The sequence below is a fragment of the Peromyscus eremicus genome, chromosome 1, assembly GCF_949786415.1.
Source record: "Peromyscus eremicus chromosome 1, PerEre_H2_v1, whole genome shotgun sequence".
Classification (NCBI taxonomy): domain Eukaryota; kingdom Metazoa; phylum Chordata; class Mammalia; order Rodentia; family Cricetidae; genus Peromyscus; species Peromyscus eremicus.
In genome coordinates this window covers 188,805,436-188,877,524 of record NC_081416.1, presented here as the reverse complement: position 1 = coordinate 188,877,524, position 72,089 = coordinate 188,805,436, and the positions used below count along the sequence as shown (strand labels likewise).

General features: G+C 37.2%; 1 protein-coding gene and 1 pseudogene across 1 annotated transcript in view; both read left to right on the top strand.

Annotated features, from left to right (window-relative positions):
- The window catches only part of LOC131903605 (vomeronasal type-2 receptor 116-like), a 15,184-nt gene extending 6,978 nt beyond the window's left edge, over positions 1–8,206 (top strand). The window contains exons 4-8 of the mRNA XM_059254293.1: positions 619–944; positions 1,300–2,106; positions 2,771–2,989; positions 4,506–4,629; positions 7,278–8,206. Coding sequence (XP_059110276.1) covers positions 619–944; positions 1,300–2,106; positions 2,771–2,989; positions 4,506–4,629; positions 7,278–8,206 — 2,405 coding nt within the window. The remainder of the gene's footprint in view (positions 1–618; positions 945–1,299; positions 2,107–2,770; positions 2,990–4,505; positions 4,630–7,277) is intronic.
- Positions 8,207–14,403: 6,197 nt separating this feature from the next.
- Positions 14,404–63,315, top strand: LOC131903600 (vomeronasal type-2 receptor 116-like; annotated as a pseudogene).
- Positions 63,316–72,089: the final 8,774 nt, after the last annotated feature.

The following is a 72,089-nucleotide window of genomic DNA, read 5'->3' as shown; positions in this document are numbered from 1 at the left end:
TTTTTTCCTCAGTAGAAGACCTCATTTTTCCCAAATACTAGGAGTATCAGATCTTAACACATTTAACTTGATTGCATTATTTTATTAAGCTAGCAGTACTCTCCACACATATTTGACAGACAGGCCATCCTATGGCTACAGGGTCCAATCATTTGGACTGGTGTATCACAGGGAATTTCCATGGTCCCAACATTTGGGTAAAGCCCCCTTTGTCTTTGGCAATGAAAAGGTTTTGAGGCATCTGGAAGTTCAGGGGTGGAGGCAAATTCAAAGAATTTTTTTTAAATTTTTCGAGACAGAGTTCCTCTGTGTAGCTTTGTGCCTTTCCTGGAACTCGCTTTGGAGACCATGCTGGCCTCAAACTCACGGAAATCCACCTGAATCTGCCTACCAAGTGCTGGGATTAAAGGCGAGTATCACCATTTTAAAGGCTTGGATGTCATTCATTTACTCTCAGTCAAGATTAGGGACTTAGTTCTCCTACTTTGTGCTTCTGTATAGAGGCATTGCAGTTTCCACAAACACTGAAATACCCAGCTGCACCCAGGATTTCCGGAATCTGTCCCTTAGTCTTTGTAGTTGGAATCTGCAGTTCTGTGTGGTCTGTAATTTCCTCAGGTATGTTTTTATTCAATCTCTGCAGGTATAATTTTAAAATACACCAGTTGGTTCTGGCTCTGATATTTGCCATTAAGGAGATCAACAGGAACCCTCATCTTTTACCAAACATATCTCTGGGATATGACTTCTATAATGTCCCATACAGTGAGAGAAACATTCTTACGAATGTTCTTTTTTGGCTCACAGGCCTGATTAGATTTCAAAAATTTCACTGTAATTATAACTGTGTAAACGAGAGAAAGTCAGCTGCTGCAATAACAGGGCTATCGTGGGCAAAATCTGCCCATATTGGGACACTGCTTGAGCTCTACAATTTTCCACAGGTGAGGAGTTGTATGGGATAAAAATGCAGATCTCCTTTGCTGACATTTCAGGTGTGTCCATAGGTAAAAAGGTGTATTTGGATTAGTTAGATATCAATGACAATTGTCCAGACAATTGGAGATGGACCTCTATTTAAGGAACTGGGAAAAGAAAGGGGAGGTTGGAGTAGACAAGGAGGATTAATAAAAATAGAAAATAGGCCAGACATTTACTGAAAACATCTCTCACAGAAATTTGTCTTTAAAATCTGGGTGAATCCATCATTGTGCTAACCATTTCCATCTGTTTCTGCAGAACAAGGATTGTGCTTAATACCATTGTTCTTTCTCTTGTTTCCAATTGTTTTCTCTTCAGCTCACTGTTGGTCCTTTTGAGCCTATCTTCAGTGACCGAGGTCAGTTTACTTCTCTCTACCAGATGGCCCCCAAAGGCACAACTCTGTCTCTTGCCATGGTCTCTTTGATGCTTCATTTTGGCTGGACCTGGGTTGGTCTGCTTATCCGAGATGATCATAGAGGGACTCAGTTTCTAGCAGATATCAGAGAAAAGATGGAGAAAAATCAAGTCTGCATCGCTTTTGTTGAAATGATCCAAAGTACCTTGAATTCATTAGCATACAAATACTGGAAAAGTCTTGGCATCATCCAGGAAACATTGGCCAATATTATCATCATTTTTGGTGACAATGATTCACTACAAGGTTTAATGAGCAACATAGGGCAACAGATTTTGACGAATAAAGTCTGGGTCATGACCTCTGAGTGGGATGTTACTAATATCGCTGATTATTTCTTGCTAGATTCATTCCATGGAAGTCTCATTTTTTCGCAACACCATGAGCAGGTGCCTGAATTTAAAAATTTTATTCAAACAGTTAATCCTTATAAATACCCAGAAGACAATTACCTTCCTAAATTGTGGTTTTTGTTCTTCAAGTGCTCATTTTCAGAGCTTGATTGTCATCTTTTGGACAATTGCCAACCCAACGCTTCCTTGGAATTACTGCCTAGACATATATTTGAGATAGAAATGAATGAAGACAGCTACAATACATACAAGGCTGTCTATACTGTGGCCCACAGTCTCCATGAGATGAATCTTCAGCAATTACAAATGCAACCATTTGGAAATGGAGAAAGAATGGTGTTCTTCCCCTGGCAGGTAATAGTCCTTCCATTGTATTAGAGCATCAACAATGTGAAATTTTGAGAGTCTTCAGAGGCACCAAAGTAGATATTATATATTTCAGTATTTTACATATAGTATATGTATATATACATACATATATGTGTGTGTATGTGTGTATCCATCCACAGGAGATTCTTCACGTCTTGTCATATCTTCCAGGTCAGTGCAGATCTTTCTGTTCATGTTGCTGAAGAATAAGATGCTAGTGGCAAGGAAGAAATGATTTTAATGAATATAAAAATTATGTCACAAATATCTGCAAAATTTTTTAATTGTAATGATTACATCAGAAACCTAAGAATTTTAGTCATAAGTACCCACGTTTTACTCAATAAAATTTGGGATGAACCCTTTGTGTAAATGAGTATAGCTTTCTTGTAAAGAAATTGAGATTTGCTTCAATCAATACTCATCGATTCCATTCCTAAGTTTGAATAGAAGATGTTGTTGATACTGACAGTTCCTCAGATGTAGAATTATATCCCATTAACTTAGGCCATCATTGCTGACCTTCAATGATACCTACATTATTATTGTGTCCTACACCACAGATAATGAACATTGAGAGTTATTCTATAATCCATTAGTGGTCAAACTCTCAGACCTACATTAAAACATATTCTTGCATCACTTTCAGCTTCATCCTTTCTTGAGGAATATCCATGTAGGAGGCAACATGGCTTTAGAATGGAAACAGAAGTTAGATGATGATAAGTATGATATTCTCAACTTTTGGAATTTTCCAAAGGGTCTTGGAAAAAAAGTGAAAGTAGGAAATTTTTTGCCCAATGCTCCCCAGAGTCAACAGTTGACTTTATCTGAGAAGATGATACAATGGCCAGAAAGATATTCAGAGGTGGGTTATATATTATTTCAATGCATTAAACTTATCATAATAATACAAATATATCCCCCAGTATAACAACTTCTACTTTTGAAATTAAATCCCAGTACTATAAAATTCTCAGTGGAGAAAGACAAAAAATAACTACTAGAAGACAGTGCTTTATTATCCCCTGCTTCTTAAAAATGGATGTTTTTAAGCTTTAAATGTCTGCTAATATTCAGTTGTGCTTGGGTTAAATTTTGTCAATTTGACACAAATTAAGTACACCTGAGAAGTGGTAAATGCTATCCTCATAATGTCTCACAGGACACTCTGATGTAGAAAATCTCTACATTTACAACAGAACACTGAATAAGTTATATTTTCTTGCTATGATCGAACACCATCACCAGAAGTGACTTTTAGAAAAAAAGAGTTTACCTGACTTATGGTTCTGGAGTTTCGAGTGTCCTTTATACTCAGGAGGCATGCCAGTGTGTGGCATCTGTGGAGAGATGGACAGGAACCTGAAACAAAATGTCTCAGTGCACACACTGGAAGCAGAGAATGAATACTGGAATTAGGTGTGGGTCATAAATTTGCACAATCCCCAACCACTGAAATAATTCTGCCAACAAGTCTGCAACTCTCAAAGTTGCAATAACTCTCAAGATAGCACCACCACTGAGGAAATACATACTCACATATCTGTGTTTATAATTGCCACTTTTCATTCAAACCAATACACAATGTCTCTATTAGAATTCCTTCACTTTTTCTAAAATTTGAGTAGTTCATCTTGATTCCATGCTTAAAATTACAGAAGATAAACAGCTACCATTTCTTTTATCCACCCCTTGAATTGAAATAGTATAGCGTGCATGTGTGTGTTATCTCCTGTTCTGCTACTGAAGATATATATATACCTAATGTAACTTAAGCAAGTGTTTCTTTTGGATGAAAGTATGAGCCTTCAGCCCTTATCTTTGGAAATTTGTTGCTCTAGGAGCATGAGGTTCCTGATGACATCATATTCTCAGTCAATAGAAAAAAACAAATAACACGAATCACCTTTTTCTCATTCTCAATACTGAGACAAAAGCCTATAGAATGGTGATGCACACTCTTAGAGTGAACCCTTTAAACTTCTTTAAAAACACTCACAGGGATGCCCAGCAATTTGTTTACCTGGCGATTTTAAGTCCTGTCAAGATGACAAGCAAGATTTACAGTCATGATGGAAATAAAAGTTTCTCAACACATTAGAAAGCAAGCAGAGAGACAAGATCCATCTGGAAGGACCACTTGACCTTCTAGGTCCTGTCTTCTATGACCTCCCTGCATCAAACTTGTCCCTACTTATGATCCAAATTTTCTAATAATGGGATAATCCTCAGACCAATTTTGTATAGATCACAGATGCTCAAATTTCTTTTCTACTTTTATAGGAATAAAACTTGCAAATTAATTATGTGCTATTAAAAAACATTATTGAGACTGTCAAGAAACCATGAGAATTTGTTAACTTTGCTCCCGTTATTCTCAGATTCCTCATTCTGTGTGCAGTGAGGGCTGTGGTCCTGGATTCAGGAAAGTTTCCCTAGAGGGCAAGGCTGTTTGCTGCTATGATTGCACTCCTTGTGCAGACAATGAGATTTCCAATGAGACAGGTAAGAATAAATCTTACAGACATGGTTCCACATTTCTACAGGATTCTGCATTATTTTAAAAACTGAAAAATATTTAGAGAGAAGTCAGACAAATGTATTCCTTCTGTTATCTAGGATATGAAATGTGCATCACCATGTCTTGAAATAGTGCAGAGTAGGCATTGAAATTTGTAATTGATTTACATATCTGATCAACTTCAGCTATTGTTTCCTGCAGGAAACCCCTTTTCTCTGTACTAATCAATATGCTTTATTTCCCCCACATAATTTAACACATAGTAATAAAGTGCACAAATTGGATGTTTTCCTAACTGTATTTCAATAATGATTAGAACTCACCTAAATGAAGGATAGGTTATTTTAATGATTCTTCCAAGCAAGAACAGAAAATTAGCAATTTTGTTTGATATTCCCACTACATAATTATTGACTATACTGCATAACTAAAATTTCAAATTTCCTTAATGAATAAGATTATGTCCATTTTTCTGCTACAATTCTGAGAAACAGTATATAAAACAATATCCTCAAAACAGTTCCATCGGTCTGTTACTGAGAGTTGAACCAAGACCTAAGAGCTGCAATGGAATATACAATCTCCATTTAGAAGAATAGTTCCTGAACATATTCACAGCATATTTCATTGGGAACAAAAATCTTTAAAAGCTAGTGTTTCCATTCCTAATACTAATTTTGTGAGCAGGTTTATTTCAATTTTGAAATTTTGAAAAGTTTTCTATTCTTTGAGAATTTCTTACTATGTATTTTGATCATATTCATACCCCCCCAAATCTTCCACTTTCCTACCTAACTTCTTTTGCCTCTTGTTAAGAAAATTAAGAAAAACTCATTGAATTCAGTTTCTGCTACCCAAATACTCTTTGGAGTGGAGTCCCTGATGGAATATGGAATAATTCCTACTGCCACATTCTTAAAGTTTAAAGTGTCTTCCCCTTGTAGTAGCTATGAGGTCAAATAGCTTCTCAGTTAAGTGTAGTACTTTATGCCAACTCTTCATACATAATGATATTTGGTCTGTCCTGAGCTTCACATGTTATACGCATGATATCAAACCTCGAATTTATATATTCAACTGCCCAGCTGTGTCTGGAAGTTTCTATTCCCTTGAAGTATTTCAGGACCTCTGACTTTTACATTCTTTCTGCAACTTCTTTCATGGATTTCTCACATTGAGATGTAAAAGACTGGGCCCTCAAGCTGCTATTCAAAAGAAACACACTTTTACCGAATATGCATGCACATATTCACACGCACGCACGCACGCACGCACACACACACACACACACACACACACACACACACAATAGTTTTTATTACATGTATCATGTGCCTTTAGTAAGGAATGAAGTTATACAAGTGAGTTCCATTAAAACTTAGAAAACAGAAACAAAATGAACACCTCCATACAAAAGAGAAGGAAATAACAGAGACTGAGGTTATAACTTGAAAGAAGGTCCTGAGAACAGATATAACAATGTATCACAAGAGCTAAAGGAAACATTATTTACAAGGTATATAGAAATAAGTTTTATTCTACTACAGTGAATTCAGTAATATGTTAAAAAATTTCGTCAACAAAATAAAATGAAATATCTGTTGATGAGTTTTTTTAAAAATCATACAAAAATGACAGTGGAAATCTGGTGTGCATAAATTACTGTTCTTGTACTTCAAATACAAGATAAATTCTATGAATTTTCAAGAGTAGAATATTGTAACACTGTTTTTATTTCATACCCTAAAACTGTCTCAATAGTTCTAACCTTTCCCCAGTTTGAATGACGACTATTCACTAGTGCACTAGTCAAGCCTGTAACAATGTAGTAATGCCTATTCATTAAAGCTTCCACAGAGAAGAGTCAATATTAGAAAACAGGAAGCAATTTATAATGATAAGAAAATCAAGACCCTATGCTTAAGAAGAGTATTTTAAGAAAATAATTTCAAGAGCACACTTCCTCTTTTACACTATTCAAATTAATAATGTGGTATGACTTATGATGTGATTTCAGAAATAAAGTATGGTTATGTATTTTAATTCAGTATTCTAATAACTTCCAAAAGAGATACACCAATAGCACAAGAGGCCTGAAGGTATATAAGAGAGAATAGTGTAAGGTGTATTTAATTTATATTACTATAAAGAAGATGGGTTGTATGAGAAGCTACTAGTAATTGATAACTACTACGAAAAGAAGAACATAACTTTTTCTTTAAGGTTGTGGACTCTGAAATTTTGCCCATATTCCAGGTTTTGCCCCCATAATATTGTAAATACTAGCATCACTGAATAGACTCAGTGAGTATTAAAATGTAAAAAGAAGAGATAAGAGAGCACATTAAGTTGGGAAGTAAAGTGGGAGAAGTTGAGGAATGGAGCAAGAAGAAAGAGGGCTGAGTTGGATCAACACACTTTATAAGTTCACATAAATAATAACTGAAATAACAGATAAGGAAGTTGGGTGGTATAAATATGAAAACGTTCACTACAGAGTTTGTGTTTCTTTGTACCTGAGAAAAAAGGAAATTGATGTAGATAGCAGTTCTGTCAAAAAGTACAGAGAAATGGCTTAGAATATAAGTGATAACTTCAGCTTGGATTAAATCTCACCTTCATTTCTGACCAGATATGGAAAATTGCATGAAGTGTCCAGAGAATCATTATGCAGAGACAGAAAAGAAACACTGCCTCCAGAAAGCTGTGAGTTTTCTTAACTATGAGGACCCCTTGGGGATGTCTCTCACAACCATAGCTCTGTGCTTCTCTGTACTCACCACTGTGCTTCTTGGACTCTTTGTGAAGCACAGAGACACTCCAATTGTCAAAGCTAATAACAGGACCCTTAGTTACACATTGCTTATCACACTCACTGTTTGTTTCCTATGTGCCTTGCTCTTCATTGGCCGTCCCAACACCACAACCTGTATCCTGCAGCAGATCACATTTGGAGGTGCTTTCACTGTGGCTCTTGCCACTGTGTTGGCCAAAGCTATCACTGTGGTTATTGCCTTCAAGGTTACTTTTCCAAGGAGAGTGCTGAGGTGGTTAATAATATCAAAGGCTCCAAACTTCATCATCCCCATGTGTACTCTGATCCACCTTGTCTTCTGTGGAATCTGGCTAGGGACCTCTCCTCCCTTCCTTGACCAAGATGCTCATGCTGAACATGGACATATCATCCTCGTGTGTAACAAAGGCTCAGATTTTGCCTTCCATGGTATACTGGGATATCTCTGCTTTTTGGCACTTGGGAGTTTTAGTATGGCTTTCATGTCACGGAATCTGCCTGACACATTTAATGAAGCCAAGTTCCTGTCTTTCAGCATGCTGGTGTTCTTCTGTGTGTGGATCACATTCCTCCCTGTCTACCACAGCACTAAGGGGAAGGTCATGGTGGCTATGGAAGTCTTCTCTATCTTGGCTTCTAGTGCAGCCCTCCTTGGTTTCATTTTTGTCCCTAAGTGCTATATTATCTTAATAAGGCCAGATAAGAACTCAGTTCATCATATCAGGAACTGGCCACATTCTAGAAGCAATAACCCTCTCAAAACCTAGCTCAAAACTCAACATAGTTCTCATATTTAGACATGAATTTCAAAGATGAAGTCCAGCTGATCTCTACTGAAAATATGTATTATGCAATTAGAGTATGGGTTTAATTCTTTGTGCTTCTACATGGTCATCTGCTTATAGGAAAATTTCTGTCTACAGTCATCCAATTGTACTAGAGCCTCTTTATACTGGAGCTATTGGAGTTATCCACACTTGAAATCCAGGTTGAATTTTCATAAGAGCAGGACCTCAGTATGTATCTGGGCTTGTCTGAAACCTTCTGTGAAATCATGATGTTTTGAACGCATAGAGATCTACCTACGTCTGCCTCTGCTCTTCTCAGATGGACAGCCTCACACCACCTCTTCTGGGATTAAAGATGACCAGTCCCACCATCCCACCATATTCTTCCATAATATAGACTGCTAAGATTCATGTTATTGATTTAAATTGCTTGAAAGCATCAAGTATATTCTCTTTTCCAATTGTACTCATCACATGTTGTTTTATATTTTGAAAGTGTTTCCTAGTAAAATTTTATCTTGTCTTTCAATAACTGTGGTAAAATATATAGATCAAAGTTTTATTTTACATTCAACTTTTAATATACCAGATTTGTACAAGAACATCCATCTGTTCCTTAAGGTCTCAAGGCCCTTCAATAAAGTATCATGCTTTCATTCATGTTTATGTTATTATATTGAAGAATACGGGATTTTCAAAATGTAAATGTAATCTTTTTAAACATAATATTTCATCAGTCATTGAATAATATGTTGCATGCTAAGTTAGAATGTAGACTTACAACGAATTATATTTTATTACCCAATGTCAAATGTCAGTCAATCAGAACAAGTAACTAGTTCTAACTACATGGATGCCTTATTTGTCTCTGATGACATATGTTACATTTCCACCTGTTTTAAGTCTATCTGACTACCACCAGTTCCCTTTTAATCTAGGCATTTTCACATCATTTATCTGAATGCTGCTTCCAATTAACTGCTTTTCCTTGAATTAGTATATACTCTTCATTTAAAATCGTGAATAGGTTACAGCCTGCCACTTTATTATTACACATTTCTGCAGAATTCATCACCATTTCATACAAATACATTCAATATATGAAGTAAAATATTTTCTCTTTCCACATCATTAAATAAAAGCAAAATTGTATAAAATTGTTAGACTTTTACTACTGTGAGTTTTGTCCAAGCTGTGGTGACTCTTTTCCTTTTATGTCTATATACTAGGCTAGGAGGTTTCACAAATGCTATTGTTAGCTATACTTGAATATATTTACTGCGTGTCAAGAGGGAAACCAACCCTAGATATGGAAACCAGAGCATCAACCAAGAACTAGTGAAGTCTTGGATCTCAGAGGAGAAGCTATAACTGCCACTTTACTAAAACAGGATAGTCCCTAAACATTCTAAATATTTGTTCTCATACATACAATTAAGTCTATTCTTCAGATCTCTTTAAGGATATGTCATATTGAAACAGATGCATGCTATTATACAAGACCATAAGCAATCAAATTGAATGATTGTGGATCCCAATTCCAATTAGTACATTTACAGTGAATACTCCCCTGAGGTTCAGGTTTCATTGATGAAAATGGAACAGAAAGAATCTAAGTGCCTGAGGACCTGTGGGTTTGCTGTGAGATTATGTCTCTTAGGAATGTTATACATTACCCATAGAGACACATAATGTCTGATCAAAATGACTTCATAAATATGAGCTGAACTAAGAACAAAACAATAGGCATCCATATGTGAATGCCAAACCTCATTAGACCTCAACCACACTAGGATTACAGGGAACAAAGTAAAGCTGACAGAGGAAGAAAAAGTATTCCATGAGACAAAGCACACTAAATGATTTGTAAGACAAAATAGTATTCATATACAATTTAGGATTATATATTATATGTATTTATATACATGAATTATATAGTACATAATTTATATATTATAATGGAAATTATATGTAGAAGTTATATATTATGTAAGGTATGTATCATATGTAGGAATTATATATACATTTATATTCCTAATATTTACTCACAGATATTTCAATATATATATGTACTAACAACTTAAAAAAAGCATCCATGATTTTGTAATCAAGAAAGAATAGGTATTCAGGATCATTTAGTCAGGAAGAAGTGAAGGTAAAATGATGTAATTTCACTATAATATGAAAAATAACAATGCAGTTCTATTAACTGGCATTTAAAGTGGATTTATATTTTCTATATATTTTTTAATATTGTTCTTTATCTTCCCTTGCTAAGTAATTAAATATGTTGTGAAATTAATTATCCTTCAATTCACATCAAACTCTTTCTTAAAGAGTTGTCCTCTACAGCTGTGGATTCTGCATGGAACCAGAGTAGACCTTCTACATATGGGAGATCATTGTGTAGCTGGGTCTGTTTTAGGGACCCTGTGTGATCAGGATCTATCCCTGTTGCAGGAACTGGCTTTCTGGATCCCATTACCTGTGATGAGACACCCTGCTCACCCTTGATGTGGACAGGAATGGCTTGGTCCTCCCTTATCCAAATGTACCAGACTTAGCTCTCCTCCCATGGGAGAACTTATATTGTTGGAGGAGAGGATGAACTTACCCTGGTGGAGGTGGGTTGGGGAGGGGGGAAGGCTGGGGCAGAGCAGGAGGAAGAAAGAGAGGGGTCTGTGGTTGGTATGTAAAATGAATAAAAAGAGAGACAGAGTACACCAAATATGTTTGCCAAGGGAACATGTGTTAAGGCTAGCCCCCTCCAAAAAATAAGGATGCTTGAGCAAAGGTGAATCTGGACAATAAAGTCAATAGAGAGTAAAAAAAAAAAAAGTTGTCCTCTAATAAAAACAATGGAATAAATTAATTTACACTTGAATGACAATGAATTCATGGAGATAATTCTTCTTACTCTCAGCTTTAATCTAATAGTAAAAAAAATGAGACTAAAATTTCTCACAGTATAGACATTTTTTGTTTTAGAAACATGTTGAAAATAATAATTTCTTCATTTTAACTATGGGACAGGAGAACCTAACATTCTATTAACATCCTATACTGACCAACAACTCGAGTAAAAAACAAGGTGCATTTTTCTGATGCTTCCAAGATACACACTTCATAATCAAGGTCAGTCATTGCATACTTTAAAAAGATTATAAAATATTACAAGGAAATGAATCTAAGATGAAAGCAGGCATAGCTATTTTTATATTATATGATAAAATAAATTTCAAACCCAAACTAAACAGAGTAGGTTGAGACGGATATTACATAGTAATCAAAGGGAAAATATAGTGGAAACATACAACATTTTAAGTATTGCAACAAATGCCAGGCACAAAAGTTTGTAAAAGGAACAGTAGTGCTGCTGAAAATCACATATTGATCCAAACCCAGTGATACTAGGTGACTTCAATACTCTAATCACACAAATAGGCTGGTCTTCCAGACATAATCTAAACAAAGAAACACTGGAGTTAGATAACATCATAAATCAAATATACATGACAGACACCTATGGAATATAACAACCAAACACTAAAGAATATTTCTTTATTCCAAGAATTCACAATACTTCCTCCAAAACTGAAAACAAATAAGGAATAAACAGGTCTCCACAGTTATAAGAAAATTGAAATAATACCATAGACTATAACCTACCACTATGAATTAAAGCTGCATATCAACAATATCAATAGGAAATATACAAACTCATGGAAGCTGAACAACTCACTACTGAATAAACAGTGGGTCAAAACAGAAACCAAGAATGAAAATGAAAACACAGCATATCCAATGTATGAGACACAATGAAGGCAGTTTTAAGAAGCAATTTCAAAGCACTGAATGCCTAAATAAAAACACAGGAGTGATTTCTTATTAATAACTTCATTACAAACTTGAATTCTTTAGAAAAACAATATTTGAAAATGGTAGATAAAAAGAAATAGGAGGGCTAGAAATCATGGCTATAAAAATCAAGGATGAAATCAATGAGATAGAAACAAACAACAACAGCATAAACAAAATGAAGAATAAAAGAAATGAAAGGTTGTTTCCTCAAAGAAATCAAGAAATGACAAAACCTTAGCCAAAGTAGTCAACAAAATGAGAGAGAATATCTAAATTAATGAAGCTAGATATGAAAGAGATGACTTTACAACAGATCCTGAGGAAACTGAGAGAAACATGAGGACATACTTGTGGGAGACACACTGACCCCAGCTTGTGGCCTTATTCCATCTTGACTTAAGATCAGTGAGTTCAAGCTTGTTTTTGCTCCTCAAGGCTGAATAACAGGATGTTTGGACAAAGGTGTGGTTACTAGATGTAGATGTAACCAACCATCTTATTAAATAAGAAACACAGAGCCGATTCAGAGAAGAAAGCTAAGAGGTCAGAACTAAGAGCCTTACCCTTCCTGCTTCAGCTATCCTGCTTCAGCCAAGAGAGCTCTCCGAAATGAGTAATTCGGGAACAAAATTGTAAATATGAGGCAGGATAATAGTAGACATCTGTTTATACATTTGCTTAAAGGTATTTTAAAAGCCAGAGGAGCTAAAAAGTGAGGCAGCAGCAAAATACAGAAAATTTTAGAGCTTGTAAAGCAAGAGTGCCCTTGGGTTCCCAAGCATGGGTCCTTGGATACAGACATATGGGGGAGAATTGGAGTGAAAATCCAACAGCATTATGATGAGCATGGGCCTAGAGAGGTACCAGTGAATGCTTTTATTCCATGGGCACTTATCAGGGACAATTTGGATTGTGCCATGAATAGCAGAATGTATTTCCCCCTGAAATGGTTAAAAGTGAAACCAAACATTCAATGCCACCAGAGGAGCCACTAGACAAGACTCCTTTACAAAATTGTTTGATGATAATCAGTTCAATCCTGGTGATGAAGCTGAGCTTAAGGAAGAAGCCAGTAAATAGCATAATCAGGAGTGTTCACCTGCTCTGCTTCTGACATGAATATTAAGAAGCACAAATTTTGTCTCTGGGGAACTCCTCTGCTTGGAAGAGCACTCCTCTTTCTACAGTAGGAGCTGGATTAGATCTACCTGGGGGCCCGCGTCTATTAGGGCAGAAAATTTGCCCATGATTGCTATGGTGCAAAGTCCTCCAGGAACACTGCAAACGCTCACCCTTAGTCATGCATCTCCCCTGCAAGCTAGTGTTAGAGAACAGCTAGCAGAGGGGAGGATGTGCAAGGATTTCAAATGTTCCCAGGGATCAATAGAAGCCTTGCCTCCCAGAGATTGGAAACAGATGGTCAAAGCTTGCCTGTCAGGAGAGGATTACCTGTTGTGGATTCAAGAGATGGAAGCATTCGGCTAATAAATGTAAATCGAAGAAGGATACCAAGAGGAATACACTGTGTTATATAAATGATATTTTGCTTACCCATAAAAATGAAGGAGTTTTGCTTGCCACATCTGTACAGCTTCAGCAGAGTCTTGTTCATGCAGGGTTGTTAATTGCCCTAGGAAAGTGGAAAGACAGCTGCCTTTTCAGTATTTGGGACATTTATTGTATTCTAAAAATTAAACCTTAGAAAATGGAAATGAGGAAACATAGCTTGCAAACTTTGAATGGTTTTAAAAAATTATTTGGGATATTCAATGGCTATGGCCCTATTTGAAGTTGTCTGTGGGAGATCTGGAGCCCTTCAGTGAGATTCTTACAGGAAATAGTGATCCTAGTTTCCCTAGTTATCTTACAGAAGTTACTGGACAAGTACTGGCTCAGGTGGAGCATGCCATTCAACATCAGCAAGTATGCTATGTTGACTATGCAAAACCATGGGGAATCTATGTGCTTCCTACATGACATACTCCAACAGCTGTGTTATTGCAAAAGGGCCATTATTGTGTTTGAATCTAGCTGTTTCACCAGCCAGAGTGGTGAACTCTTATTATGAAGCAGCAGCTTGTTTAACACAGAAAACCTGGATAGATTCTAAGTTATATTTTGGTAGAGAACCAAGTGTGATCAACATTCCTTTTACTAAACGACAAGCTGATTGTTTATTTTAATATAATGATTTATGGACAATTGCTTTTGCTCAGTTTTGGGTCCAAATTGATAATCATTTTCCAGCTGATTGATTGTTTCAATTTACCCAAATGCATTCATTTATATTTCCTAAAGTTGTGATAAAAGATACCATGAAAGATGTTGTGATGGTTTTTACTGATGGTTCATTCAATGGAAGAGCTGCTTATGTCATTAATGGTAAAGGTTATGTAGTACAAACAGCTCCAGCTTCAGCTCAGTTAGTAGAATTTTGAGCTGTGCCTATGGTTTTCCAGTTTTTTTGTAAATAGCTCATTTAATTTGTATACTGATAGTCATTATATTTTAGAGGCCTTCAATTTACAGAGACTGTTTCCTGCATTGGGACTACTAATGGTAAGGTTAGGATGTTATTTCAGCAAATTCAAGATGCCATTTATCAAATAAAGTTGTCATGTTTTGTGGTTCATATTACGGTCGTTGCAATCTTCTTGCCCCTCTAGCTGATGATAATACATCAGCTGATAAATTAACGCAGATGGTCACCTCGTCCCAGGTAGAAATGGCTCAACAGTCACATGCCCTTCATTATCAGAATAGCAGAAGTTTAAGGAAAAAATTTGGCCTTACCAGGGAAGTTGCTAGTCAGATTGTTAAGCAATGTGATGTGTGTCATCAGTATTTTCCTGTGCCTTCCTTAAGGGTAAGTCTTTGATACTGTCTTTCCAATCATTTATGAAAAATGGATGTTACTCATGTTGCAGAATGTGGCAAATGAAAATATGTACATTTGATAGTCAATACCTATTCAGGGTTTTTTGATGGCTATTGGGCAAATTGAAGAAGCTACCAAGCATGGGATAGCTCATTGCTTAAAATGTTTTTCATATATGGGGATTCCTAAAATTATAAAAACAGATAATGGTTTGGGATATATTAGTAAAGAATTTCAGCAGTTTTGTTCCCAATGGAAAACTGAGCATAACACAGTCATTCTTTATAATCCTAAAGGACAAGGTATGGTTGAATGAGCCCATGGTAGTCTCAAGATCCATCTTCAAAAAATAAAAAGGGGGACTTATATCCTCAGTCTCCATATGATGCATTCAATTATTCCCTTTTATTTTAAATATTTTGAAAATGGATGCCCATGAGCAATCTGCCACATATAGATTTTGGCATGATGGCACTCGAACAACTTCTGCTGAGGTGAAATGGAAGGACCTTTGCACTGGGTTATGGAAGGGACACAACCCTCTTTTGATATGGGGTCGAGGATGTGTTTGTGTTTATTCACAGGAAGAAAATGAAGCTCGATGGCTGCCTCAGCATTTGCTGTGGTGTACAGAACAGAGGATTGCCAGTCCAGATGATACTGTGCTTGCTGTTGCTTTCCCGGAGGGGTTGGAGTGAGATTTACTGAATCAATGTTCCTGATCCCCCAATATTTCATCCTCTAGTCTGGAAAAGGAAGGAGATTTTGGTTATGGTTAATGATTCTCAGCTTCTTGATAGACATGCTACACCATTTTCCAGACCTCTGTGAGTATTAATTATTCTGGATCCAGCTGAGAAATGCCTATCGGTTTCTCCAAAATAAACCTGTGACTTGGTGTTTGACCACTTATCCACACTATATCTTGGGACAAGGAGGTCACTTTTGCCATTATAGTGTTTATCTTTTGTTGCCAAAAGGAAATAGAAAGCCTGAAAACAAGTGTCTCAGAGGTTTTCCCTCTGTGGGAAAGAGACTTTTTAGGGGAATCCAACACTATTATGAAAGTGACATGTGGCTGAAGCCCCTCTTCAGGATAGTATCACTAGATTTCAGAGATATGTCTAGACTGGTCAGGAAACCAAATTAGGAGGCACTGAAGAGCCCCTCCAAAATGATGAGGAGGAGTGGGATGAAAGTTTTGCTGTTGGTATTTGGTACTCGGGGACTGGAGCAACCGAAAGTTATCTTTGGAAGCCAGAGGCAGTGATGCATTGGATTTTAGGAGAGGGAAAATAAGGCGTTCAGAATTATGGAGTTACTCCTACCACACTCACAACAAAAAAACACATTTTCTTGTCTCTTGAATAGATCAATATTAGCTTGTGTTAATGCACCCTTTTTTAATGTAAGTTATGAGAATTGTAATTAACAAATTGTGAGTCCATTTTTAATAATCATACTAGAATTATGTTAACTCATTATTGTTTGCAACCTCTTCTTTTCACAATGAAAATATTACTGGTTGGAAACAGGTTAGAACTCACCTGAGAGGAATTTGGTGTGATGCTATTGAGTCCTTAGATTTGATGTAGTTAAAAAAGAAATGCTGGATTTTGATGCAGCTAAAACAACTAAAGACATCCTTGACCAACTTAAAATGGTCATTCCATGTTAGTCATCCTTTACTCCCTTATTAGAGTGTATTGCAGCCATAGGAACATGTGTATTGCTAGGCATTATTTGCTTGTGTATTACTATCAAGTTATTTGTGAACTCTTGGTGGAAATTTGGTTCAGAGTTCATGGAGTTAAGCTCTGCATCCTCCCTTGAAATTTTCTAGAGGCTTGTAGTTAAAGACAGATAAGTCCGTTTTAGCATTTTTCTACCTAAGCAGTGAATGAATGATGAAATTCACAAGACTAAGACTGCTTAGTTGAAAAAGGCAATCTAATACAGGAAAAGTCATCTGAGGGGTTCGGGGCACCCTTAGAATATAAAGTGGGGAATTGTGAGATCCCACAGGGACTCCAGCTTGTGGTTTGATTCCGTCTTGACTTAAGTTCAGGGAGTTCAAGTATGGCTTTGCTCCTCAAGTCTGAATAACAGGATGTTTGGCCAAAGAACTGGTTACTAGACGTCTTGCTCAACAACGCCAAGTAACAAGGTGTTTGGTCAAAGGTGTGGTTACTAAATGTTTTGATAAGTAAGAGGTGTTTATGCTTGTTTGTTCCTTGAACCGTGGTAAGAAGATCTCCCCTACCCCCCACCTTGTTTTGGGTATAAAAAGGCTATGATAAATAAAATCGGGGCTGTTGCAGTATTCACTGAGCCCTCCTGATTCTATCTTCTGTCTTTTGTCTTTTTCTTTCTTAATCCTCACTCCCCTATTCAGGTACTCTTGGACAAGTTAGCTCGTCCCTACATTACACTCCACATAGCTGTATACTTGCTGTCTTTACAGGTGAGATGATAATTGGGGGGAAACACATGGAATAACACAGCCATATCTCAGGTATTGGCTGCCTCCCTATAGCATATGTACCAGATAAAGAGACTTTGGAAGTGGGATGAGTAATTCAGAAAAGATCTAGTGTTGTATGCTTCATAGTGCATTGTGCAAGTAGAGTTTGTAGGTGGAAGTTTCTCTCTTCCTGCCTGGCCCTGCAGTTGAGATGAATTTCTCCCACCCATGGTCCTGCAGCTACTTATAAAATAATCACTCAGGCTTAATTTAATTACAATCTTATGGCCTATGCCTTTAGCTTATAATAGCTAGCTCTTCCAACTTAACTCAACCCATTCCTATTAATCCACATGTTGCTGCATGGCTCTGTGGAATTACTTATTCTCTCACATCTTGCTTCTCCTGGCAGGAGCTCACAGCATCTGCCGTGACCTGGCTTTCTTCTCTATCTCACTTGAATTTCCCACCTGGCTCCATTCTGCCCTACCATAGGCTAATGCAGATTTATTTATTAACAAATGGGAGCAAAAAATATTCACAGCATACAGAAAGACATCCCACAGCACTTCCCCTTTTCTGTCTAATCAAGAAGGAGAATTTTAACTTTAACAGTAAAGTTTTATATAACAAAAGTTATTAAGCAAGAGTTACAGTTACAGTATCTAATCTATTTATATTTGGTAAAATAAAAAAAAATTCTATCATCAATCCTATATTTGTGAATCTATAGTTTTATATCTAATTTATCTTTTACCATAACTAAGGAAAAACTATAATTATAACTATCTAGTCCAACTCCACCAAAGACCTGAGAAAGATATAATATTAACAAAGTAAACAGGCAGAGCATTGTAAGCAACTTTCAAAATTCTAGAAATGACAGATACATCTGGCTGCTTTGTTTTTGCAAAATTTAGTGTTCACTTTCCTATGGGTCCTGAATGTCCAGTTTATACAACATATTGTCAAGCAATCCAGGCAAGCTCAGTTTTTTTTTTCCCTAATGGCTAACTTTTGCCATAAAGAAAGCAAGCTCCATGTGGAGTTTCTTCAATGCCCATCATCTTCTCTGAAGTAGATTGGTGCTGCCAGGAGCAGACATGTCTCAAAGTCCAGAAAAGTCTAAATTCTTAAAACACTTCAAATGCCATATTTTGTAGGTCTTTGAAGTGTTTGAAGATTACCTACCCACTTGAAATATATCTTTGCATATCTAAAATACTTAACTAACATGACTATAAATTTGAGTATTAGCTGGGTGGTGATGGAGCATGCCTTTAATCTCAGCACTCTGGAGGCAGATCCAGGTGGATCTCTGTGAGTTTGAGGCTAGCCTGGTCTATAGAGTGAGATCCAGGGCAGGCACCAAAACTATGCATAGAAACCCATCTCATAAAACTAAAAAACAAATGACTATTAATTTGTATTTCTTAACTATATATTACATTTTTAAATGAGGTACATAAACATAATACCTTCCACAGGAATAAAAATGTATATAAAGTGTAACAAAATTAACTTTAAATTTGTATCAGTAACCCCAAATCCATAGCAATGTAAAACATTTCAAACAAATTGTTGATCTTTAAAAGTAGGTTCAATAATCTATCCTTTTATCCTATCATATTTATATCCCCTTTTCTTTTTAGTAATAGATTGCATTTATAATCAACCACCTTTAAATAAAAATAAACATCTATAAACAATATTTGGAAATTTGGGCATAGCTTCTAATACTACTTCCTGTTGGTTGGGAGTTCTGGCAATCTTATGGGGATCCTGAAAAAATTAAGAGTTATAGTTAAAATATGGCTGTAGTAGTGTATGAGAAGTTATCGACCTTTTCAGGGGTTCTTGGTTGATCAAACCATAATAGCCTAGAAGAAATCCACAGGTTCTAATCTTCTGTATAAACAAACACAGAACCTCATTTCCAAAACAACATATTCCTAGACACAAATTTCTAAGTCAAGATACCTTTAAAATATACATATTGGTTTAACCGAGTAGCCTTTATAATCAAATGTCTCTCTCCAGTTAAAATTCCCAAAGACAACACACTCCAGAATGGGTGTGTAATTTCCAAATTTGTGTGGCTTAATTTTTTTATATTATGGAATTAATTTTATTATATATATATATATATATATATATATATATATATATATATATATCATACATATTATGATTGTCTATACAGTCAGACCATTGTTTTAAACTGTAGTGTGATTAGGACCAAAGCAGTAGACTTGGGTGCTGACTCCACTCCTCTTGACTTCTTAACATGGCAGAGATTTGTTTACCACCAATTCTAGGAAGCAGTGGGTCTATGCCTCCATCAAGCAGTGTGCAGCCCAGAAAACCCCTTTTTTTTGTCTGTACTAGCAAAAGCTAAATCCACCACGCAGTGCACTGCATGGCTTGGAGACATCTCTGTGTACTATGGTGGGAATCTGCCATGCTGTAGGTCAAGCCCACATGCCCTGAACACTCCATACTGTAGCTCAAGCCTCCATGCTGAGGCATCTTTGTATTATAGCTTGCCTGAGAGACACAACTAGGAAGTTGCCCTTTGCTCCATTTTAGAAACCTTCTTTAAAGCTTTCTCAGGTTTTGGGTGGAAATTTTTGCTAAAATGTTGGGGATCAAAGGTAGCCAGAAGGTTTTCTGGTCTTGCCAAGCCCTAATGTGGGGATGAATCTATCCTACCCATGGTCCCACAGTCACTTATAAAATAATCATTCAGAGGCTTATATTAAATACAAACTCTATGGCTTATGGCTTTAGCTTATATTAGCTAGCTCTTTCAACTTAACTCAACCCATTCCTATTCATCTATGTGTTGCCACATGGCTTTGGGGCACTACCTGTTCTCTCATGTGTTGATTCTCTTGGCAGTGGCTCACAGCACCTGCCCTCCCCCTGCTTTTCTTCTCTGTCTCTCTTGGATTTCACACCTGGCTCCATTCTACCCCACCATATGCCAATGCAGCTTAATTTATTAACCAATGGAAGAAACACTTATTCACAGCATACAGAAAGAAAGCCCACAATGAAAGTTCATAAAGGAAATCCTGTGTCAAGAGTGTGGGTAAGTGGCCCTATCAAAATGGGAGTGTGGATTGAACCTATGTGTATGTCAGAATTGTAAAGGAAGGAGAGACACCACTGAGGAATAGTGTTAGTCAGCAAAGATACATGTGGTTCAGGACATTGAACATTGCTGAAGTCTGCAAATATTTAATATATTCTGTAGTGACAGGACTTATGGAGAAAAGAAAACAGTGGTATAAGGTGATCTCCAAATCTCCTAAAAGGATTTCATCTTTCAATTATGAAAAGTATGAATGAGCAGAACAAAGGAGGATGAATGCAGTTAATAATCAGTATTCTTACTGAACCATAAAGTATATATTTTGTTTAGTGCTCATTTGCAAAGTGGTCACTGTGGTTGGTGATAGATATATTATTGAATGTGATTGATTGTAGTGATTAGAATACCAAATTCACAATCCCAAATCTTCCCATTGTACCCTTGTTATATGTAATATTTGCTAATTAAATGTTCTAAATTATACAAAAGAAAAGTGAAACAAAACAAAGTACACTTGGAAACACAATATTATGTTAACAATCTGCTATTTAACTAGCATTTTAAGAATCATGAAACATATTAATATTGATGTTGGTAGTGTGCATGATGGTTTTTTACTTGTAATAAAAACTAGCATTTATTTCTAAGATTAGTGGAATTGTTCCCAAAATGACTGTCCATATGCTAATGATAAGATGTCTTTACATAAAATTAAGTAAAACAAAATAAATTGATAAAATGTTTGAATCTCTTTGACAAATGTGCACAGTGTAGGGTCCCTTGGATCATTTTCTCTATAAATGTAGGTAAGGAGAGTTAAGAAAATGCTGTTCTGCTATGAGTGAGTACATACCATGTTTGTCTTTCTGAGTCTGGGTTACCTCACTCAGGATGATTTTTTCTAGATCCATCCATTTGTCTGCAAACCTCATGATGTCATTGTTTTTCTCTGCTGAGTAGTATTCCATTGTGTATATGTACCACATTTTGTTTATCCATTCTTCAGTTGAAGGGCATCTAGGTTGTTTCCATGTTCTGGCTATTACAAACAATGCTGATATGAACATAGCTGAACAAGTGCTCTTGTGATGTGGTTGAGCATTCCTTGGGTATATGCCCAAGAGTGGTATAGCTGGATCTTGGGGGAGATGGATTCCCAATTTTCTAAGAAAGCACCATATTGATTTCCAAAGTGGTTGTACAAGCTTGCATTCCCACCAGCAGTGGAGGAGAGTTCCCCTAGCTCCACATCCTCTCCAGCATAAAGTGTCTTCAGTGTTTTTTATCTTAGCCATTCTGACAGGCGTAAGGTGGTATCTCAGAGTTGTTTTGATTTGCATTTCCTGATGATTAGGGATGTTGAGCAATTCCTTAAATGTCTTTCAGCCATTTGAGTTTCCTCTGTTGAGAATTCTCTGTTTAGTTCTATAGCCCATTTCTTAATTGGACTGTTGGGCATTTTGATGTCTAATTTCTTGAGTTCCTTATATATTCTGGATATCAGTCCTCTTACAGATGTGGGGTTGGTGAAGACCTTTTCCCATTCTGTAGGCTGTCGCTTTGCCTTGTTGACCATATCCTTTGCTCTACAAAAGCTTCTCAGTTTCAAGAGGTCCCATTGATTGATTGTTTCTCTCAGTGTCTGTGCTACTGGTGTTATATTTAGGAAGTGATCTCCTATGCCAATTCATTCAAGACTACTTCCTACTTTCTCTTCTAGCAGGTTAAGAGTAGCTGGATTTACATTGAGGTCCTTGATCCACTTGGACTTAAGTTTTGTACACGGTGACAGATATGGATCTATTTGCAGCCTTCTACACATTGATATCCAGTTATGCCAGCACCATTCGTTGAAGATGCTTTCTTTTTTCCATAGTATACTTTTGGCTTCTTTGTTAAAAATCGTATGTTCATAGGTGTATCAGGGTCTTCAATTCAATTCCATTGGTCCACATTTTATGCCAGTACCAAGCTGTTTTTATTACTGTAGCTCTATAGTAGAGCTTGAGGTCAGGGATTGTGATGCCTCCAGAGATTGTTTTATTGTACAGGATTCTTTTGGCTATCCTGTGTTTTTTGTTTTTCCATATGAAATGGAGTATTGTTCTTTCCAGGTCTGTGAAGAATTGTGTTGGTATTTTGATGGAGATTGCGTTGAATCTGAAGATTGCTTTTGGTAAGATTGTCATTTTTACTATGTTAATCCTACATATCCATGAGCATGGGAGATCTTTCCATTTTCTGACATCTTCAATTTCTTTCTTTGGGGATTAAAGTTCTTTTCATACAGCTCCTTTGCTTGCTTAGTTAGAGTTACCTCAAGGTATTTTATATCATTTGTGGCTATTGTAAAGGGTGATGATTCTCTGAGTTCTTTCCCAGCCTGTTTGTCATTTGTATATAGGAGGAGTACTGAATTTTTTGAGTTAATCTTGTATCCTGCTACATTGCTGAAGGTGTTTATCAGCTATATGAGTTCCTTGGTCAAATTTTTGGGGTCACTTATGTATACTATCATGTCATCTTCAAATAGTGAAAGCTTGACTTTTTCCTTTCCCATTTGTATGCCCTTGATCTCCTTATAATGTCTTATTGCTCTAGCTAGAACTTCAAGTACTATATTGAATAGGTATGAGGAGAGCGGACAGCCTTGTCTTGTTCCTGTTTTTAGTGGAATCGCTTTGAGTTTCTCTCCATTTAATTTGATGTTGGCTGTTGGCTTGCTGTAAATTGCCTTTATTATGTTTAGGCATGTTCCCTGTATTCCTTATCTCTCCAAGATCTTTATCATGAAGGGGTGTTGGATTTTGTCAAAGGCCTTTTCAGCATCTATTGAGATGAAAATATGTTTTTTTTCTTTCAGTTTGTTTATATAGTGTATTACATTGACAGACTTTCATATGTTGAACCACCCTTGCATCTCTGGGATGAAGCCTACTTGATCATGGTGGATAATTGTTTTGGTGTGTTTTTGGAGTCTGTTTGCCAATATTTTATTAAGTATTTTTGAGAGGAGAGTTCATAGCACTAAATGTCTACATGAAAAAAAGAAGAGATATGTCATATGTTAGAAAACATAACACCACACATGAAATCTAGGGAAAAAAAAGAAATCACACCCAAAATTACACAGCAAGAAATAACTGAACTCAAGACTTAGATCCAGATATAGAAAGAAAAACAAATATAAATCCCAAAATCAATGAAACAAAAGATGTTTCCTTGACAAAATCGATAAGATTGAAATATCCTTGTCCAAACTAATTAAATTTGGTGAGAAAAATATCCCAAATTAGCAAAATTAAAAATGAAAAAGATGACATAAAAACAGATACCAAGGACATCCAGAGAATCATAAGGACATATTTTAAATACCTTGACTCCACTTAACTTGGAAATTAAAAGACATGGATAATTTTCTCAATGCATACCACTTTCCAAAGTTAAATCAAGATCATATAAACAATTTAAACAGATCTGTGACTCCTTGTGTAATAGAAGCAGTCATTTGAGCTCTTCCAACCAAAAAATAAAAATTAAAAAAACAAAAAAACCTCAAAACCAAATGGTTTTACTACAGAATTTCACAGAAGACCTAACACAAATAATCCTCAAATTATTTCACAAAATATAGAGAGGAACATTGTCCAATTCACTGTCCCAACCAAATAAGCACTCAACAAATAATGAGAATTACAGACCATTTCCCTTGTGAACATAAATACAAATTTCATCAATATATCAAAAGCAAAGAATCCAAGTACACATCAAAATGATCATTCACCATCATCAACTATGTTTCATCTTAGAGGTGTAGGGATGCTTCAACAGATGACAATCAGCAAATATAATCCATCATCTAAAGAAATTGAAAGAAAAAACAACACAAGATCATTTCATTGAAGGCAGAAAAGGCCTTTAACAAAATTCATCACCCCTTTGTTATAGAAGTACTGGAGAAATTAGAGATACAAGAGATGTACTGCGGGATACTAAAGGGAGTTTACATCAAGCCCATGTCAATATGAAGAGAAAATCATAGTGACTCCATGAAAATCAGGAACAAACAAAGCAACTCTATGTCAAATCAGATATGATATTTTTGCTTCATCTTACTATATTTTAGGTTGTCATGTTTAGTTGTTTTCTCTTAGAAGCCTGTTCATTTCTAATGAGATCCAGAAAGGAAGTGGATCCAGTGAGGAGGAGAGTGTAAGGATTCAGCACATTTTTGTTCCTGATGAGAAAGTAAATGCTGTCTCAGGTCTACTGGGTGGACCAACTGCAGTTTAGCCTCAGCCCTTCGCATCCCTTGACAAAGAGGATGGCGAACTTGAGCTGATTCATGGATCTCTCTCCATTCTTTGGAGACGCCCAAGATTGTAGTCTGATCCCGGTTTGTTATTTTAATTTTTTTTTTTCCGGCTACAGCCATGGGACAAAGGGACTGATACATTGTCGGATAAGGGCGGGCACCAGTAAACCTGGCCACATAACATTGTAAACCTGGCCACATAACAGAGTTGTGGGAACTTCTACCAGCAAATGGGCAAATAAGAGTTACTTTATTTCCAAGCTTTCTGCTAAAGTTCTAAACCCTTCTCCTTCCCCACTTCTCAGTCTCCACGTGGAACCTTTTCTGTCTGACTTCCGAGGGCAGTGGGCGGGCTCAAATGGGCGGACTTGAGTGGTTTCTACGACTTGCCCTAACTCACCTTAACTCCACCCAATTATTCTCAAACTGCCTTGAGAAGCACAGACGGGTCTGGAGGCGGTTAAGATTCATACAAAGAAGTTTACAGTAGTCAGGATGGCTCTTAAGCCAAAAAATCAGCTTATATTCTCAGACAAGTCTTCCAAAAGTTGTCTTTAAGCCATCAATCATCAGGGAAAAAAATTCAGGACATGGAGTAAAATCCATCTCTTGTTCCCCACACCTCCCCGACTAAAACTTAAGCATCTGGAGAGCAAGGCTCCTGACCCCACAGGCAAAAGAGTCATCTGTGGCATTTAAGGTGTGCCAGGGAAGAGATAAAAGCCTGAAAACAAAATTGCCAAGTGCTAGCACTCGCTGACTCCCAAAAGCTGTTGGGTCCCTGTTTTAAGTGAGGAAAAGGCCACAGGCTAGTGAATGCCCTGCCAGGCCATCAACAGCCTTGTTAAAAGTGCCTCCTAGAAAGACAAAGAGTCAGCTGACTGCCCCCAGGCACCATGATGCATGGGTACATCAAGCTAAGACCTCCAGCAGACCTAGGCTTGGCTACAGACATGGCAGGGAACCCAGAACACAGCAGGGAAGCTATCTGTTTCTTTCCTTCTGGACACCAGAGCCACTGACTCAGTCCTAGGAGTTTGGGGATGCCACCTCTCCTTTATTGTCGGGTACAGAGGACAGCCTTTACCACCTCACCAGATTTAATTGCACTTTCAGAGTTACTTAATAAAAAAAGATTTCCACCTAAAATAAGAGCTCATTTGCTTCACTCCAGATCCACTGCCTGTGTTTCTCACATGCATACAGACAGGGCCCTGATCTTTGCCTTGTCCCTAATTCCAAAAAATAAATTCTCATGCACACAAGCTTTTCTCTTCCCAGTTCCCTGTTCTAACTCACTGTTCAGCTAATGATACAGGACCACCACAGAACCGGAGTCCAGAGATCATCAAATAAGAAACTGTAACAGCTAAAAGGTATTTACACCCCCAGACACAAAAGCATCTGGGTGCTACAAAAAGACTTCAATGTAAACATCTATTACTATGAGATGCTTTTGACAATTGATCACCTGTCTCCTAGATGCGGAACTAGTAAAGGAAATAGGTGCTTTAAAATAATCTGTCTCTGATAAAGCTTAACATGTTTCAAATTCCATAGGGACAGGCTGGATCTACCTCAGATAAATGTCAACATAAAATAATAATGATTCTTTTATCTCTCTAAGTTTTTTTTTCTGTGTCACCAGCATCTTTTCAAACAAAAAGTTCCCAGCCACAGCCAAGAGGGATACATGTCTCCAGAACAAAGGGATGATAGACAGCATTCCACAACGCCTGTCTACCTCTACCTCAGGAAACTCCCCTTTTCCATTCCCCCAGAGCCAACCAATGTCCAAATTCAGCTGGAAGCAGTTTTTGTGAGGAACGATGCTCTTAGTCCCATCTACCTGCTTTTTTATAATAAGGGAAAGTCTGGGATGTAAGAATTTGGACCTTAATTACATCATCAGCCTTTGATGGCATCCCAGCCTAAAAAGCAGGTGGGCCCTCTGTGCATCTCTCTGTCTCTCTCCTTTCTGCTCCTTCCTCCCGTCACCCCCCTCTCAACCCCCCTCTCTTCCTCTCCCCGTATCCCCCCCTCTCTTTCTCTCTCTCCCCCCTTCTCTCCCAATAAAGCTCTAATAGGTACCCATGGCTGTGATTCTTTTAATCAGCACAGACCTCTGCCAGCATGGCCGCCGCGGGTGGCAACCAGACACGAGGAGCCCACCATGGCATAAACAACAGAGAGGTTGGAAGGAACTGGGAGGATTAGAGCGAGGGGAAATTGTAATATGGATATATTGTGTGAGAAACAAATCTAGTTTCCATAAGAGAAAATAATAAAAGAAATTTTGGACTTTGTATCTATCTCCCAGTGTCATGCTAGAATTTTTTTCCTCTTAAGCAATCACAAGTCTTGTGAATATGTCACAATCACTGTAATGTCATATATACACCTCCCCTGTGGTGTTCAGGAAAAAAAATGTTTCTCTCAGTCTGTCCACACACTCTGAATTTTACAATCTTTACAGACCTTCACCAAAGAAGGGGATAAATAGTGGGGATAAATATGTTGTTTTCCTCATCTATGGCTGTGAGCTTCACAGTCTCTTATTGTGTGCAGCTTGGTCAGTTGTAGGTTTTTGTTTGAATTTCCATCTACTTCAAATGGGAACTTTTCTGGTGAGGACTGAGAGATGCAGTAATCCATAGTATAGCAATAATTTACTAGGCCTTGTTTTAATGCTGTGTCCATTTGGCAGAATAATAGCATTTGTTTCTAATGTAGAGTCTATGAACTAGCTAGCCATAGAAATTTAGTCATGTTTATATTTCCAGTCATGTGTTCCATACTATGGTAGTCACCTTAGATCCAATCAAAAAATGATTGATTACAAACCTAACTTTTGGTCCATTTCCCCCACAGGGCAGTTGTTACTATAGCTATCATGGTTCACAGCTGGGTGAAGGTGATGATTGTGCTTCTTCTATTAGATGATTCATAGAGTTTCCCAGCACTATGAAATTAAAGCAGAAGAGATGTAGCTTTCAGATGACTAACATCTTGGTTCTTCTATATTATGTGACTCAGCATGTCGTGTCTTCAACAATGGGGTCTTATCAATAATTACAGAGGATCTAATCATGTAACTTCTTGTTATATATGCTAGATAATACATGTGAAAAATATATAGTGTTTTATGTTTAGATTATAATACATTTGTCTAAAAATTTGGTCCCCAATTCTATCCCTTTTTTCAACAGTTATTTTGGTCTTCTACTTCCATACAGGTGAATCAGTCTTCATCATATTAGTCTGTGCATCCAAATACATGTGCATAAGGTGCATTTTTAGTAATATCTCAACAGGCATCTAAGACATTCTTTCTGTTTAAACAGTGCAGAGAACAAAAATGGGTGTGTATATAGGTGGCGTGATATGCTGATTGAGATACACAGAATTCCAAGAGGTTGTTCAGATGGCTTGTGTATTTTTCAGTGGTACTGCATGTTTGTTTGGTGCACATGTTTCACCTTGTGCATTTACAAATTTATGTACCTACTCATGTCTCTCTCTGTCTCATTCTCTTCCCCCAACTCCGTTTCTCTCCAATTGCTTTTGTTAAATTTTTTACACCTATAAGAATATTCATCATTATCATGACAAAAATATGCAATAAGTTGTGTATTAGAGTCATGTGCTGCTTTGTCAACTTTTGTATGGTGTAAGTTTCTAATTGGAATTATTTTCATGCTGTTACAATTCTTTAGACGGTACATATAAGTACTTGTTAGATATGGGATATGAATAAACATAGGGTTCTTAATTAAGGTAATTAATTTTTAGGCACACAATGGTTTGGATTATGGTCATATACATTGTATTTTTCAAACATTTTATCACATTCATTTTATTTGTTTATTTTTTCCCATACATTTATGTACTGTCTGTCAAGTGTAGGTTAGTGTATCACAATAACAGCAGGTTCTCTTCTACCATGATTTGCATTTTGTGATCAAACTCATCTCTTCAAAATCATCAGAAGTATCTTCACCTGGCTAAGAAAGCTTGGTGACCCATATGGTAAATTTATTTATAGCTGGTGGCTAATATTCTTACCAAAAATGTCAAACTGTCACTTCCAATAGATATGTAGCAAAGTAGTTTTTCTTATAGTTACTGAAACTGTGATTGACTTGGTATGTCAATGTGGATTACAGAAAAAAACACATTGATTTCTTATGTTAATAGCATCATAAAACCTCATGTATCATAAGAATATATACTTGAAAATTTGAATTTTAATAGTTTGTCTACTATATCATTGTAGATACAACCTTTTAGTAAGTATTTTTATGTATTAATATAATAAATATTTGCTTCTGGTGGTTATAAAACACTTTACAGCTTAATGTTTCTTCTTTTGATTTTTGACATATTTATATTAAATTTGGAAATGCATGCCAACTTTCAGATTTACCAACATTCATAAGTCTTTTCTTAGTAATATGAATGAAAACTTAAGTATCATTTGATAAATTGTTAATTACTGACCTACATAATCTTTAAGAATGTGCATATACTTTTCTGGTATGGATAAAAAGACATAATGATCATTCTTTTTTTCTACAGTATATACTTTTTGGTAGAGGAGCTGGACTGGAGGACAAAGTAAGTAGTGGAAAGGAAAAGGGAGTTGAGAGAGAGAATGCATGGAGCGACAACTAAAACTAAGGGGTATTTGGGGGTTTTTATGAGTACAGAAACAATACAGTAAAACATATATGTAGGTGATCTAAAGGAAGTTATCATGTAAAGGGGGGAGTCCTAACTGTACATCTCTTGTCACCAAATGAAGGTTCTAGAACAGGATTGGGTTACATATAATTGAATACTTGGTCCAAGAGACTCCATGGGAATCCCTAAAACAAACCAGGCTGTTGCCAAAACAAGTTTCCTCTGCTATCCATGATAAAAATGTCTCACTGCTGAAGAAAACACTTATGCAAATTATTGAACATGGACATGTCTAATTGGTGCCTACGAAGAACATTCACCCTTACCTTCTAGCATCTTTTGTACAGAAACTTACTCTACATGTTTCCAAAGGAGAAATGTGCTGTGGGATGGTCTGTGTGTCAAGTATGTTGCTGATTGGTCAATAAATAAATCACTGATTGGCCTGGGGCCAGGCAGGAAGTATAGGCGGGACAAGGAGAATAAAGCTGGGAAGTGGAAAGCTGAGTCAGAGAGACACTGCCAGCTGCCACGATGACAAACAGCATGTGAAGATGCCGGTAAGCCACAAGCCACGTGGCAAGGTATAGATTTATAGAAATGGATTAATTTAAGCTGTAAGAACAGTTAGCAAGCCGGGCGGTGGTGACGCACGCCTTTAATCCCAGCACTCGGGAGGCAGAGCCAGGCGGATCTCTGTGAGTTCGAGGCCAGCCTGGGCTACCAAGTGAGTTCCAGGAAAGGCGCAAAGCTACACAGAGAAACCCTGTCTCGAAAAACCAAAAAAAAAAAAAAAAAAAAGAACAGTTAGCAAGAAGCCTGCCACGGCCATACAGTTTGTAAGCAATATAAGTCTCTGTGTTTACTTGGTTGGGTCTGAGCGGCTGTGGGACTGACAGGTGAGAAAGATTTGTCCTGACTGTGGGCCAGGCAGGAAAACTCTAGCTACAAATGGTGCCCAACGTGTTGGCAACAGTTTCTACCTAAAACCTGAGAAAAGATTCTAAAACGGAGCTAAAAACAGCTTCTTAATTGTCTCTCTCAAATGAGCAGCAGCTGCCAGTTTGAGCTACTGGCTGGTTCCTAGTGTGCGCGCTCAACCTGCTGTATGGCGGGAATGAGGCCTCTGCAAGTGGCACATTAAGCTGCGTAGTGGATTTAGCCTTTGCTAGTATAAAACAAAAAAAGAGGTTTCTGGGCTACACGCTGCTTGAATAAAAGCATAGACCCATGATAGCTCCCAGATTTACCACCACCATGTTGAGAAGCTGAGGTGGGTGGAGCCAGCAGCCATAGCACTGTTTCAGTCTTACAAATGCTGCAGTTTAAAGCAATAGATTCACAATAAGACAGATTCAGATGTAATAGTTTACAATGTGTGTAAAATATACGTAGATTTGAAAGAGACAAAAAAGGTGATATATACGATTATATAAACAAATACATAGTTTTAAAAAATAAAGTCTTTAAAGAGACAGTAAAATTAATATAAAAAATAAGCCACGTAAAGATGAATATTACACAGAGAATCTGGATTGTGTTGTCTTTGGAATTTTTTTTCACATAAGAGATTTACTGGGGAGAAGAACAGAATTACAGCTGTCTCTAAATGGGAAAAAAGACAGTCAAGGGCTTGGTAGAGCGAAAAGCTTTTTTTTTTATTTTGCAATACAGTTCAGTTCTATATATCAGCCACAGATTCCCTTGTTCTCCCCTCTCCCACCCCCCTCACCTTCCTCTCAGCTGGATCAGGCCCTCTGAATGGGTGAGACAGTTGATTGGCTTGATCTGTTTGGGAGGCATCCAGGCAGTGGGATCGGGTCCTGTGCTCATTGCATGAGTTGGCTGTTTGAAACCTGGGGCGTATGTAGGGTCACTTGGCTCGGCCTGGGAGGAGGGGACTGGACCTGCCTGGACTGAGTCTACCAGGTTGATCTCAGTCCATGGGAGAGGCTTTGTCCCGGAGGAGGTGGGAATAGGGGGTCTTTGGGATTTTTAACTGCAGAAAAACATTTGATTGTAAAAGCTGTTGAGTTATGCCAAAATGTATATTTTAAAGATACCTTGACTTCAAAATTTGGATGTAAGGATGTGTTGCTTTGGAAAGGAGACTCTGCTTTTGTTCCCAAAGAAAGCCAGAGGCTATGGATTTGTTCCAGATTAAGATAGATCAGGTTTGACCAGCCAAGACCCCCTGAAAGGTCTCAGATGACACCATGGCCCAGATGATCCAACATCCAGAATGGTTTGAAGGCAACTGCCTCAGACAATACAGCCTCATGGACTATTCCATAATCCTAAAATTTTCTTTGTGTCCTCATAAGATACAGCAGTCCCCTCCAGCAGGAAGTAGTAAGAGAAGCTATGCCCAAATTTCCAAATTATATATAATTTTACTTTGTTAAGGTTAAAACTTTCCCTTTTGAAAAAAAAAAAGAAAAGAAAAGGGGAAGTGCTGTGGGATGTTCTGTATGTCAAGTGTGTTGCTGATTGGTCAATAAAACACTAATTGGCCAGTGGCCAGGCAGGAAGTATAGGCAGGACAAGGAGGAGAATAAAGCTGGGAAGTGGAAAGCTAAGTCAGAGAGACACTGCCAGCTGCCACGATGACAAACAGCATGTGAAGATGCCAGTAAGCCACGAGCCACGTGGCAAGGTATAGATTTATAGAAATGGATTAATTTAAGCTGTAAGAAGCTGTTAGCAAGAAACCTGCCATGATCATACAGTTTGTAACCAATATAAGTCTGTGTGTTTACTTGGTCAGGTCTGAGGGGCTCTGGGACTGGCAGGTGAGAGAGATTTGTCCTGACTGTGGGCTAGGCAGGAAAACTCTAGCTACAGAAATGTAATGAGCAAGTTAGCCACATGCCTTTTACTTACAATGGCATATTTCCCAAAAGATATGCTAGGGAAGTGAAGGCACAATGCTTGTGGGAATCACCACCTTTTCAGAGATTTGACTTAAGGCCCACTCCACAATATAAAACCCATACCCAACACTGACTGGATGACCAAGAGCCTAAGATTAAATTGCCCAGGGTCTACAGTAAAAGCAAATAACACTGGCCTAAATAAGAAAAATGTATTTTGTCTTTTATTATATAATATATAATGTTAATTAGATAATACAAAATTAATCATAAAATTATATTTTTCTTATACAGTATATTGTATGTCTACATATAATATATCATATTGTATATGATATGTTACATATTATGTATCTATATATTAATAGATATGAAGAATATATATATATATAGTGATAAAATAGCTCTTAATGATATTCTATTATACTTATAGATCATGATCTTATTCAACTATCATCAAAGAAGCTTCCTCCTGGAGCAGACTAGAAAAAAATATCAAGATGATAATTCTACATTATGGAAAGTGTAAGAGGCATGGTAGTACTCAGTTTTAAATGGAATGTCTCTGGAATGTCTCCATCAACTTCCTCCCATCAGAGCTCAGGTAATCACATGGAAGAAGAAGGAAAGAGTGTATGAGCCAGTGCGTGTTAAGGAGAAAAAATCAGTCTCTCTAAATATACGTGAACAAAGCTCTTATTATCTCACAACTACTAACCCAGAATACATAGTGCTTGCACAGGTCTGCCCTTTCCTTATATTGTAGCTTCCAGTTTAGTGATTTTATTGGATTTCTGAGTTTGAAAACTAGTGGGTCTCTGATTTATGTACCACCTCTTGGGCAATATTCCTTCTTTTGGTTTGTCTTCTCCAACATTGATGTGACAGTTTTCTTTGATCTCGTTTTATTTCATATCATTATGTGTAAATGGATGAACGAGGAGCTGAATGAATGAATGAATGAATGAAACCTTTCCACTAACATAAACCTTAACTGTAACATGAATCTTAAAAGGTCTTATTAATAAAAACAAACCTGGAGCCAGGTATTGGGGTGAACACTGAAAGATCAGAGAAACAGAACAAGCCACATCCAACCTCACCTTCCCAATTCCTCATCTAATCTTATTTCCTCAGACTGAAAGCCTCTGAGTCCTCATCTGAATGGATCTCAGCTTAACTGCTGCTAAAAACTAAAAGCTTAAAAAAGCTCTAGTTCCTGGTCCTCACACCTTGTATACCTTTCTGCTTCCTGTCATCACTTCTTTGAATTAAAGGCGTGTGTCACCATGCCTGGCTGTTTCTCTGCCTCTGGAATGCTAGGATTAAATGCATGTGCTACCACTGCCTATGTTAATATAGTGACTGTTCTGTTATCTGACCCCCAGATAAGTTTATTGGGGTGCACAATATATCAAAGGACAAAATATCAGCACACTAAACCACTGAACTCTTTTTATAACCTGTTGGGATGGGGAAGTTCACTTTTCTCCTATGGAGTGACAGTATGTAAATCAACCACTGTAGGGTAGCCCTCATGTTCAGGAGATGTTATTAACATGTAATGGAATCCACAGTGTTTGGTATCTGTAATTTTATTTGGTTACAGTTCAGTGGGTTTTTTTTCTTTGTTGGTGTTGTATTATTGTGTTATCTTGGTTTTGGGGTATTTTCTTTTACTGAGATTCTCTTTGTCTTTGAGAATGAATTTAATTTGTTAGGATAGGGAAGAGAGCATCTGGAAGGACTTGTGGGAGGGGAAGAATATGGACAAAATATATTTGAACTTAAAATTGTTTTACATTATAAAAATATGAAAAAGAATTAAAATAACATGCAAAAATTCATTCCATATCTATCTATCTTCTTTCATCTGTCTATCTGTCTTTTTCTATCTGTCTCTGTTTCTCTGTCTCTCTGGCCCTCTGTCTCTGTCTGTCTCTGTCTCTGTCTCTCTCTGTCTCTCTGTCTCTCTCTCTGTCTCTCTCTCTCTCTCTCTCTTTCTCTCTCTCTCTCTCCATTGATTTGTATCACATCTACCAAAAGATATCGATGACAAGTCCTTCTTTGGCATTCCAATGCTGTTTGAATTATTAGGCTATAAACATTTTAAGTAAATTCACATCTTTCATGAATATATCTGCAGTTCAAACATTTCATTGCTGCAATGGAATTTTGAAAATCCATTAGTGTGTGGATACAAAGAGCAAGAGGATTGTCTTTCAGGAAAACAATTGTTTGGTATTTGCTTTATCTACTTCTCTCTTATTTATGAGAATTTAAAGGATATGAATTTTAAGAAAACAAAGAGTACTATTTATTTCTTTGTTTTAGAGAGATTTCAGAGCATCATGTCAAAGAGTAAATAGTAGTAGGTCTGCTGAGTAGGTAAATGAGAATTTATAATGTCCACTACAACACATTTGAAGATGAGGGTACATAATGCAATGTATTAGTCTAAATTCTTTAAAGAAAGAGAACATAGAGAATGAGTACATATATTTGTATATTTATGAGATTTATGGGATAGGTTTCCGTGGTATGTTCCAGGTAGTTCAGCAATGGATATTTCACACTGGAGTGACTGAAAATCCAATAGCTCAGTTCAGGAGACTGGATGTCTCAGCAGTCCAAAGCTGGTGTTGGCATCTTTGAAGGTTCCTGGAGAGATACTTATTGCCATTCTGTGTTGAAATCATAAAAAATCTGAAACAAATATCTGTTAACTAATTCCAGAGCAGCATTAGAGATTGATATGGTACATGAGTAAGAACATGTCTCTGAAAATTGAAGGTTTTTTTTGTCCTGTGCCCTTTGTCTGGTCTGTTACAAGAAGTTGGTGCCCATCTTTATGGCAGGTCTTCTTACTCCCAGTAATCTTATGAAGAACATATGTTACAGGCATTCCTAATAGTTTTTTATATTATTCAATATGCAGTCTAGTAGTAAACAGATCCTAACCTTCAAAAGTCCATTCTTTATCAGCATGACACACAATCCAATCTCTTCCTGTCATGCTTAATTCTTTATGAAAACAATAACCAGGTCACATGTTCCAACTAATGATACAACAATCTCACAAACAATGTCAAATGCATCATTATACATTTTAAAATAGATGGCGAGGTCCTTTGAGGAATACCTAGTCTTTTTTCTCATAGCATTACTGACTATGAATATATATATATATATATATGTATATATATATATATATATACATATATATATATATACATATATATATCAATTTTATGACCTATGAAAAATAATGAATTTAATCACAAATACTGACATATATGCATGATTTTAAACAAAAGGTGTTCATAACAAAATATATCTTCTGCAACTCTTTGTGTGGTTTTAGCTGGTATTCATAAACTTATTCTTCTCCCATTTGTTATCTATTTCCCCCTACAATAACCAAGCACCTAAGAAGGTCTTGTTTGTTTTCCTGTAGATGTGATGTCCAACATCATTCTGAATGTCATGGGCTCTGTATCATCCTACATGGATTGGTTTTACATTCAGTTTCCCACTGGCATTAATCACAGGACATGGTAACACAGACCATAGTACTAAAAGATCTGCTGTAATCCAGACATAATCTTCTAGACCTTCATTATAGAAAAACAACTCAAAATTTTCTCCGTAGTGTAGACCAATCACATCTCCTAGCACTGTTAATCCTATAGCAGTCTGCTCACCTAAGGACATTGAAAGTTCAAACTGACCAGGGTGAAATACAAGGTTCTAGTTTGAAGAAATAATTGTGGTGTCTCTGGGCAATAGTACTCTAGCTCCAAAAAACACATTTCTAGGACAGCAAATTATAAAGTCATGGCAGTGATAAGCATTATTTCCTGAATCACTAGAGGTGATATGGAGTGGAAACATTCCAATTTCTAAACCGTAATTCATTGACCCATAAATGATGGCTAAAAAAGAAAGCATACAATAGACTGGATGCTGATTAAAATCACACACCACCTCCTGGAGAGCACTGTAACAGCCCCTCTATGCAATCACCACATGAATGGTAATCTACTTTGCAGAGGCCATTTTACTAATAACAGCTGGCTTATAAAATAAGGTGGAGACCATATTAAGCCTAGTGGATTCCTTGAATATGGGCCTAAAGTTACAATTCCCTGCCTATGAAGAGAGTTTGTTGGTAAGAAATAATGCTCTGTTGGTGTCCCAGTTCCTCCCCTGAAAAGTCAAGTCTGGTTATAGGAGATGGTTGATTTAGGCTCCATACTCCCTATTGCTAAGAGTATTAGATGTGGATACTGTCATTGATTCCTGAGAGTTTCCATTGCTCTAGGTTTCTAGATCATCACAAAAATGCACCAGACTCCAGTTGTCTCTCCCAGTACTCTCCTGCCTGGGACTGATCTAATTCATCTGCATACATGTTACAGTTGTGGGACTACTAACAGTGGGATGAGGGTCTGTCTCTGATTCTGAGATTTTGAGACCCATTATTCCTACTGGTTTGCTTCCTCTATCCTTAAGAGAAGAGGAAATGTCCAGTCTTATTGCAACTTTATATACCATGGCTGGCTGATATCTATAGGAGGCCCACATGTATCTGAAGAGAAACAGGGGAGGAATACTGGAAGGGTGTGTTGGGGGAGTGGGAGGATCAGAGGATCTGGGGGAGAAAAGGGAGGGGAAATGATTGATATTCAAAAACAAAAAGAAATTCTCTCTCTCTCTCTCTCTCTCTCTCTCTCTCACACACACACACACACACACACACACACACACACACACACACAAGTAAGTAATGTTGTGTGAAATACCATGATGGTGTATAAAGTATTCATTAAGGTACTAGATGTTAGATTTCACATGTGCATTATGTCCAGATAGGCAAATCCATAAAAGGAATAAGTATCTAATCCATTAAGGTGAAAGTATTTTGCTTTCTTCTTTTTCATTATCCAACTTTTATTAAAAACATATTTTCTCATACAATATGTCCTGATCATAGTTTTCCATCCCTCCACTCATTCCAATTCCACCCAATCTTCCCTCATATTAAGATCCACTTGATATCTTTCTCTCATTAGAAAACAATGAGCTTCTAAGATGTAACAACAAAACATAGAGTAAAATACTATAAGCTAAACCAAAAGCCAGCACATCATAGGATTGAAGTGATAAGTTCAAAGAGTGTTGTGCCTAAGTAGCACATCCCTTACAGGACAATACACAACATCCACATGTCCTGTTTAGTTATCTCAGTTAATCTTTCTGTCTATGTTCTTGATGCACAAGTGATACTTTTTCTGTGTATAAGTGATGGAGGGATTTCCTACTTTCACTGTCAACTGGATGATTTCAGATGTTTCTGTCTGCTTTCTACTGTACATGACTAAGAAAGAAATAGTAACGGTTATCAATCTTCAGACTAGTGTCTGTGGGATTTTGTTCACTCCATTCTTTCATCCTTTCCTCAAGGAGCTTATATATGGGTTGGAGCAAACATTCATTAATATAACATAATACAAAGTACTTTCACTGAGTTACCTTATGCTGTGAACCAGGAAATAGAGCCCTCCTCATCACAGCTTCATTTGGTTTATTAGATGAAGGATTCATTTAGAGGCTTTTAAATTATAATGCTTTATACAGAAAAGAGAAAGATTTCCCACCACTCTCATATTCTCATAACAGGATAAGTAGCTGGTAAACCCACCAGGTATGGATAAGTAAAACTAATCTACTCAATGGTTTACTAAGGATTAACTAGGACAGCAGTTGAGCAGTAGCTCAAAGCCCAGAATCTGAACAAGAAATTTCATTTCTGAATTAATTAGCTCATTTGGAATGGAATAATTTAGTAGGACCATTAATTCTCTCAATGTGAGAAATAAATGGATTGTACTGGGTGTGGACATTACATTGATCTTCATGTTTGGATGTATTATAGAAGGAAAGGAACTCTGATACACACACCCTAAGCAAGGGAGAATCAACTTGTTTCCTTTGGTTTTGTAAATCATGATGTCTCAATCATTCTGGTGGGTTTCATCCATCATGGGATTTTGATCCTTTCTCTTTCCCACTACACTTGGAATGTTGTCATCATCTAATGTAGCCTGTTTACAACAACCTCAGTTGTTTTCATATGAAAAGTTTCTTGCTTCATTCTTGTGGCCAAATTAACCAAAGAGGACTTCATCCCTGAGCTCTTACTGCCTGTTGTTTTAGCTGAAATCATGGTGCCTGTGGGTACAGAAGAAAAATCTATAAACATATTTTCCAACTTGTTTTTCACCTGAATATAGGGCCTCAGATGCATAGCCCAATGGAAGAAAGAGTTCCAGAATTCTCAGTGGCAGTGAAGGAGGTATAAGAAAGTCCTCAGAGTAAGACAGCTCTCTGCATTACTGTGACAGCCTCACCCATCAACAAAGTTAGAAGCGCATATGGTCACAAACACTTAAGCTAAGTATAAACCTGCTGGACACTGTGAGATCTGGATCCATCAGACTTATGTCTGAGCAGACATGTGTGTTGATGGGATGTTTTCTTTTGGTTATTATCATCAAGATCTTGTTTAACCACAGTCATGTATATGCCTACAGCTCCTCTGAGTGTTATTTCAGAATCAAAGAAGATTTTCACCATGAAGGAGATGTGGTCATTGGTGTATTTTTTCCTGTTCATACTATTTACACAGATAACAAAGTTCTACACCCTAATCTGCCATACTATTTCACCAACCTCCAAATACAGTAAGTGCTGTAACTCATTTATCCTGTTTCAGATTTCATGTTACATATGACCCATGTGATATATGTATTCAAACCTCTCAACTTCCTATTTTTATGAGGAAAAACCCTTTTCCAATGCAAAATTCCTTATTTAATTGTATATTAGTCTTCTCTTATTTTCTTTTCTCAAAGATAATACAATAAGGTACTTGTTTATTAATTGTTTCCAAATATGATAATTGTAATCTTGTGATCTTACTTGGCCATGCCTTTACAGCCACATGTTTCTCACGTTACATCTTCAGAGCGAAGATGGTTTTATCACAGTTTGACCTGCCTCTTCAGGGCAGTCCAGAATTCTACATGTACTCCTGTGATAAGAGGTGATATCCCCAAAAGCTGTTCCTACAGAAGGAAGTGATGGTAGAGTCACTAGTTGGCATGTGTTAGATGCCACTGATTTAGGAGTAAGAGTGTCAGAAGTTGGAAATACTTCTTTGTGTTTAAACTTCTCTGCCTTTCTGCAAGGTTCTTTTAATTAAATTAATTATTTGCTAATCTTTTACTCTCAGACATGTTTGCCCATTTACATGTTTGTTCCACACATTTAATAAGTTTTTTTTTTATTTCATTGTGATGTGTTTGTTCATAAGACACATTGACATGACTGTGGCCATGTAGGGCTGTTTTGTATTAAGTCAGAAATAAAATCAAACTAAGTTTGTGATAGGGAAATATTTTTGTTACTATAAAAGATTTATATGTGTGTCTCTCCTTTTCTTTTCTCCCTCAAAATCTACCATTGGACAACAACTTGCCTAAATTTTTGCATACAAGTTGGGGTATAAGAAATGTACATATATCAGAACTAACATTTTGTAGGGCTTCTGATTACATCATTTATTACAGTTTGAGAGTGTATATATATATATATATATATATATATATATATATATATATGTTCAAAGAGAGAATTTGTTATCTCTTGCTGAGCCTCTGTCTCTGTATCTCTTTTCAATTGTATCTGAATTTTTACATGCCTAGAAATACTCATCTAAATTATCAAGATTACAAAACTAATAAGCTGTGGGCAGGAACTTCACTCCACTACATTGGTTTCTGTGTGTTAAAAATTACTAAATGGATTTCACTTTAAGGCTATAATAACTGTTCAGAAAATAAGATACATGAACATTAAAATTTTATACAGATTTTCAGATTAATGTTAGTTATCTTTTCTAGGCAAAATGACATAGTCTATTGAAATGCACATGGTACAGAATTTTCAAAGCACTTTTACCACAAATTTTGTGTGTGTCCATGCACACTCATGCCTCAGGTCTCATATGCAGGTGAGAGATCATCTGTGGAAGGACAACTTCACCTCCCACCATGTGTGTGATTGGATCAAACTCCTACCATACTCAGTGCTAGAATTTTGCCCTGTGTGAACCATATTTTCTCCCATATGTCAAATCCTGTTATGTATAATGGATGTTATCCTTCCAAGTTAAAATTGGTATTATCTCTAGGTATGTATGTGATGAAGAACAAATCCCCCCCATTTACTTAAAAATGTGTTTGACTTGATATGTCAAAGTAGATTTCCCCCAAAATACAAACATTTCTTACATTAATAATGTAATATAAATTCATGTATCATATGAACATTATGTTTCACAATTTGGATTTTAAGAGATTTTCTCTTCTACTATAAATATATGCCCTTTTGTGTGACGTTTCACACATTTATCCAAAAGTGACAGCTTATTCTAAAATATCTTGCACTGGGATGCTTGTTTTAATATTTTATTACTTCATCTATTTTTCAAATTATAATATAATTGGAGCATTTCTCTTTTCCTTCATTACCGCCAAACCTTCCCACATACATCTGCTTCCTTTCTTTCAAATTCATGGGCTGTTTAAAAAATTGTTGTTAACAGCCTGTGTTGACTACCCAAGGGAGGCCTTATTGTCTATGAAGAGGGGTTGGGGTGAGATGGAAGTAGGTGGGGGAGCAAGAGAAGAGGAGGGAGGTGAAACAGGGGTTGATATGTAAAAGAAAAAAAGATTTTTAATAAAAAATTATATATAAAATAATATAGAAAAAGAAAATAAAATATAAATTTCAAGAGTAATCAAAAAAGTAAAAAATAAAATGTTGTTACATGCATATATGTTTGTATATACTGTTGCTAAATACAGACAGTTCAGAATATATAAAGCTACTGCACTGTATATTTTTGAGGGTGACCATTTGATAATTGATGTTTGATTGACTTGCTCTTCCCTGTAGAATACGGTTTCTCTGACTCTTCACATTCTTTAGCAGCTTATAGCTCTTTGTTTAGGATTAAGACCTTGTTATGTTTCTCCCAGCTGCTTTGGTATATCTACTATTGTTTTCCTCATTCATATCACATTTAGGCAGTTGTGTCCATGAAACTTTCGGGAGAGGACATTAATTATAAAATGTCAAATTTTTTAAACAAATCCCCTAACTTGGACTGACAAAGGTTTATCAACATTGCTTTTTAATAATAGGAATAATTGGTTTTATTATCTTTCAGAGGACAAATAGTTAAGGAAAACACTACAAATACATATAAATATACATACACTGTCTTTGTCCAGAATTGAAAAAAAAGCAGTAAAGAGATATAGGTATCAATTTTCTGGAACATAACTCATATAGAAAAAGTCACCTTGCACTATTTTCCCCATGTGTCTTCCTTTTGTGTATTAGCAATGACAATGGCTCTACACCTAACTCAAGGCATATCCTTCTTTCTCTGAACTCTAATGAGCATTTTGTTAGTTTCCTTTTATGTTTTGTTCATTCTTTCTACCAGCTCAGAATTCTGAGTTCTAGATGCACAGTGAAGCTTTTACTCTACTGTAGCTAGAGTTTTCTCCAGTCCTGCCCGGCCCACAGTCAGGACAAATCTCTCTTACCCACCAGTCCCACAGCCACTCAGACCCAACCAAATAAACACAGAGACTTATATTGCTTACAAACTGTATGGCTGCAGCAGGCTTCTTGTTATCTAGTTCTTATATTTTAAATTAACCCATTTCTATAAATCTATACCTTGCCACATGGCTTGTGGCTTACCAATATCTTACATGTTGGTACTCATGGCAGTGGCTGACAGTGTCTCCTCAGTTAGCTTTCCTGTTCCCAGAATTCTCTTCTCTGTTTGTCCCACCTATACTTCCTACCTGGCTTCTGGCCAATCAGCATTTTATTTATACAGAGCGATATCCACAGCACTTCGGCTTTTCTTTTTTTTTATTTTCAGAAAGGATGGTTTTAACTTTCACATAGTAAAATTACATATAACAAGACAATTATCAAGCAAGGAATACAGCTACAACATATAGTCTATTTGTATTTGACAAAATTAAAGAAGATATCCTATCTATCCTATATTTGTGAGTCTAAGGTTTTATATCTAACGTACCTTTTATCATAACTAGGGAAATTATATCTAGTCTTCAACTACATCAAAGACCTCAGAAGGATATACTATTACCTGAGAAACAGGAGAAGGATGCAAGCAACTTTTGAGAGTCTTGCGAGAGTAGACAGACAGCTGGCAGACTGGACAATCAGCCAAAGTTCTTTTGTAAAGTTGGGGAATCTGTTTTCAGCCCACAGGCCTAGAGTCTCTCAGTCACTTTTCTCTGTGTCCTGTAGAATGTCTGGCAGTTTCCTCTGTGAAGCAGGAACCTGAAGGACCATTTTGCCAAGCCAAGTTCAGTGGTTACCTTCCTATGGGTCCTGCATATCCAGTTGATCAAGCAGTCCAGGCAAGAACAGTTTCTTGCCCAAATGGCTATATTTGTCAAGGTAAAGATAAACTCCATATGGAGTGTCTTTGATGTCCATCCTCCTCTCTAAAGTAAAACAGTGCTGCCAGGAGCAGACATGTCTCATTGTCCAGAAAGTCTAAACTTTTAAAACATTTTAAATGCCATATTCTGTAGGTCTTTGAAGTATTTGAAGACTATCTATCTATCTGAAATACATCCATATATACCTAGAAAACTTAACATAAGTTTGACTACCATAGAAGACTAATTGTTCCATTATAATTTAAATGAGTTGTATAAACATTATACCTTAAACAAGAGTAAAAATACACATACAGTAAAACAAAATTAACTTTAAATTTGTATCAATAAACTAAAATCCATAGCAATGTAAAACATTTCAAACAAGTTGCTCTTTAAAAGTAGATTCAATAATCTACCCTTTCATCCTATCATATCTATATCACATCCCCTTTTCTTCTTTAGAAACAGATCGCATTTATAATCAACCTGCTTTAAATAAAAATATTGGTTTTTCTCTGTCCCACACAGAGGGATCTTCTGATATGGGACATACAAATCTCTCAACCTTTTCTTTTAGGAATATGCTTGAGTTTAGAGAAGGAGTGAGCCAATTTCATCTTCAAAGCCAGCTCAGTACATTTGGGAATTTGGGCATAGCTTTTTTACTACTTCCTGCTGGAGGGGGACACTGTATCTAATGGGGACACAAAGAAATTTTTAGGCTTATAGGGTAGTCTGTGAGGCTGTATTGTCTGAGCCAGTTGCCTTGAAACGGTTCTAGATGTTGGATCATCTGGGCCATGGTGTCATTGGAGACCTTTCAGGGGGTCTTGGCTGGTCAAACTTGATGTATTTTAATCTGGAACAAATACATAACCTCTGGCTTTCTGTGGAAACAAAAGCAGAGCCTCTTTTCCAAAGCAACATATCCTTAGATTCAAATTTTGAAGTCAATGTACCTTTAAAATATACATATTAATTTAGCTCAACAGCTTTTACAATCAAATGTTTTTCTGCAGTTAAAAATCCCAAAGACAACACAATCCAGATTCTCTGTGTAATATCCATCTTTACATGGCATATTTTTATACTACCTTTATTGTCTCTTTAAAGACTTTATTTTTAAAAATTATCTACTTCTTTATATAACTGTGTATATTTCTTTTTCTCTCTCTTCCAAGCCTATGTACATTTTTACACACATTGTAAAGCATTTAAAGTCTTGTTCCATCTGAATCTGCCTTACTGTGAACCTATTGTTTTAAACTGCAGGATTTCTAAGACTGAAATGGCTGCTGTGGCTGCTGGCTCCACCCACCCCAGCATAAGAACATGGTGATGGTACATTTACCGCCAGTTCTGGGAGCCATCAGCTCTCAGAAACAGTGGGTCTATGCTTCTATCAAAGCATCATGTAGCCCAGAAACCTCTCTTTTTTTGTACTAGCAAAGACTAAATCCACCACGCAGCAGCATAATGTGCTGCTTGTAGATGTCTCATTCCCACCATACTGCCTGTCAAACGTGCACGCCAGGAACCCACCATGGTAGCTCAAACCCGCAGGCTGCTGCTAACTTGAGACAACTATGAAGCTGTTTTTAGCTCCATTTTAGAATCTTCTTTCTCAGGTTTTAGGTGGAAACTCTTGCCAACCCGTTGGACACCATTTGTAGCTGGAGTTTTCTCCAGTCCTGCCTGGCCCACAGTCAGGACAAACCTCTCTCACCTGCCAGTCCCACAGCTGCTCAGACCCAAGCAAGTAAACACAGGGACTTATATTGCTTATAAACTGTATGGCCACAGCAAGCCTCTTGTTATCTAGTTCTTACATCTTAAATTAACCCATCTCTATAAATCTATACCTTGCCACATGGCTCGTGGCTTACCAGTATCTTACATGTTGGTACTCACAGGTGGCAACTGGCAGCTCTCTCCTCAGTCAGCCTTCCTGTTCCCAGAATTCTCTTCTCTGTTTGTCCCACCTATACTTCCTGCTTGGCTACTGGCCAGTCAGCATTTTATTTATACAGAGAGGTATCCACAGCATTCTATGTCTAAAGTCATAGCTATTAATTAAGAGGGTTTGGGGTATGAATACCAGGTATGAATATTGTTGGATGGATGCTATTGCTAGACAGAAGCCAAATCAGAGCATCTCTTCATACCTTAGCTTTTTAGCTACAATTGGAACAGTTTCAGTCTAGGTGGGGAACACTTCAACCTACTAAAAAAAGGCATTTTCAAAAAAAGTTGCAAGTATTTTTAATTTCACAAGCAAGGCAGATCTTGGGGAATGCAAAGTTTTCAAAGTTTGACAGGATGCTGTTCTCTCATTTGGATCCTTTACTGGGTAAGTACTCTCTGATTTTGTTTCCCTTCAGCACAAACCTAGTATATGCCTGAGATAGCCCATGTTAGTATGTCCAGTATAGGTATAACATTCCTTGGTCTGAACAAGTCAGAAACTTGTGGTACACAGATGAGTAGCCTGGTGAAGGTTAGTTACCAGTGTCCTGCCACTTATTTCTGAGAGAATAATTTTTACCTTTGGTATTCTTCATCAACATATAATTCTGTACTAACCATTATTCTTTACCATGGAATCTCAGGTAGTACTGGGTTGTGGTATGTGTCATTCAGAACATCAATAGGTCCCAGATGTTTTAGTGTCATCAGTCAGACAGTGAGTTTGGCTGTGTGCCCTTGGAGGACAGAAATTTCTAAGGGAAGCCACATATCCCCTAGGAGGGCCAAGACTTTTTAATGTCCTTTTCCCAGCAGTGAGAATCCATCTTTCTCTATAAATCTCTACACAGTTGACATACCCATTTGTAAAAGCATACCAACTGACGGTCCATATATACGCTAGTGGACTTTCCTTTTCCCCATATGAGATCCTGGGTGAAAGCAATCAGTTCTTTTCTCCCTGAGATGAGGTTTCTGGTTGGGACATAAATCATTTTATGTAAAATAACTCCTGCATCTTCCATGTACCTGGTTTCATCTTTTATTTAGTGACAGAATTATATGAGCATCTGCAGGTCACCATCAGACAAGGATAGCTGGATTGATGACAAACTGGATGCAAATTGGAAACAGGATTAGGGTCTTGTGCTGCACGAAACAGTGATTAAACATTTGGTAATTTTTTTGTTCTTCAGTGGATGACCTCATCTGTGCTTGACACTACAAGTATCAGCTCTTGACACAGCAAACTCATTAGCATTATGATATTAAGCTAGTAGTAGTCTCTACAGATCTTTCACCAGTGTGTTATCCTGTGACTACAGGTTGCAATCATTTGGACTGATGTGTCACAGGGAATTTCCATGGACCCAACATTTGGGTAAAACCCACTCTGTCTATTGTGTCATAGAGTGAAAATGAGAAGATTTTGAGGCATTTTTAAGTTCTATGGCTGGAGCCAATTTCAGAGCTATTTTTAAAGCCTTGAACGGCTTTTGTTTAGACTCAGTCAAGATTATGGGCTTAGTTCCTGTGATTTGTGCTTGTGTATAGACGAATTTCTGTTTCTACGCACTCTGGTATCAGAGGCTAAAATACCTAGCTTCATGTAGGAATTCTAGAATCTGTCCCTTAGCCTTTGCAGTTGGAATCTGTAGAAGGGCACCAATCCTGCTGAGACAGTCTCTTTTTCCATCTCTTCAGCTTGTATCCAAGAGAGGTTGCCTTCTACAAAATTTGGCCTATTTTAGACAACATTCTATATCCCAAGGTTTGTGACTCTTGTAACAGTCTCTCAGTGGCCCTTTCATAAACTATTTTCCCACTAAACCTTCTGAAAGTCAGAAGTTCAGCATTTAGTGTTTACACAAACAGGGTTGTAGAGTTTTTAGAATCCTTTGTGTATCCTGATTGAGGTAAGTTTTTCACTGTAGACCTCTCTCAGGGTTTATGCATTTAAAATCAAAGATAGGTTGACTCACCTCTTCCAATGTGAGGCTGAAGAATACATCATTCAGGACCAAGAAAGTGCACACCTTTTTCTCTGGGGGGAATCAGAGGTCCCAGGTTTCTTTACAGGCAGGAGAGGTGTATTCCAGGATGAATATCAGAGCAGCAGAATGTCTGTCTCTTTAGTCACCAGGTAATGTGGGCTTCAACTTTTCCTTTTACTTCCACAGTCATTGGCTATTATTTAATCTGGAGAGAGGTATCTGAACCTGTTAGGTGATCAATTATAGGAACTTGGTGCTGGGTCAGTGCTGTAATGTTGTTTTCTTCTGACAGGGGGCAAAACAACAAAATTCTGCTGGATATCTGTAAGTTTTATCTCACCATGAGAGAAAGTGGCTTTCAGTTTATGCAAAATGACTTATCCCACTCAGTTCCTTGTTGTTAATCACACTTTGAACTACCTCCAGTATCTAGAACCTAATTATACCTTAGATTCTTTTAATTTCCTTAACATTTTCTAATATCTGTTTCCAGCTAGGTGACAAAGGGCATCTTGTTAGGAGCTGTCTTTAATCATTGAAAAAGTGCTTAGTAAAAGTTACATAAAGTTCTTTGGTCAATGTTAGATAGAGGAAAAATCTGTTCTGACCAAGCTGTGTTGTCTGGCAGAAATCCCCCTGGAAAGAACCATGGGGAGTTTTCTACCTTTATTTCATTTTTTTAAAGAGAGAATTCTGGGTTTTGAGTTTTCAAATTATATGGATCACTGAATGATAAAAAAGACTTAAATCATGAAAGAGAAATGAGTAGGAATTTCTCTTTTCCTTCAGTCTCAGTCCAGGGGAACTTCCCCCTTTTACAGGGCTGCTTAGAGCAAGCTGAAAGTGGAGGGAATGCTCCCCTGGGGGAACTATTCCACCCTCACTTTTTTATCCTCATTAGATGTTGGAGGCCATGGATCAGAGGCCTGAATCCTCAGCATGTCCACACAGGGACAAGCCTAGACTCTGAGTAGGAGTCAAGCAACAAAACAAAAAAGAGAAAGTGTTCCTGCTCCTAGTGTGGGAGAGGTGGAACTGTTTGATTGTTTGTTTCCCTGAGGTAACTATCAGAATCAAAAGGATTTTGGTCCCCAACGGAGAAGGCACAAGTCTTAAGTCAGGGTGGGGGAGGATGTCACACCAGAGAAAGAGACAGGTGAATACAGGGAAACAAAACTATTGGAATGCATAGAAGGACACACACACACACACACACACACACACACACACACACACACACCAACACACACACACACACACCCAACACACACACACACGCACCCAACATGCACATACCCTATATGCACACAAGAACAATTAAAACAACATATATTGGCCAGCACACATTTATACACCTGACCAGACAGAAGGAATCCAGTGTCATCTCACATGATTCCTGGACACTTGGCCAGTAGTCATCTCTGACCTCTCTCCTATGTGTCCAACCAGAAGGCACCTTATTCAGAATTACCTGCAGAGGTGACAGATCAAGTGACTTTCTAATTTGTTTCATTTTGGGGTGAAGGTGTCAGATTCCTCAGATTCCTTAGGCAGAAATTGATCAAAGGACATTCTGGATACATGGACCTCTAGCTGAAAACCCCCTATGAGTTCTTTGATCCATGCACTCTTCCTTGCTCTGAGGAGCTCTGAGACACTTTATGTCCCAAGGTCTTGCTCTGATATTTTGGTGGACCCTCCAGAAATGTTGAGGGTACTGACCAAAGAACACTGCTTGGATATGAGTTCAAGGCAAGAGAAAGTCTTTATTAGCTGGCTTAGAACTATACTAGGTGCTCAGGATCTCAGTTGAGCCCTGAAATGTTATCAGGGTAAGCTATTAAGCACAAAAAAAGTCATCTTCTGTGTTGATACATTTCAGTTAACAAGACAAGTTAGCCAGAAGCAGAATTACTCAAGTCAAAAGTAAGTTAGTACATTTAGAGACATTAGAGAAAAATGGACTTTGATAAATTATGTCTTTGTTTTCATTTTGGGCAGGTGGTGCTTTCTATGTGCTGAGTTTTACAGGCTTAATAGCACCTCCATTACTGAATCAGTTGTGCTAAGGTCTAAGGGACTACTAAATTTGGGGCTCCTGTTACAGTAGTTGAACTGTGCAAGTTATCCACTAGGGATGAATTATAGTAAAGTAGCAGCCTGATATCTCCCTATTCTATGACTCAGCTATATATTGTCTTTAGCAATACCATCTTTCCATCAAGTTCTGAAAGAACAAATACCATACTTATGTAAAAACACTTTATTAATACTTGGAAATTGGGACCGGGTCCTGTGCTCATTGCATGAGTTGGCTGTTTGGAACCTGGGGCCTATGCAGGGTTGCTTGGCTCGGCCTGGGAAGAGGGGACTGGACCTGCCTGGACTGAGTCTACCAGGTTGATCTCAGTCTGTGGGGGAGGCTTTGCCCTGGAGGAGGTGGGAATAGGGGGTGGGCTGAGGGGAAGGTGAGGGGAGCGGGAGTGGGGAGAACAAGGGAATCCGTGGCTGATATATAGAACTGAACTATATTGCAAAATAAAAAAAAAATAAATGGAAATAATTTAAGAAAAAAAATTTAATTTAAAATACAAAATAGAGAAAATTCTCATATATTTATTATATAACACATCTATAATTTTTATTTTATATTGAGTCACTTCAATGTTTTAGTGAACTAATGTAATTAAATTTTTTTCAATGGAAAAGAAAAAAGAAAATTTTCAAATAATATATCTCAGCCACATTAATCTCTGACTCTTCCAACCAAATCCTTCAAATTCACTCTCTCAGCCCCTCTTCATGTTACTTCTCTTAAATTGAAAAGAATATCTTGCAACATTTGTCCTGGCCTCTGTCTCATAACAGTTTTTTGACCTGCCTTCTACAAAGTTTCCTGGTCTTTAAGTTTAGGCATTGTACTGTAAATATATTAATTGTGGGTAGACACCCTGCAGTTGATTAAACAGTATATTATTACAAGTTATGGCATCCTGTAATGATCTGTGTATACCATATAAAAAAGCATCTTTATACAGGGGGAGAGCTAAACTTATTTGTGAGTATAAGGTTAAGTTTAGATTACAGTAAGAGAGTATACTAGTTAGAAAACTGACAGTAGTAAGTTCTTCTCTAGAGTCCATGTTTTCTGCTACAGGTAGTTGTCTAAATGTACAAGTACAGTTACAGGCAAAGCTTCCTTCCTATCCCATCATGCCTTAAGTCCAATTTGGCAACTCTGAGTGATCCAAGGCTCTAAGTGTCATGATTACACCTATCAGAATATCTGACTCTCCTTACTCTTGTTGTCATTCATTGTCCAACAGATGGATAGGATTACTGGTAGCTTTTCTACATTGTGAGGTTGTATGATTCCTTCTGTAACACTGGGAGCCAGTCCTCAGTAGGGAAGCTTCCTGGCAAATACAGATTGATCATTTCACCTACTGTTTGAAGTGTTCAGCAATAAGATCTTATCTACTTTATCTAAAAGGCATGAAAGGCCTGGGAAGCAGTCTATATTTTTGGAGGAAGTCTCTTGGACTCCCCTAAAAATTAAAATTCAAAAACAGGTTTCCATTGCCTGGCAATGTTTTTTTTAATTATTATTTTATGGTATTCTGATTAAACCTTTTTTTTTTTTTAAATTTCAGACATTAACAACAAAATAAGGAATATCTCAGAACGTAAAAATGCTTTAGGTGCAAGCGAGGTTATCTGAGTCCAGATCCACAAAAAAAATTCTTGAGTCCACATGTGTAATCTAGGGATCATGAGGAGGAGAGGAGACTTAAACACAAGAAGCCCTGGAAGTATGAGATAAAGATACTCAGACACATGCAAGGGGAAGAGTAGAGCCTCTGTTAAAAGGAAAAGTAAAGCCAGGAATTCTTGTGGAGGTTGTCCTCTGTCTTAGACTCATAACATTAAATTCAACCATTTACACACACAATGGCACACACACACAAGCACACACATAAATGGTACAAAAGTAATATAAACTCACACAAAGATAATAGTCAAAATATCACAACTATTTATAAAGACAAATCACATTAATTCAATGGTATTCTTTGATTAAGATATTATTTTGCTCATGTAGATCTCATCCATTTCTCCATCACTGGGTGATCTGTGCACCCTTCCTAGGGTCCTCCTGAACTAGGTAGCCTCCCTGGAGCTGTGAGTTGCAGTCTGGTTATCCTTTGCTTAATATCTAGTATTTACTTATGAGTGAGTACATATCATATTTGTCCTTCTGAGTCTGGGTTACCTCACTCAGGATGATATCATCTATTTCCGTCTATTTACCTGAAAACCTCATGATGTCATTATTTTTCTCTACTGAGTAGTACTCCATTGTGTATATGTACCACATAATGGAGGGCAAGGGACGGGGGATGAGAACTTATAAGAGAAGGAGGTTTGAGCTGGAATGGGAACAGTGTGGGAGAGCAAGGAAAGAGATACCATGATAAATGAAGACTCCATGGGAATAGGGAGAAGCAGAGTGCTAGGGAGGTTCCCAGGAATCCACAAGAATGACTCCATCATAGACTACTGGCAATAGTCAAGAGGGTGCCAGAGCTGGCATATTCTGGTGATTGGATGGCTGAATACCCTAACTGTCATCATAGAATCCTCATCCAGTGACTGACAGAAGCAGATGCAGAGATCCATAGCCAGGCCCCAGGTGGAGCTCCAGGAGATGATGAGAGAGAGGAGGGATTCCATGAGCAAGGGATATCTAGACCATGACTGGAAAAAGTACAGAGAAAACTAGCAAAACTAGGGGAAACACATGAACTGTGGACTGTAGCTGGAGAGTTCTCTCCAGGTCCCACCAAGCCCTGGCAGTCTGACAGCCCACTTATAAAATAAACACACAGACGCTTATATTATCTACAAACTGTATGGCCATGGCAGGCTTCTTGCTAACTGTTCTTATATCTTAAATTAATCCATTTTTATTAATCTATACCTTGCCATGTGGCTCGTGGCTTACTGGCATCTTCACATGCTGCTTGTCATGGTGGTGGCTGGCAGTGTCTCCCTCCTCAGTCTTCTACTTCCCAGAATTCTCTCAATTCTCCTCTCTGTTAGTCCCGCCTATATTTCCTGCCTGGCCACTGGCCAATCAGTGTTTTATTTATTGACCAATCAGAGCAATTTGACATACAGACCATCCCACAGCAGTGGACCAACAGCTTAGGAGCCCCCATGGTACTGGAGTAGGTCCTCTGGATAAGAGAGATGGTTATTTAGCTTGAACTGTATAGGGGAACACCAGGCAGTGGATTGGGACCTGTCCCTAGTGCATGAGCCAGCTCTTTTGAACCTAGTGCTCATGGTGAGACACTTTTCATAGCCTTGGTGCAGCGAGGAGGAGCTTGGACCTTCCTCAACTGAATGTACCAGGCTCTGCTGACTCCCTATGGGAGACCTTGCCTTGTAGGATGAGGGAATGAGGGAGTGGGTTGGGGTGAAGACTGAGAGGTGGGAGGAGGAAGAACAGAGGAATCTGTGGTTGTTATGTAAAATGAATAGAAAATCTGTTAATAAAAACATCTGAAAAAAGATATTATTTTGAAGAAGGCATGAGTCTAGTTGAAGAAAGAGAAGAGGGACTCTATGAGCAAAGGGCATCAAGATGATGTTGGAAAAACATACAGAGACAACCAAATCAATCCAGTACAAAAACATGAAATGTGGACCAATAACTCTGGAGTCTCCATGGGACTGGACTAGGCCCTCTGCATAAGGGAGACAGTTGCATAGCTTGACCTGCTTAAGCAGACCCATGGCAGTAGGATCAAGATCCATCTTTGGTACATAGGCAGGCTTTTTTGAGCACAGTGCCTATGGTGGTATACCTTACAAAGCCTTGGTGCAGGGGCGAGGTGGCTTGAACCTGCCTCAACTGAATATATCAGGCTCTGCTGATTCCATATGAGAGGACTTGCCTTGGAGGAGATAGGAATGGAGTATAGTTTTGGGGGGAGTGGCTAGAGGGGCAGAAGGAGGGAGGTGAGGGGTATCTGTGATTGGTATGTAAAATGAATAGATAATTTCTCAATAATAAAAAAGAAAAGAAAAATATTATCTTGGAAAGCTGAGTGTCTTAATGGAGGAGTCTTTGTTGTCCTCTAAATGTAGGAGCTAAACAACAAAGAACAATGCAGCAGGAGATATTGTATTTTGTACAGAACTTTTTTTTTACTTTCATGTCCAGTCATGGGACTGCAAATTATAAGGGTCATAACTACAGAATCATATTTTATCCAAACAGGTTAACATAGTGAGTTGAATTCCAGGCATTTAGAAGGAAATTTTAAATGTAGATTTTATATAAATACTAATATTTAAACCACAAAACCATTATAATAAATCTGTAGCTCTGTGTGATCTATAAATTCCTCAGGTATATTTTTATTCAATTGATGCAGGTATAATTTTAAAATATACCACTTGGTTCTGGCCCTGATATTTGCCATTGAGGAGATTAAAAGGAACCCTCATCTTTTACCCAACATATCTCTGGGATTTGATTTCTATAATGTTCCATACAGTGAGAAAAACATTCTTATGAATGCCCTTATTTGGCTCACAGGCCTGAGTAGTCCTTACTGTAATTATAACTGTGTGAAAGAGAGAAAGTTAACTGCTGCAATAACAAGACCCTCGTGGGCAAAATCTGCTCATATTGGGAAACTGTTTCAGCTCTACAAATTTCCACAGGTGAGGAGTTGTGTAGGAAAGAGCCAGAACTCTATTGCTGACATTTCAGGTGTGTCCAAAGGTAAAAACATATATTTGGATTAGTTAGATATCAATGACAATTGTCCAGACAATTGGAGATGGACCTATATTTCAGTCACATGGAAAGGAAAGAAAGGGAGAGGTTGAATAGACAGGAGGATTAATAAAAACAGAGGACAGGGCAGTAATTTTATGAAAAATTCTGTCAGATAAACTTGCCTTTAAAATCAGGATGCCAAACGAACGGAAACACATGAAATATGAACCAATGGCTGAGGGGTCACCAACTGAATCAGGCCCTCAGAGTGGGTGAGACAGTTGATTGGCCTGATCTGTTTGGGAGGCATCCAGGCAGTGGCACCGGGTCCTGTGCTCATTGCATGAGTCGGCTGTTTGAAACCTGGGGCCTATGCAGGGTCCCTTGGCTCGGCCTGGGAGGAGGGAACTGGACCTACCTAGACTGAGTCTACCAGGTGGATCTCAGTCTGTGGGGAAGGCTTTGCCCTGGAGGAGGTTGGAATGGGGGGCGGACTGGGGGGAAGGTGAGGGGGGCGGGAGGGGGAGAACAAGGGAATCTGTGGCTGATATGTAGAACTGAATTGTATTGCAAAATAAAAAGTAAAAAAAAATCAGGATGAATCCATCATTATGCTGACCATTTCCATCTGTTTCTGCAGAACAAGGGTTGTGCATAATACCATTGTTCTTTCTCTTGTTTCCAATTGTTTTCTTTTCAGCTCACTATTGGTCCTTTTGATCCTATCTTCAATGACCAAGGTCAGTTTACTGACCCCAGAGGCACATCTCTGTCTCTTGCCATGGTCTCTTTGATGCTTCATTTTGGCTGGACCTGGGTTGGTCTGCTTATCCCAGATGATCACAGAGGGACTCAGTTTCTATCAGATATCAGAGAAAATATGGAGAAAAATCAAGTCTGCATAGCTTTTGTTGAAATGATGCAAAGTTCCTGGACTTCATTTCCTGAAAAATACTGGAAAATTCTTGGCATCATCCAGGAATCATTGGCCAATATCATCATCGTTTACGGTGACAATGATTCACTACAAGGTTTAACGCAAAATTTAGGACAACAGATTTTGACAAGGAAAGTCTGGGTCATGACCTCTCAATGGGACGTTACTAATAATGCTGATTATTTCTTGCTAGATTCCTTCAATGGTAGTCTCATTTTTTAACAACAGTATGAGCAGGTCATTGAATTTAAAAATTTTATCCAAACAGTTAATCCTTATAAATACCCAGAAGACAATTACCTTCCTAAATTGTGGTTTTTGTTCTTCAAGTGCTCATTTTCAGAGCTTGATTGTCATCTTTTGGAGAACTGCCAACCAAATGCTTCCTTGGAATTCCTACCTAGACACATTTTTGATATGGCAATGAATGAAGACAGCTACAATACATACAAGGCTGTTTATACTGTGGCCCACAGTTTCCATGAAATGAGTCTTCAGCAAGTACAAATGCAAGCATTTGGAAATCGGGAAAGAACCATGTTCTTCCCCTGGCAGGTAATATCCCCTCCATGCGTTAGAGCATCAACAATGTGATATTTTGAGAGTTTTCATAGTCACCAAACTAGATATCACATATTTTAAAATTTTACATATATTATATCCACAGGAAAATCTTCATTTGTTATCATATCTTCCAGGTCAGTGCAGATTTTTGTGTGCTTGTGGCTGAGGAATAGGGTGCTAGGGGCAAACAGGAAATGATTTTAGGGAATATAAATTTTGGTCACAGATAACCTCACAATCTTCTCATGGTGAAATATTCCATTAGAAAACTAAGAACTCTCTCAGTAAATGAAACAATGACATCCCATTACCACAACGTATCAGTACATAAATGATTTTGTTTAACTACCATTTATTCATCAGTACCCACATTTTGCTGACTGAACTTTGTGATAAACCCTGTGTGTAAATGGGTATAAATTATTTTAAAGAAATTGAAATTTGTTTCAAACAATACTCACTGATTTCTTTCCTGAGGTTGTTTAGAAGATTTTCTTTTGGTTGACTGTCCTTCACAGGCAGAATAGCATTTCACTAACTTAGGTGATCATTGCTCACCCTCATAATATTGTATCCTACACCAGAGATTATGACCAGTGATAGTTACTTTATAATTCATTTCTGGTCAACCTCTCACAACCACGTTAAAATATGTTCTTGCATCCCTTTCAGCTTCATCCTTTCTTGAGGAATATCCATGTGGGAGCCAACTTGGCTTTAGAATGGAAACAGGAGTTAGATGATGATAAGTACTATATTCTCAATTTTTGGAATTTTCCGAAGGGTCTTGGACTAAAAGTGAAAGTAGGAACCTTTCTACCCAATGCTCCTCATGGTCAACAGTTGTCTTTATCTGAGCAAATGATACAATGGCCAAAAATATATTCAGAGGTGGGTTATGTATTCTCTCAATGCATTAAACTTATCACAATACCACAAACATATTCCCCAGGAATAACAACTACTGGTTTTGAAATTAAATCCCATTAGCATAAAACTCAGAGTATAGAAGCATACAACATAACTAATAGAAGATAGTGTTTTATCATCCCTGATTCTTAAAAATGGAAGTTCTTAGCTTTCAATGCCTGTTAATATTCATTGATGCATGGGTTAGTATTTGTCAAGTTGACACAAATTAAGTACACCTGAGAAGTTGTGCATGCATTCCTCATGTCTCACAGGACACCCTGATGTAGAAAATCTCTACATTCACAACACAAAACTGAACAAGTTGTATTTTCTTGCTATGGTGAAACACTATCACCAAAAGTGACTTTTGGAAAAAAAGAGTTTATCTGACTCATGGTTCTGGAGGTACAACTGTCCTTTATGGTCAGGAGGTATGCTAGTGTATTGCATCAATGGAGCGATAGGCAGAAACCTGAAAAAAAATGTCTCAGTCCACATACTAGAAGCAGAGGGTGAATACTGGAATAGTGTGAGCCCTAGAAATGTTCAATAGTCCCACCATGAAATAATTCTGTCAATAACTCTGCAACTCGTAAAGTACCAGTAACTCTCAAGATAGCACCACCATTGAGAAAATATGTAGTGACATATCTGTGCTTATAATTGCCACTTTTCATTCAAACCAATACACAATGTCTCTATTAGAATTCCTGCACTATATCTGAAACTCTAGTAGTTCATTTTGATTCCGTGCTTAAAGATTACAGACCATAAACAGTTATCACTTTTCTTTTATCTACCTCTTAAATGAGAAAATATTATAGTGAGCATGTGTGCATGTTTCTCTCCTGCTCTGCTGCTATAAATAAATACATATGCAATATAACTTAAGAAAGTGTTTCTTTTGGCTGACAATTTGAGAATGCAGCCCTTATCTTTGGAAATTTGTTGCTCTAGGAGCATGAGGTTCCTGATGACATCATATCCCCAGTCAATAGAAAAAAAAAAGAAATACCATAGATCACTTTTTCTCATTGTCATTCATTCTGAGATAACAATCCATGGAATGATGATGCTCACTTTTAGAGTGAACCCTTTAAACTTCTCTTTAAGAATATTCACAGAAATATCCAACAATTTATTTACATGGGAATTATAAGTCCTGTCAAGTTGGCAAGCAAGATTTGCAATCATGGTGGAAATAAACATTTCACAACACATTAGAAAGTAAGTACAGAGACAGGATCCATCTGGAAGGACCACTTGACCTTCTAGGTCATGTCTTCTATGACCTACCTGCATCAAAACTGTCCCTACCTCATTATGCTCCAAACTGTTTAATAATGGGATAATCCTCAGACCAATTTTGTGTAGATACAGATGCTCAAATTCCTTTTCTACTTTATAGGAATAAAACTTGCAAATTAATTATGTGATATTAAAAATATTATTGAGACTTTCAATAAACCACGAGAATTCGTTAACTTTGCTCCCATTTTTCTCAGACTCCTCAGTCTGTGTGCAGTGAGAGCTGTGGTCCTGGATTCAGGAAAGTTTCCCTAGAGGGCAAGGCTGTTTGCTGCTATGATTGCACTCCTTGTGCAGACAATGAGATTTCCAATGAGACAGGTAAGAATAAATCTTACAGATAATGGCTCCACATTTCTACAGGATTCTGCATTATCTTACAAACTGAGAAATATCCAGAGAGAAGTCAGATAAATTTATTTTTTCTATTTAGGATATGAATGTGCATCATCATGTCTTGAAATATTGCAGAGTAGGCATTGAAATTTATAATTGATTTAAATTTTATGATCAATTGCAGATATTGTTTGTTGTAGGAAACACTTTTGCTCTGTACTTGTCAACATGCTTTTATCTCACGTAATGTAACACATAGTAAAAAAGAACCAAAATTGGATATTTTTCTAACTGTATTTCAATAATGATTATAACTCATCTAAGTGTAGGATAGGTTATTCTAATAATAATTCTTCCCAGGAGTCTTTTCATACAGAAGATTAGAAATTTGTATTTGATATCCCCAATATATAATTTTTGACTATACAGCATAACTAAAATTTCAGATTTTCTTAATGAATAGGATTATGTCTTTTTTTCTGCTTCAATTTTGAGAAACAGCATATGAAACACTATCCTCAATGCAGCTTCAACAGTCTGTTATGGAGAGCTGTACCAAAACCTGAGGGCTGCAATGAAATACAGAATCTCCATTTAGGAGAATAGATCATGAACATATTCATAGAATATTTCATTGGGAAAAATGTTTAAAAGCTAGTATTTTCATATCTAATATTAAATTTGTGACCAGGGTGATACCAATTGTGAAATTTTTAAATAATTCCTTGTCTTTGAGAATTTCATGCTATGTATTTGGATCGTAGTCATATATTTCCAAATCTTCTACTTATCTACCTATCTAACTTCTTCTCTCTGTCCTTTAAATAATTAAGAAAAATTCACTCAATTCAATTTCTGCTTCCCAAATATTCTTTGGTTTAGTCACCCTGGTGGAGTAAGAACTAATTACTAATTAGTATGGACGCACTATTTTTTAAGATAATCCATCTCCTTGTCTATTAAGAAAAAAAAAATTATTCATTTTACATACCAGTCACAGATCCTCCTCTTCCCTCCTCCCGCCCCTTCCTCCTCTCCTCCCCTCAACCCCCCAATTCCATTCTACAAGAAGGTAAGGCGAACTTCCATGGGGATGTAGCGGAGCCTGGTACATTCAGTAGAGGCAGATCCAAGCCCCTTCCCCTACCTCAAAGCTGTGTGAAGTGTCCCACCATAGATAGTGGTCTGCAAAAAGCCCACTCATTCACCAGGGATGCATCCTGTTTCTACTGACAGGGACCCCTTAAGCAGATCAAGCTGCACAACTCTCTGGCTTATGCAGAGGGCCTAGTCCAGTTTCATGGAGGATCCCTAGGTGTTAGTCTAAATTTCATGTGATCCCACTAGTTTGTTTTGGTTGTCCCTGTAGGTATCACCATCATAATCTTAATGCCCCTTGCTCATAGAATTCGTCTTCTTACTCTTTGACTGGACTCCTGGATCTCAGACTAGTGTTTGGCTGTGGATCTCTGCATCTGCTTTCATCAGTTACTGGAGAAATGCTCTGTGATGACAGTTAGGGTATTCACCAATCTGATAACTGGGGTAAGCAAGTTCAGGTAACCTATCCACTATTGCTAGTAGTCTAAGCTGGTGTCATCCTTGTGGATTCCTGGGAACTTCCCTAGCTCACAGTTACTCCTTATTCCCATGATGTCTCCCTCTATCATGGTATCTCTTTCATTATTCTCCCACTCCATCCCTCTTCCAGATTGACCATCACATTCCCTTGTGCTCTCTCTCATCCCTCATCCCTAGCCTCCATTGCCCATTCCTCATCCCCAAATTACTCATGGAGATCTTACTTCTCTTTCCCAGGGTAGACTAATGAGTCTTCCTCTTATAGCAGCTATGAGGTTAAATAGGTTCTCAGTTAAGGATAGTACTTTTTGTCAATCTTACATGTTCAATGATATGTGGTCTTCGCTGAGCTTTCACATGTTATATGCATGCTATCATGCCTAAAATTTGTATATTCAACTGTAGGTGGAGAGTTTTCTCTCTGGGTCCCGCCAAGTCCCGGCAGTCCGACAGCCCACTGATAAAATAAACACACAGACGCTTATATTATTTACAAACTGTATGGCCATGGCAGGCTTCTTGCTAACTGTTCTTATATCTTAAATTAACCCATTTCTATAAGTCTATACCTTGCCACGTGGCTTGTGGCTTACCAGCATCTTCACATGCTGCTTGTCCTGGTGGTGGCTGGCAGTGTCTCTCTGCCTCAGCCTTCCACTTCCCAGAATTCTCTTCTCTGCTTGTCCCACCTATACTTCCTGTCTGGCCACTGTCCAATCACCATTTTATTTATACAGAGTGATATCAACAGCATTCAACTGTCCTGTTGTGTCTGTAAGTTTCTAATCCTGTGCAGTAAGTATTTCATGACATCTGACTTTTAGAATCTTTCTGCAACTTCTTCCATGTATTTCTCAACATGAGATATAATAGACTGTACCCTCAAGCTGTTATTTAAAAAATTGTTCTTTAGTGAATATCTATGCACATATGTACACATTTATATATATATATGAAATAGATATAATATTTAGGAATATATTATTATATATAATATGTATATATTAGGAATGGTTTGCTCTCCCATGAAAAATCCTTCATAATTCCTAATTAATAAGTACACATCCAAAAATTTTATAGCTCAATTATGTCAAATGCTTGAGGTGAGATTATTGATTCAATGTATCCAAAAATGTTATAGTATTTTGAAATAGATATAGTTATCCTATATATAGTAGTTTTTTTTTACATGTATCAGGTGCCTTTTATTAAAGAATGCCGTTATACCTGTTAGACATCCATTGAAAGGTAGAACATCAAAAGAAAATAAATATCTCCACATAAAAGAGAAGGAAATAATAGAGTCTAAGGCAATAACTTAAAAGTAGGCCCTGATAACAGATGTAACAATGTGTCACAATAGCTAAAAGAAGCAATTTTATGTGATATAAAGAGAGAGGAGGGATACTGCAGGCGGGAGACATCAAGATCATGATGGGAAGATGTGTAGAGATGACCGGCCACATTAGAGGAAGCCCATGAACTGTAGACTAGTGGATGTAGAGCCCCCATGGGACTGGACTAGGCCCTCTGAATATGGAAGATGGTTGTTTGGCTCAAACTGTTTTGGGGGTACCCAGGCAGGGGTATTGGGATCCATCCCTGGTGCGTGGAAAGGCTTTTGGGAATCCGGTGCCTGTGGTGTGATACCTTGCGCAGCCTTGGTGCAGTGGGAAGGGGCTTGGTCCTGCCTAAGCTCAGTGTGACAAGCTCTGCTAACTCCCTATGGGAGACCTTGAATTGGGAGATGTGGGGATATGGGTTGGCTTGGGAGAGAGGGCTGGGGGTGGGAGGAGGGAGGAGGTGGGATCTGTGGGTGGTATGCAGAGTGAGTAGAAAGTTTCTTAATAAAGATAAATGAAAAAATCAAAGAACTAAAGTTTATTGTTCTAATGTCTGTAAATCCAAGTTCAATAAATCAATTAAACCACTAAAAAAAGAAATAAATTTTATTCAACTGAAGTTTATTCAATAATATGTTAACAAAATTCATCAACAAAATAAGATTAAAACTCTGGTGATGAAATTCTTCTTAAAATCAGGAAAAAATGGCAGTGGAAATCTGGCATGCATAAATCAATGTTAATATACTTCAAATAAAAGATGAATTTTACAAATTTTCAACAGCAGAATATTATGGGACTGTTTTATTTCACACTCTAAAACTGTTTCAATAGTTCTGACCTTTCTACAAGTGGAATGACAACTGTTCACTAATGCACTATTCAATCCTGTAACAATAGAGTAATGCCTATTTATTAAAGCTTCCACAGAGGAGAGTCAAAATTAGAAAATAGAAAGCATTTTATAATGATAAGAAATTTGAGAACCTATGTTTAAGAAATGAATTTTATGAAAATAATTTCAAGTGGCACTCTCCCTCTTTTGCACTATTTAAATTCATAATGTGGATATAACTTATGATGTGGAATCAGACATAGGCTTGTGCATTGTAACTCAGTATTCTAATGACTTCCAAAAGAGATGCACCAATAGCACAAGAAGCAGTGAAGGTATATAAGAGAGAAAAGGTGTATTTAATTTATACTACTATAAAGACGATGGGTTGTATGAGAAGCTACTGGTAATAGATAACTACTAACCAAAAAAGATACATCACTTTTCTTTAAGGTTGTAGAATCTGAAATGTTGTCCATATTCCAGTAATTCCCCCATCTCCTGTAAATACTAGCATCACTGAATAGACGCACTGTGTATTAAAATGTACAAAGAAGAGATGACAGCACATAAACTTGGAAAGTAAGAGATAGAGAAAGTGAGGAATGGAGCATGATGAAAGAGGGCTGAGTTAGAGCCACACAGTTTATATGTGCATATAAATAATAACTGAAATATCTAATAAGGAAGGTGGGTGATACAAATGTGAAAGTATTCACTATAGAGTATACTTCTTTGTCCCAGAGAAAAGAGAAAGTGATGTAGATAACAGCCCTGTCAACAGATAGAGAAATGGGTTGGAATTACAGGGATAGCTTCAGCTTGAACTAAATATCACCTTCATTTCTGACCAGATATGGAAAAGTGCATGAAGTGTCCAGAAATTCATTATGCAAACACAGAGAAGAAACACTGCCTCCAAAAAGCTGTGAGTTTTCTAGACCATAAGGACCCCTTGGGGATGTCTCTCACAATCATAGCTCTGTGCTTCTCTGTACTCACAACTGTGCTTCTTGGATTATTTGTGAATCACAGAGACACTCCAATTGTCAAGGCTAATAATAGGACACTCAGTTACATGTTGCTCATTACACTCACTGTCTGTTTCCTATGTTCTTTGTTCTTTATTGACCGTCCCAACACCAACACCTGTATCCTGCAGCAAATCATATTTGGAGGTGCTTTCACTGTGGCTCTTGCCACTGTGTTGGCCAAAGCTATCACTGTGCTTATTGCCTTCAAGGTTACTTTTCCAAGGAGAGTGGTGAGGTGGTTAATAATATCAAAGGCCCCAAATTTTATAATTCCCATATGTACTCTGATCTACCTTGTCCTCTGTGGAATCTGGCTAGGAATATCTCCACCATTTCTTGATCAAGATGCTCAAGCTGAATATGGACATATCATCCATGTTTGCAACAAGGGCTCTGATTTTGCCTTCCATGGTATACTGGGATACCTCTGCTCCTTGGCACTTGGAAGTTATACTGTGGCTTTCTTGTCCCGGAATCTGCCAGACACATTCAATGAAGCCAAGTTCCTGTCATTCAGCATGCTGGTGTTCTTCTGTGTCTGGGTCACATTCCTCCCTGTCTACCACAGCACCAAGGGGAAGGTCATGGTGGCTATGGAAGTCTTCTCTATCTTGGCTTCTAGTGCAGCCCTCCTTGGCTTCATTTTTGCCCCTAAGTGCTATATTAATAAGGCCAAATAAGAACTCAGTTCATCATATCAGGAACAGGCCACATTCTAAAAGGAATAACCCTCTCAAAACCTAGTTCAAAACTAAACATAGTTCTTACGTTAAATGATGAATTTCAAAAACGAATTCCAGTTGATATCTATTATAAATGTGTGTTACACCATTACAGTACGGGTTTGATTAATTGGGCCATTATGTGTTCAACCACTTGTAATATAGCCTCTTTATACTGTAGCCAATGAAATCATCCATGCCTGAAATCCAGATTATATTTTCATATGAGCAGGACCACAGTATACATCTGGGCTCATCTGAAACTATCTGTGAATATTGTGATATTTTGGAATCATGGAGATCTGCGTATATCTGCCTCTTTTCTTCTAAGATTAAAGATGGCCAATCACAGCACCCCACCATATTCTTCTTTAATGTATACTGTTAATATTCAAGTTATTGATTTAAATTTCTTAAGAGCTTTATGCATATTCTTTTATCCACTTGTGTTATTCCCATGTTTTAAATTTTGAAAGTGGATCCTAGTATGTATTTATCTTGTCTTCTGATCATTGTGGTAAAATATGTGGATTAAAATTTTATTTTATATTCATCTTTCAATATACTAGATTGGTACAAGAGTATCAATCTGTTTCTTAATGCCTCAAGGCCCTTTAGTAAATCATCATGCTTTTATTTGGGTTTATGTGATTATACTGAAGAATACAGGATTTTCAAGATGTGAATTTAAACTTTTGTGAACATAATACTTCATCAGTCATTGCATAATATATTGCATGCAGAGTTATAACGTACACTTAGTAAGAATTATATTACCCAATGTCAAAAATCAGTCACTCAGAACCAGTAACTAGGTCTACCTACATGGACCATTTCCTTATTTACACTCTGATGACATATGTCACATTTCCAATGGTTTTAAGTCTTGATGATTACCCTCACTTCTCTTTAAATCTAGATATTTACACATCATTTGTTGGAATGCTTCTTCGAGTTCACTACTTTTCCTTGAATGGGTATATATTCTTCATCTAAAATCATGAATAGGTTACAATGTGCAACTTTATTATTACATATTTCTCCAGAATTCATCACCAGTTAATAAAAATACGTACAATATATTAATAAAATATTTTGCATTTCCAAATTATTAAATAAAAGTAAAATTCTATAAAATTGTTAGACCTTTACTACTGTGAGTTTTATCCTAGTTCTTTGCTATTATGTCTATATACTAGGCTAGAATATTTTGCAAAAGCAGTTGTTAGCTGAAATAAAACAGAATTCCTAATTGTCAAGAGGGAAATCATGCCTAGTTACAGAAACTAAACCAACTATTAAGAGCTAGTGAAGTCTTGGGTCTCAGAGAAGAAACTGTATCTGCCACTTTACTAAAACAGCATAGCTCCTAAACATTCTAAATACTTGTTCCCATACATACAGTTAAGTCTATTCCTCACATCTCTTTGAGGACCTATCATATTCAAAAAGAAGCATACAAACATACAAAGTCACCATCAATCAAAATTAATAATTGTGGATACCAGTTCCACCTGATACATTTATAATAAATACAATTGCCACTTCTAAGATTCAGGTTTCACTGAGTAAGATGGAATAGAAAGAATGTAAGAGTCTGAGGACCAGGGAGTTTGCTGTGAGATTATGTCTCTTAGGAATGTCATACATTGCCCATAAAGACACACAAAGTCTGATCAACATGACTTCCTAATTATGAGCTGATCTAGGATCATAACTTTTGACATCCTGATTTCAAAATGAAAATATCATGGGCCCTCAACCGTAAAGAACTACAGTGTACAAATTAATGCTGACAGAGGAAGAAAATGTTCACCACGGGGCAGAGCAAACTAAATCATTTGTAAGACAAAAAAGATATTTATACATAATTTAGAATTATATATGTATTTATACATTTATGTGAATCATATATATTATTTCAATTAAATGCATAGGTTATTTGTGCATATATGTTATATATTATGGATAGTTATTATATATACATCAATATTCCTATAATCTACCCAAATAAACACACATATATATATACATATATATATGTAATAACAGTTATAAAAACAATTTATGAGTTTGAAAGCAAGAAAGAATAGCTATACAGGAGCATTTAGTGGGAGAAAAGAGAATAAAAAAGATGTAATTTCATTATGATCTCAAAATAATGATTTTCTATTCATTGGCATTTAAAGTTAATATATGCCTTCTGTTTTTAAAGTTGATCTTCAGCCTTCCTTACTAAGTAATTATATACTTTCTGAAATTTACATTTATCTTATATTTAAAGAGTTGTTCTCTAATAAAAATTAGGAAATAAATTAATTTATACTTGAAGGACAATGAATGCATTGAGATATTTCTTCTTACTCTCAGGTTTAATCTAATAGTAAAAACTGAAACAGAATTTTCTGACAATATACACTTTTATGTTTGAGAAACATGGTGAGAATAATAATTTATTGACTTTACTATGGGACAGGTCAGCCTAAATTTCTACTAACATCCTATTGCTTTTCCACAATGAACATCTATAAAAGAAGTACTTTGCTTCAAGTCAAAAGTAACTTAAAAAAAATACATTTTCTCAAAAAGAAAAGTACCATAAAAGGTTTTATTTATTTTTTTGCTTAAAGTAATTCCTAAGGGAAGCCATAAGCTATATCTACCTCTTCTTCTAAGGTACCATTAAGAACCACAGGCTCAATTCCTCTAAAATCCATGCTGTGGACCCAATGCATCTACTGGGCTTCATTACAGAATATAGATGAAAAGTTCTTAACACTGTTGTGGGGACTCCAACCCAACTGCCTGCACCTGGAAAGTCTATTTCAGGAGGGATTAGAGCTCTAAGCCACATAGACAAAACCACCTGTCTAATTTTTCTCCATATTCTTTCTCTCCCTCTCTTCCTTCCTCTCTCTCCTCTCTCTCTCTCTCTCTCTCTCTCTCTCTCTCTCTCTCTCTCTCTCTCTCTCTCTCTCTCTCTCACACACACACACACACACACACACACACAAACATACACAGAGCCAGAGAGAGAGAAAGAGAGAGAGAGAGAGAGAGAGAGAGAGAGAGAGAGCATAATAGTAAACTCACTCAGCTTCAATGATCTTTTGCAAGGGAACTCAGACAAAAGTCCCAAACAGTCAGTTTGCTGACATGGTAATCCTCTTGTCTGAGCTGGTTTTGAGCCTAATTAGAAATGTGTTGATTACTGCCAAGATACCTCTGTCACTCTATCACTCATTGCGTTACTATGCCATGCAGATCTTTCATAAGATCCTCAAATCTATGCAAATAACTGCAAACAAATATGTAAAGCTGGGATGAAGGGAGGTAGTACTCTCCAGGGAAGTGTATACAATGTATTTGTTTAGAGCCAAATGCTTAGTACTGTAAATATACATACTTGTAATATTACATGTCCTCAGTATGCTATATTTAGGAATATGTATGCAAATCCAAGTACATATATGCATGTGATAACAATTAATCAAGAAAAACACCTCGAATTTGAAGAAGATCAGGGTGTGATTGATATAAAGGACATTTTAAAGAAAGGCAGAGGGGGGAGAAATATTCTTTTTCTTTTTTCTTTCTTTCTTTTTTCTTTATTTTATATCCAGGTTGCTGTTTCACCTTCCTCCTTCCTTGCAATCCCTTCCCTCCACTCGGATTCTTTTCCCAAACCCAAACCCAAACTGACTCTGCCTCCTTTTATGTTCATGAAAGGGCAGATCTCCTATGGATGTCAACAGAATATGGCATTTAAGGTTACAATAAATATAAGCACTTCCTCATGTATTAAGGCTGGGCAAGGCAACCCAACATGAGGTGTAAGGTCCCAAAAGTCAGTAAAAGAGCCTTTTTTGGAGAAATATTCTAATTAACATACTGTTTCAAAAATAAACAATGTCCAAAGGAAGGCAGTTCTTTGAATCAGAGTTTAGTTACTCTAGACAACTGTATAAATGGAATGCTGTATTACCCTTTAGTGTTATGCTGGAAATTACAAAAGGAGATTGTCTTCCCAAGCAATAGTTTTGCAGGATACCATTCCTAGTTATGTTCTGAAGGAAGTAGAACAAAGGAGCATGGCAGCAAAGGTTCATTTATTTGTTTCACAGTATTTCCTTTTCTTTAGTTCTTTCTAACTTCACTTTTTGTGAGAGGAAATGGAACTTCTCACAGTGTGGAACTAACAAAATGACTGATGGATATCTAATATTTGTTAAGAACATTAAAGCTTAGAATCAGAAGTGAGTGAGGGATATGGTGGGAAATCACTGTTATGAGCACAGTGGACTGGAGTAGAGGCAGGCAGAGTGAGCTCGGCATAAGGAAGTTAATCCTACCAAAGATACTTTATGGAGAAAAAGATAAGCACAATGTGAGTTCCCCTGGAGGTAAACAATTTGTGTATATTGGCATTAGTTACTTCTTTCTTAGTTGAAAGAAATAAGCTGAAATGAAGCACTTAAACGATATCAATCCTATTTAGTTTAATGGTTATAGAAATTTTGTAATATTTTGGCCTGTAAAAGCATAACAACAGTGCTATGGATATCAGTTTGTATGCTGTGAATGTGTTGCTCTGATTGGTTAATAAATAAAGTGCTGATTGGCCAGTAGCCAGGCAGGAAGTATAGGCAGAACAAAGAAAGAGAAAAATCATGGGAACAGGAAGGCTGAATTAGAAGTCATCAGCCAGACACAGAGGAAGCAAGATGTGAAGGCAGAACTGAGAAAAGGTACCAAGCGATGTGGCTAAACATAAATAAGAATTATGAGTTAGTTTAAATGTGAGAGCTAGTCAGTGGAAGGCCTGAGCTAATGGCCAAGCAATTTTAATTAATATAAGCTTCTGAGTGATTATTTTATAAGTGGGCTGCAGGACTGCAGGGGCTTGGAGGATCCTGGAGAGAAAATTTTCAGATACACAGCAGTATCTTGCTGATGAGAACTTGTGGTATCAAGTCTTCATGTGGGAGATGATGGAACAAACACTGTAGTTTAGAATCAGAAGTGGAAATTACCTTTAAAGTTTAGTGATAATAATAATTTTAACAAAAAATAGTAATAGTAATAATTTGCATTCACTAAAATGTATAAACTCTAAAATGTTCCATCATCTTCAAAATCCCACCATAAGTTTGGAATGATGATGACTAAAGTGCAAAAAAAACAGCATAGATCAGGACAGACATTAATCTGGAATTTGAGAGATATTTGTGGATCATTGTCTCTAGTTGGGTAACCCCACCTTTCCACATTGTGAGAGAACAAGGTACCTCTATCTCTGACAGTATCCATTGTTATGTACATATTTCTTCAGATTAAATCTCTCCACATGTAATGTCCTCTTGGTGCCCCCTTAAAGGCAATCTGAGTTTACCATACAGTTCTGTACAGAGTGACTTTCTACAATTTGGTAAAAGTTTCCAGGGCTGTTCTCTGTGGCTTCACTTATACTTGCCAAATACATCCATAAGGAAAATGCTGCAACATTCTGTTTCTGCTCAAGCTATAGTCTGGCAAACTTTACAACAATTTCTGTGAGTTCTTGGTACTGATCCATAGAAGTATTTCCATGGTTAGGTATTTCCTAGCATGTAACTCTCTGATCATCATTTGTTCCTGCCCCACCCATCTCCAAGGACACTGTATTTTCGTATTCTTGAAAAGTCCAAGTGTGGTAGCCTGCCATCAAGAGATGTTTCTGCTGAAACCTATAGAGAACATAAATATTCAATTTGGTGGTGTTGATTTCATCACAGTTACAAATGTTTGCCAGAAACTTGGTTTGCAACTTTAAAATTCCTCACTTCCTTTTTAATTCAATCTCTTGCTTTCATATAATTTATTTTAATTTCTTTTTTCTCTGTTGTTCTAAATCAGGACAGTGATCAGCTGGCATTATATGTATACTGTTTTATAATTTCGTATTTCCACTTCTTTTTAATTCAGTGTCACTAATTTTCTCACAATAAGGGCAGAAGGTAGTGAAAATTCTTTTATAATGTAACATGATGACCACAGGAATGTCCCTATGTTGGGGTCTTGGCTGTGAAGGTCTAGAAAGCTATGTTCCTCTCACAGATCTTTCATACATTTGTAAAAAGACACCTCTTTTCCTAGAAAAGACAGTGGGTTTCTTATACCTATCCAGATTCACTATGCTTTGGCTTTCCCTAAAATTTGGCCATCTGTACTCCAGATTCATTGCTGATATACAGCATAAATCAAGACCAAGGATAAAACCCAATCACTGTTTTCCTTCAATGCTTGCTCCCCTAATAACTACCCAAAACACTCATTGATTGTGTCAGCCCTGTTCCATTTCTCCCAACATGTCTCCATCTTGTATTCTGAAAATGTGGATAACATCCTACCATTGATGAGGCACCTTTTCTTGTGTATTCTGTTTGGGATTCTACCAAACCAAAACTGCTTCCTTACCATGATCTTCTAGATGACCTATGTGGTTCACAGTCCCTAATAGAAATAGTCACCTTTTTCTTACCACATCCATCAGGACTGCCAAAAACCTATTCTATTTGGTCCCCTTATGTCCTTCTCTTCCCAGCTCACTCTTCTAAATTATCCATGAAGTGATCTCACTGTACTTTTGGGAACCTGATGTTCTTTTCTAATCAGTTTCCTAGTCTACACTCTTCATAGTCCTATGTCATGTCCACAAGTGCTTGTCCTCCAGTGACTGAAGGTTCAGTGGGAGAACCTGACTCAAAACTAATCTGAAAAGCTTTGGGCCACTGTTTTTAATCAGGGTATCAAGATAACATGCCCTGAAATTTAACAAGCTTTTTTGACAAAACTTCGCATTCATTTACAGACTGAAATAGATCCATATCTCCCACCCTGTACAGACACCAATTTGAAATGAGCTAGAGGTTTCACTCAAAACCTGAAAAACTGAAACCTCTGGAAGAAAATATAGAGAGTACAATTAAAGTCTTCCTTTACAGGTAAAGGAAGAACTCTATGCAATTCAACAGCATGAGAAATTCTTTCAGAATCAACAAATGAGGGAATATGAAATTATTTTCTTCACAACAAAGGAAAATATATTTCAGAGAGAAGACAACCTGCACAATGGGCAAAAATCATTGCAAACTGTACATCATGCAAGGTTTAATACAAAACATAGGTAAATATGAAAAGAAAAAATATATAAATACAAAATTGCCAGTCACTGAATAGTCTAAAGAAATGAACATAGAGTTCTGAAAAAAAGAAATGCAAAAGTGAATTAACGTTGCTTTCTAATTTTCAACATTCTAAGCTATCAGAAAAATCTAAATTAAGACCACACAGAGATTTCATATTACCCAAACACAAATGGGTATAACAAGAAAATAAATGAGAACAAATGGTGAGGCTAAGAGAAATTAGGAATGATTATCTACTCTGCATGTGGGTAGTAACAGGTACAGTCACTATAGGAATCTGGGTGAAGGATTATATTATATTAAGAATAAAAATACTGAGTTACCAGCTATAGGAATTATGTGCATAGATCCAAAAACACTTTAGAAAACTTCAGAAATATTTGTTCATCCACATTCATTGCCAGTCTATTTGCAGTATCAAGGAACTAGAAGCTGTCTAGATATCCATCAAAATAAGGGTAGATAAGGAAAATGTAGTGTATAAGCAAAAATAATTTTTTAAGTGGGAAAAATTAATTCATGAAATTTGCAAAAGGATGAATGGAACTGGAAAGGTGTATTTCTTGAACTTGAAAAGATGTGTTGCATTTATTTAACTATGTAAAATATGTTGCTGTTTTGAGTTGCCTTTCTAAGCTACCTGATTGGTCTAATAAGAGGCTGAACAACCAATAGTGAGAGAGGAGGTATAGTCAGGAATTCTGGGAAGGGAGAGTATATAGGAGGAGGAATTTAGGTTTGGGGATGGAAGAAGAGAGATGCCAGGGAGACAGACATACAAACATGGAGGAAGTAGGAAAGTAAGACATGAACAATGAAAGAAAAGTTAAAAGCTGAAGCAAAATGTAAATGAGTATAAACTGGTTAAATTCAGTTATAAGTGCTAGTGGTACAAGTCAAAACTAAGGCCAAGCATTTTTAATTATTAATAAGTCTCTGTGTCTTTATTTGGGAGCTAATTGGCAGCCCAAAGAAAATTGCAACTACAAATGGCATCTATTGTGGGACATGAATTCACACATAGTGCCTGAAAAAGAGAGACAGAAAAAGATAAGGATCCTTTAAGAGACACTGCTGTGTAGCAGAGCACTTGAGTGTCCAGCATGCTAAGTAGAAACAGCAATCTAAGTAAAAATAACTGCCATAGTGTGGGCACCAACTTCCTAGAGACAAGGCAGTAAAATGCAACTCTTAGTTAAATGCAGCTCCCAGTTAAATGCAGCTCCCAGTTAAATGCAGCTTTCAGCCATGTCCACAGGCTTATGATTCACTTCTTACAAAACCAAGGAAGGGGTGGTGTCAACTGCTTGAGCCTCGTGTTGGAGGGCCTGGGTGCTACTTAGCTGTTTAAAGGTTGGCTCACACATTCAGAGTGCCACAGGTGCACAGAAAAACAGGCCCAGATTAAAAAAAAAAAACTTTAAACAGATGTGCATAAGTGCCTAAGAAAGAAAAGAAAATGGACATAGATAGTCATAGGAAAAAATAAATAGTTTAAACATAATCAAGTAAAGTCTTTAAAGAAAGAGTAAAGTAACATAAGGAGAATAAGTCATGTAAAGATTGGAAATAAGGCCAGCTCCCATTGGATCAAGAGGTGAGTTATGCT